At 42.5% G+C, this 61,204-nt stretch overlaps 1 protein-coding gene and 1 pseudogene across 3 annotated transcripts; one reads left to right on the plus strand and one right to left on the minus strand.

The window, feature by feature from the left end:
* Positions 1-21,479: 21,479 nt before the first annotated feature.
* Positions 21,480-22,306, plus strand: LOC115101913 (proenkephalin-B-like; annotated as a pseudogene).
* A 5,864-nt stretch (positions 22,307-28,170) lies between these two features.
* LOC115102586 (glucocorticoid modulatory element-binding protein 2-like) lies at positions 28,171-53,004 on the minus strand. Of its 3 annotated transcripts, none has more exons than XM_065005552.1 (9): positions 52,899-53,004; positions 42,630-42,703; positions 37,504-37,628; positions 37,191-37,294; positions 36,597-36,754; positions 36,441-36,515; positions 35,768-35,905; positions 31,604-31,726; positions 28,171-31,424 (listed from the first exon to the last, which is right to left on the minus strand). In XM_065005552.1, exons 3-9 carry the CDS (start codon positions 37,609-37,611, stop codon positions 30,799-30,801), a joined length of 1,332 nt encoding a protein of 443 aa, XP_064861624.1. In that variant the 5' UTR covers positions 37,612-37,628; positions 42,630-42,703; positions 52,899-53,004; the 3' UTR covers positions 28,171-30,798. The 3 variants fall into 3 exon arrangements, with proteins under 3 accessions (XP_064861624.1, XP_029478550.1, XP_029478548.1); XM_029622690.2 differs by lacking the exon at positions 52,899-53,004 and adding an exon at positions 43,276-43,412 and having other exon boundaries at positions 36,441-36,485; XM_029622688.2 differs by lacking the exon at positions 52,899-53,004 and adding an exon at positions 43,276-43,412.
* Between the last annotated feature and the right edge of the window lie 8,200 nt (positions 53,005-61,204).

Genomic DNA, 61,204 nt, shown 5'->3' on the forward strand with positions numbered 1-61,204 from the left:
TATCATTTTAAATTGAGAACATATAGCTAGCTCATCAATATGCAAATGATGTGTGAGTTTAGCTATTCTCTGCTTCAGATGTACAATGACAAGGGACACATTGATTGCACATGCCCATTAGGCCAGTAATGCCATCATACTGTAGGCCTATGGCAGCCAAATGGGTTCAAATGGCTGATATCCTGAGACAGAGTGACAATCAAATAAAACCTATTGGAGCGCTGACAACTGGACAATAAGGTAATGCTTATTTGAGAAAGGAAACATAGAAACAGACCAATTAGAGACAGATACCCTTCACACCTTTTTATTGCAGAAATGTGATCTGTGATGATAGAACATTGACTCTACAGTAGTTCATCTTGAATAATGTTTTTAAGTTAACTGAAATAAGTTTAAACACCTCAATGAATCAACATTAAATTAATCAAAATATAATTTCAGAATGTTCAAATAGTCTAACCTGTTTGTAAATGTTAGACATCTTAGTAAGTAGGCTGAACTAAAGTCCAAAGTCCATACCAGAGGTCACCAACCTTGCTCCACTCCCTGATCTACTGGGTGAGCAGACTTCTATTCCAGACAAGCAATAATACACATTATTATCAACTCATTAGGTTTGCTAAGTTGAATCAGGTGTGTTAGTGCTGGGCTGGAACAGAAGCCTGCACACACTGCATATCTCCAGCACACCTCCAGCACACCGTTTGCTCATAATAATAGCCGGAATGGAGCACATGGAATGGCTTCGAACACCTGGAAACCATGTGATTGATGAATTTGAACCCATTCTACCCAATTAAGGTGCCACCAACCTCATGTGCTCCAGCAGAAGGATTGGCTTGTTACAGTTGTAATAAGTTTGTAGCCTAAATTGTGTGTGACTTTTAACTGTATTTTTGTATACAACATTTGCTAACATAAGCACACATACAACCCATGGCATATAAGGATGTGCCAGATGTCTCCTGGGACATTCACTGGGACCTCTTCATCTGCAGACAGGCTTTCGCAGCTCTCCATATCTGATAACAGACATCACAAGGAACAGGCTTCATTTCTTAATAATTAGACAACCCTGACCATAATCTCTCTGTCTTCATAGTTTTCCTCTCTAGGGTCTCAAACTGGAGAACATTTTCATAATGTCATCCCACAACCCTATCTAGCTAGTACACCTACTCCCTTTTCTGACAGCTGGAGCGAACATCCTTTCAATCTTTTACAATGCTGTTATCTACAAATACATTTGGAGCATGCATTTTTAATTTACAATGATAAATAGGCCTACATCAAGATAACAAGCTGCTTTGAAGTAGCTGATGATATTTCACTTATCTATAGTATGTAAAGTTGGCTAGCTAGCTAGATAGCTAACAAGCAGCTCATTAGCCTACACACAGTGACCTGCTGTAGCTAGCTAGCTAATAACAGTTTAAAAAAAAACATTTTCCAAATCTATTTACTTACTTGATTAGGTTCACGCCTATGCCCACAAAGCGGCCAATCTTTTGAAGCGAAGTGTTGTCAAGCATAGGCCCTGCTTCAGTTTGAAATGTACCATTTGAGTCCAGTGAGTGCACATCGAACCTGTGCAAGAGAGTCAGTGCAAAAGATAATAACAAATAAGAATAAAATAAGGGGGTATAGGTGTTGTTGTGCCCTTTTCACGATTGTGTTGGTGTGTTTGGACCATGGTAGGTCCATAGTTATCACGACACCAAGAAACTTAAAGCCCTCAACACGCTCCACTACAGCCCGTTGATGTAAATGAGGGCTTGCTCAGCCCTCCTTTTCCTGTAGTCCACGATCAGCTCCTTTGTCTTGCTCACATTGAGGGAGAGGTTGTTGTCCTGGCACCACACTTCCAGGTCTCTGACCTCCCTATAGGCAGTCTCATCGTCATCAGTGATCAGGCCTACCACCATTGTATCGTCTGCAAACTTGGTGTTGTAGTCGTGCATGGCCATGCAGTCGTGTGTGTGTGTGAATAGGGAGTACAGGAGGGGACTAAGCATGCACCCCTGATGGGCCCCCGTGTTAAGGGTCAGTGTGGCGGATGTGTTGTTGCCTACCCTTACCACCTGGGGGTGGCCCATCAGGAAGTCTAGGATCCAGTTTCAGAGAAAGGTGTCCAGTCCCATGGTCCTTAGCTTAGTGATGAGCTTGGAGGGCACTATGGCGTTGAACACTGAGAAATAGTCAATGAACAGCATTCTCACGTACGTAGGTGTTCCGTTTGTCTAAGTGGGAAAGGGCAGAGTGGAGTGCAATAGAGATTGCGTCATCTCTAGATTTGTTGGGGCGGTATGCAAATTGGAGTGGGTCCAGGGTTTCTTGGATGAGGGTGTTGATGTGAGCCTTGACCAGCCTTTCAAAGCATTTCATGGCTACAAATGTGAGCGCTACAGGGCGGTAGTCATTTATGCAGGTTACCTTGGCGTTCTTGGGCACCAGGACTATGGTGGTCTGCTTGAAACAGGTAGGTATTACAGACTGGGTCAGGGAGAGGTTGAAAATGTCAGTGAATACACTTGAAAGCTGGTCAGCGCATGCGCTGTGACCTTGTGAATGTTAACCTGTTTAAAGGTCTTATTCACATCGGCTATAGAAAGCATGATCACACACACTTGTCCGGAACAGCTGATGCTCTTATGCATGGTTCAGTGTTGTGATGGGAGTCACCTTGGGGTCATGATAGGGGCTGCACCAAAGGATTGATGTATTATAATAATTGATTATGCTTATGTTGTATTAATAGAAGGGGAAGGGCTATAAGACCCCCCCCCCCACACACATACACACACACACACACTACATTTATAGGGTCCTGAACCACAGATTAGCAATATATGCATTATAAGGTTTAATACTGTTCCACAGTTCTTTTCTAGTCTCTGCCTCTTATAAGAAACAGTCTGAGAGATGTGTGAGCTATTGCAGTCAAAACAGGGTGTCTGTGAGAAAGCTCCTCAATGCTAAAAGAGATACATGGACACAGACCCCTGCAGGGGAGTAAATAGATAAGGGGCAAGTCAGACACACGGAAATGTAAAATTACTGCTGAGCCCTTAGAAAACACTGGACTATTGTTTTCACATTGAAGTTTGTATATAACTGTATATGCATGGGCTTGGTCTCATGAGTAGGAGTTGAGGTAGGCAGTTACATCACTAGGCCGCTCGACACTTATTTTTCCTCCAAACATAACAATGGTCATCCAAACAGTTATATTTTTGTTTCATGAGACCAGAGGACATTTCTCCAAAAAGTACCATCTTTGTCCCCATTTGCAGTTGAAAACCGTAGTCTGGCTTTTTATGGCGGTTTTGGAGCAGTGGCTTCTTCCTTGCTGAGCGGCCTTTCAGGTTATGTTCATATAGGACTCGTTTTACTGTGGATATAGATACTTTTGTACCTGTTTCCTCCAGCATCTTAACAAGGTCCTTTGCTGTTGTTCTGGGATTGATTTGCACTCTTCGCACCAAAGTACGTTCATCTCTAGGAGACAGAACGCGTCTCCTTCCTGAGTGGTATGTGGTCCCATGGTGTTTATACTTGCGTACTGTTGGTCTTTTACCAAATAGGGCATTCTTCTGTATACCACCCCTACCTTGTCACAACACAAGTGATTGGCTCAAACTCATTAAGAAGGAAAGTAATTCCACAAATTAACTTTTAACAAGGCACACCTGTTAATTGAAATGCATTCCAGGTGACTACCTCGTGAAGCTGGTTGAGAGAATGCCAGGATTGTGCAAAGCTGTCATCAAGGTAAAGGGTGGCTACTTTGATGAATCTCAAATATAAAACATATTTTGATTTAACACTTTTTGGTTACTACATGATTCCATATGTGTTATTTCATAGTTTTGATGTCTTCACTATTATTCTACAATGTAGAACATAGTAAAAATGTAAGAAAAACCCTTGAATGAGTAGGTGTGTCCAAACCTTTGACTGGTACTGTATGTTATTGTCATTCTGTAGAAGGGTAAAGCTATCATTTGATGTTTCTATGATTTAATATTGCACTCATTGTTTGGCTCAGGGTCATGTTTTTTTGGGTTAAAGGGTTAATCCTGCTCAGGATTCATTCTCATACTTCATACAAATAAAATCAAAGCTAAAAATGTTTTTCGTTTTTTACATATTTTTCTTCGCATATCTCTTTAAAAACATTTTGCTAAACCTAAGCTTCCAAATACTCTCCTGCAACCCGCCTCACCCAATGTAGCTATTTTTCCTAAAGTATTTATATTTACTTCGGAACCGGAACCCCTCAACTGAAGCTAGCCAGCTAACCACCAGCTATGCTAGCGGTCTTCAGCTAACCGGTCATCAGCTAACCTTTAGCCCGGAAAGCTCTCGCCAGTTCGAACAACGCGACTCTAACCAGAGCATAACGGACCTATTTATTTTTCATCCCTGGATTCATCTCCGGATTCCCACCGCAAACGGAACATTTTTCAGCTGGATCTTCACAACTAGCTATCTAGCTAAACCGCAACCCCGGATGATTACTCCTGGCTAGCGTTTCCACCCACTTAGCTTGAAGCTAGCCCGGCCAGAGCCCTTGTGCTACCACCGTAGCATACTCCTGGGCTACAATACCCGGGCCCACGACCGGTCTATCGATGTCACCGCATGAAGAGGAATAAACAGACTCACCCCATCGCGACGTCCCCCAAAGGCTAACTCTCTAGCCCTCGCTATCTCCCTGCTTGCTAATTCGGCCTGCTAACTGCTAGCTTGTCTAGCTCCGGTCCGCTAACTGCTACCTTGTTTAGCCCGGGCCTACGAACAGTTAGCTTGTTATCACAGGCCTGCTAACCATCTGAATCGCCGCGTCCCAAACACTCACTGGACCCATATTTACTTTCTATCTCTTTTTGATTTTTTAATTTGTTTATACCTTCCGGAAACCTGCCTCACCCAATGTGATACGGAGTCGCTATTATTTTTAATTTTTAGAACACACTCAAGAACCTCCAGAAGCTAACCAGCTAACTAGCTACAAGCTATTTAGTCATTGTTAGTTTTTAAAAAACCTGGATAACACTCGCCAGTCCAGCTTCCCTGCCCCATCCACCGCTGCCCCCTGGACACTGATCTCTTGGCTACATAGCTGATGCACGCTGGACTGTCCATTAATCACGGTACTCCATTCTGCTTGTTTGTTTTATCTGTTGGCCCCGTTGCCTAGTCAACGCCATTTTACCTGCTGTTGTTGTGCTAGCTGATTAGCTGTTGTTGTCTCACCTACTGTTTTAGCTAGCTTTCCCAATTCAACACCTGTGATTACTGTACGCCTCGCTGTATGTCTCTCTCAAATGTCAATATGCCTTGTATACTGTTGTTCAGGTTAGTTATCATTGTTTTAGTTCACAATGAAGCCCCTAGTTCCACTCTTCATACCCCTGATAACTCCTTTGTCCCACCTCCCACACATGCGGTGACCTCACCCATTACAACCAGCATGTCCAGAGATACAACCTCTCTCATCATCACCCAGTGCCTGGGCTTACCTCCGCTGTACCCGCACCCCACCATACCCCTGTCTGCGCATTATGCCCTGAATATATTCTACCATGCCCAGAAACCTGCTCCTCTTATTCTCTGTCCCCAACGCTCTAGGCGACCAGTTTTGATAGCCTTTAGCCGCACCCTCATACTACTCCTTCTCTGTTCCGCGGGCGATGTGGAGGTAAACCCAGGCCCTGCATGTCCCCAGGCACCCTCATTTGTTGACTTCTGTGATCGAAAAAGCCTTGGTTTCATGTATGTCAACATCAGAAGCCTCCTCCCTAAGTTTGTTTTACTCACTGCTTTAGCACACTCTGCTAACCCTGATGTCCTTGCTGTGTCGGAATCCTGGCTCAGGAAGGCCACCAAAAATTCAGAGATTTCCATACCCAACTATAACATCTTCCGTCAAGATAGAACTGCCAAAGGGGGAGGAGTTGCAGTCTACTGCAGAGATAGCCTGCAAAGTAATGTCATACTTTCCAGGTCCATACCCAAACAGTTCGAACTACTAATTTTGAAAATTACTCTCTCCAGAAATAAGTCTCTCACTGTTGCCGCCTGCTTACCGACCCCCCTCAGCTCCCAGCTGTGCCCTGGACACCATTTGTGAATTGATCACCCCCCATCTTGCTTCAGAGTTTGTTCTGTTAGGTGACCTAAACTGGGATATGCTTAACACCCCGGCAGTCCTACAATCTAAGCTAGATGCCCTCAATCTCACACAAATCATCAAGGAACCCACCAGGTACAACCCTAACTCTGTAAACAAGGGCACCCTCATAGACGTCATCCTGACCAACTGGCCCTCCAAATACACCTCCGCTGTCTTCAACCAGGATCTCAGCGATCACTGCCTCATTGCCTGTATCCGCTACGGAGCCGCAGTCAAACGACCACCCCGCATCACTGTCAAACGCTCCCTAAAACAATTCTGTGAGCAGGCCTTTCTAATCGACCTGGCCCGGGTATCCTGGAAGGACATTGACCTCATCCCGTCAGTTGAGGATGCCTGGTCATTCTTTAAAAGTAACTTCCTCACCATTTTAGATAAGCATGCTCCGTTAAAAAAATGCAGAACTAAGAACAGATACAGCCCTTGGTTCACTCCAGACCTGACTGCCCTCGACCAGCACAAACATCCTGTGGCGGACTGCAATAGCATCGAATAGTCCCCGTGATATGCAACTGTTCAGGGTAGTCAGGAACCAATACACGCAGTCAGTCAGGAAAGCTAAGGCCAGCTTCTTCAGGCAGAAGTTTGCATCCTGTAGCTCCAACTCCCAAAAGTTCTGGGACACTGTGAAGTCCATGGAGAACAAGAGCACCTCATCCCAGCTGCCCACTGCACTGAGGCTAGGTAACACGGTCACCACCGATAAATCCATGATTATCGAAAACTTCAATAAGCATTTCTCAACGGCTGGCCATGCCTTCTGCCTGGCTACTCCAACCTCGGCCAAAAGCTCCGCCCCCCCCCGCAGCTCCTCGCCCAAGCCTCTCAAGGTTCTCCTTTACCCAAATCCAGATAGCAGATGTTCTGAAAGAGCTGCAAAACCTGGACCCGTACAAATCAGCTGGGCTTGACAATCTGGACCCTCTATTTCTGAAACTATCCGCCGCCATTGTCGCAACCCCTATTACCAGCCTGTTCAACCTCTCTTTCATATCGTCTGAGATCCCCAAGGATTGGAAAGCTGCCGCAGTCATCCCCCTCTTCAAAGGGGGAGACACCCTGTACCCAAACTGTTACAGACCTATATCCATCCTCCCCTGCCTATCTAAGGTCTTCGAAAGCCAAGTCAACAAACAGGTCACTGACCATCTCGAATCCCACCGTACCTTCTCCGCTGTGCAATCTGGTTTCCGAGCCGGTCACGGGTGCACCTCAGCCATACTCAAGGTACTAAACGATATCATAACCGCCATCGATAAAAGACAGTACTGTGCAGCCGTCTTCATCGACCTTCCCAAGGCTTCCGACTCTGTCAATCACCATATTCTTATCGGCAGACTCAGTAGCCCCGGTTTTTCGGATGACTGCCTTGCCTGGTTCACCAATTACTTTGCAGACAGAGTTCAGTGTGTCAAATCGGAGGGCATGCTGTCCGGTCCTCTGGCAGTCTCTATGGGGGTGCCACAGGGTTCAATTCTCGGGCCGACTATTTTCTCTGTATATATCAATGATGTTGCTCTTGCTGCGGACGATTCCCTGATCCACCTCTACGCAGACGACACCATTCTATATACTTTCGGCCCGTCATTGTACACTGTGCTATCTAACCTCCAAACGAGCTTCAATGCCATACAACACTCCTTCCGTGGCCTCCAACTGCTCTTAAACGCTAGTAAAATCAAATGCAGGCTTTTCAACCGATCGCTGCCTGCACCCGCATGCCCGACTAGCATCACCACCCTGGATGGTTCCGACCTTGAATATGTGGACATCTATAAGTACCTAGGTGTCTGGCTAGACTGCAAACTCTCCTTCCAGACTCATATCAAACATCTCCAATCGAAAATCAAATCAAGAGTCGGCTTTCTATTCCGCAACAAAGCCTCCTTCACTCACGCCGCCAAGCTTACCCTAGTAAAACTGACTATCCTACCGATCCTCGACTTCGGCGATGTCATCTACAAAATGGCTTCCAACACTCTACTCAGCAAACTGGATGCAGTCTATCACAGTGCCATCCGTTTTGTCACTAAAGCACCTTATACCACCCACCACTGCGACTTGTATGCTCTAGTCGGCTGGCCCTCGCTACATATTCGTCGCCAGACCCACTGGCACCAGGTCATCTACAAGTCCATGCTAGGTAAAGCTCCGCCTTATCTCAGTTCACTGGTCACGATGGCAACACCCATCCGTAGCACGCGCTCCAGCAGGTGTATCTCACTGATCATCCCTAAAGCCAACACCTCATTTGGCCGCCTTTCGTTCCAGTACTCTGCTGCCTGTGACTGGAACGAATTGCAAAAATTGCTGAAGTTGGATACTTTTATCTCCCTCACCAACTTCAAACATCAGCTATCTGAGCAGCTAACCGATCGCTGCAGCTGTACATAGTCTATTGGTAAATAGCCCACCCATTTTCACCTACCTCATCCCCATACTGTTTTTATTTATTTACTTTTCTGCTCTTTTGCACACCAATATCTCTACCTGTACACGACCATCTGATCATTTATCACTCCAGTGTTAATTTGCAAAATTGTAATTATTCGCCTACCTCCTCATGCCTTTTGCATACATTGTATATAGACTCCCCCTTTTTTTCTACTGTGTTATTGACTTGTTAATTGTTTACTCCATGTGTAACTCTGTTGTCTGTTCACACTGCTTTGCTTTATCTTGGCCAGGTCGCAGTTGCAAATGTGAACTTGTTCTCAACTAGCCCACCTGGTTAAATAAAGGTGAAATATATATATTTTTTTAAATATCAAAGTCCAATTCAGTTGATGGTCTTCAGGAGTGTATTTTGCTCAGCTGTGCTCCTGACTGTTTGTTACCTTGGTTGCAACTCCAAGGTTTCCCACCCCCCATACAAATAGATAATCTAAGGGGGGACCCTGCTGCATCCAAGCTCTTTCAATGATCTTAGAGGCATTGACAAACACAATGTAAGTCATTGAATTCGATATGCCCTTAATTGCACTGAATACATATGTTTATCCTACAGCTATTGTAAGCAGTAATCATGAGCCTATAAACCAGAGTTACGCCGCGGTGTTGCGGTCTATATTCAGAACCACATTCCTGTAAAGATTAGAGAAAATCTAATGTTGAATACTGTTGGAGTAATATGGCTATAGGTTCATCAGCCTCACCTAAAGCCCATTCTTGTGGGAAACCGCTATAGACCACCACAGTCAGTATCTGGATACTATGTGTGAAATGCTTGATAATGTATGAGATATCAACAGAAAAGTATATTTTCTGGGTGATTTTAAATATTGACTGGCTATCATCAAGCTGCGCACTCAGGAAAAAACTTCAAACTGTAACAAAAGCCTGCCACCTGGATCAGGTTGTCAGTCAACCTACCAGGGAAGTTACAAACAGCACAGGAATTAAATTATCAACATGTACTGATCACATCTTTACTAACGCTGCAGATATTTGCTTTAAAGCAGTATCCACATCCATAGGATGTAGTGATCCCAATATAATAGCCATATCTAGGAAATCCAAAGTTCCAAAGGCTGGGCCTAATTTTATCAGAGATCAAGGTAAGACCCAGATGCAGACTGTCGAAGTAACACTGTTTAATGTTTCAACAGAGGTAAGCAGTAGACAGGTCAAGGCAGGCAGAGGTCGGTAATCCAGAGGGAGGCAATCCAGAGGGAGGCAGAGGTACAGGTCGGCAGGCAGGCTCAGGGTCGGGGGCAGGCAGAGTGGTCAGGCAGGCGGGCTCAGAGACCATGACAGGCAAGGGTCAAGACCGGAAGGAATAGCAAAGAGAGAATAGAAGCAGGAGTACGGGAAAATACACTGGTTGACTTGAAAAACATACAAGACGAACGGGCAACAAACAGACAGAGAACACAGGTATAAATACAGGGGATAATTGGGTAGAGGGGTGACACCTGGAGGGGGTGGAGACGAGCATAAGGACAGGTGAAACTGATCAGCGGAGTGACAAATATGGCATATAAGAGGTCATACAAGAAGTTTTGTTGTGATTCATATCTTGATGATGTAAAAAAATATTTGCTGGTCTGTATTGTGTAATGAGGAGCAACCAGACGCTGCACTTGACGCATTTATGAAACTACTTATTCCAGTTACTGATAAGCACGCACCCATTAAGAAAATTACTGTAAAAACTGTTAAATCCCCTTGGATTGATGAGGAATTGAAAAATTGTATGGTTGAGAGGGATGAGGTAAAAGGTATGGCGATTAAGTTTGGCAGCACAACCGATTGGCAAACGTACTGCAAATTAAGAAATCATGTGTCTAAACTAAATAAAAAGTAACTACACTATGAAACAAAGATAAATTATATAAAGAATGATAGTAAAAAGCTTTGGGGCACCTTGAATAAAATTTAGGGAAAAAAAGACAACTCGGCTCCTTCATTCATTGAATCAGATGGCTCATTCATCACAAAACCCACTGATATATTGCAAACTACTTTAATGACTTCTTCATTGGCAAGATACGCAAACTTAGGGATGACATGCCAGCAACAAACGATGACACTGCACATTTAAGTATGTCGGAACCAAATTATGAAAGACAAGAATTGTACTTTTGAAATCCGTAAAGTCAGTGTGGAAGAGGTGAAAAAATGATTGTTGTCTGTCAACAATGACAAGCCACCGGGGTCTGACAATTTGGGTTGAAAATTACTGAGGATAATAGCGGATGATATTGCCACTCCTATTTGGGAAGCTAAAGTCATTCCGCTACCCATGAGTAGTAAAGCACCCTTTACTGGCTCAAATAGCTGAACTTCTGGAACTTCTGGGAAAAATGGTGTTTGACCATATACAATGCTATTTCACAGTAAACAAATTGACAACAGAATTTCAGCATGCTTATAGAGAAGGACACTCAACAAGCACAGCACTTACATAAATCACTGATGATTGGCTGAGAGAAATGGAAGATAAAATGTTTGTGGTGGCTGTCTTGTTAGACTTCAGTGCAGCTTTTGACATTATCGACCATAGTCTACTGCTGGAGAAATGTATGTGTTATGGATTTACACCCACTGCTATAATGTGGATAAAGAGTTACTTGTCTAACAGAACACAGAGGGTGTTCTTTAATGGAAGCATCTCAAATATAATCCAGTTAGAATCACGAATTCCCCAGGGTAGCTGTTTAGGCCCCTTGATTTTTTCAATTTTTACTAATGACATTCCACTGACTTTGAGTAAAGCCAGAGTTTCTATGTAATGTGGATGACTCAGCACTATACACGTCAGCTACTACAGTGACTGAAATGACTGCAACACTCAACAAAGAGCTGCAGTTAGTTTCAGAGTGGGTGGCAAAGAATAAGTTAGTCCGAAATATTTCTAAAACTAAATGCATTTTATTTCGAACAGAACACTCACTAAACCTTAAACCTCAACTAAATCTTGTAATAAATAATGTGGAAATTGAGCAAGTTGAGATGACTAAACTGCTTGGAGTAATCCTAGATTGTAAACTGTCATGGTCAAAACATATTGATGCAGTAGTACAGTTGAAGTCGGAAGTTTACATACACCTTAGCCAAATACATTTCAACTCAGTTTTTCACAATTCCTGACATTTAATCCTAGTAAAATTTCACCAATTTATTTTAAGAATGTGAAATGTCAGAATAATAGTAGAGGGAACTATTTATTTCATCACATTCCCAGTGGGTCAGAAGTTTGCATACATTCAATTAGTATTTGGTAGCATTGCCTTTAAATTGTTTAACTTGGGTCAAACGTTTCGGGTAGCCTTCCACAAGCTTCCTACAATAATTTTGGTTAATTTTGGCCCATTCCTCCTGACAGAGCTGATGTAACCGAGTCAGGTTTGTAGGCCTCTTTGCTTGCACACACTTTTTCAGTTCTGCCCACAAATTTTCTACAGGATTGAGGTCAGGGCTTTGTGACGGCCACTCCAAAACCTTGACTTTGTTGTACTTAAGCCATTTTGCCACAACTTTGGAAGTATGCTTGGGGTCATAGACCCATTTGCGACTAAGCTTTAACTTCCTGACTGATGTCTTGAGATGTTGCTTCAATATATCCACATAATTTTCATGCCTCATGATGCCATCTATTTTGTGAAGTGCACCAGTCCCTCCTGCAGCAAAGCACCCCCCACAACAGGATGCTGCCACCCCTGTGCTTCACGGTTGGGATGGTGTTCTTCGGCTTGCAAGCCTCCCCCGTTTTCCTCCAAACATATCTTTGGTCATTATGGCCAAACAGTTTTATATTTGTTTCATCAGACCAGAGGACATTTCTCCAAAAGTACGATCTTTGTCCCCATGTGCAGTTGCAAAACGTAGTCTGGCTTTTTTTATGGCGATTTTGGAGCAGTGGCTTCTTCCTTGCTGAGCGGCCTTTCAGGTTATGTTCATATAGCACTCGTTTTACTGTGGATATAGATACTTTTGCACCTGTTTCTTCCAGCATCTTCACAAGGTCATTTGCTGTTGTTCTGGAATTGATTTGCACTTTTCGCACCAAAGTACGTTCATCTCTAGGAGACAGAAAGTGTCTCCTTCCTGAGTGGTATAATGGCTGCGTGGTCCCATGGTGTTTGCACTTGCGTACTATTGATTGTACAAATGAACGTGGTACCTTTAGGCATTTGTAAATTGCTCCCAAGGATGAACCAGACCTGTGGAGGTCTACAATTTTTTCCTGAGGTTTCGGCTGATTTCGTTACATTTTCCCATGATGTCAAGCAAAGAGTCACTGAGTGTGAAGGTAGGCCTTGAAATACAGCCACAGGTAAACCTCCAATTGACTCAAATTATGTCAATTAGCCTATCAGAAGCTTCTAAAGCCATGACATCATTTTCTGGAATTTTTCAAGCTGTTTTAAAGGCACAGTCAACTTAGTGTATGTAAACTTCTGACCCACTGGAATTGGGATACATTGAATTATAAGTGAAATAATCTGTCTGTAAACAATTATTGTAAAAATGATTTGTTTCATGCACAAAGTAGATGTCCTAACCGACTTGCCATAACTATAGTTTGTCAACAAGAAATTTGTGGAGTGGTTGAAAACGAGTTTTAATGACTCCAACCTAAGTGTATGTAAACTTCCGACTTCAACTGTAGCTAAATTGGGGAGAAGTATGTCTATAATAAAGCGATGCTCAGTCTTCTTAACAACACTATCAACAAGGCAGGTCCTACAGGCCCTAGTTTTGTCGCACCTTGACTACTGTTCAGTCGTGTGGCCAGGTGCCACAAAAAAGGACTCAAGAAAATTGCAATTGGCTCAGAACAGGGCAGCTCGGCTGGCCCTTGGATGTACATGAGAGCTTATATTAATAATATGCATGTCAATCTCTCCTGGCTGATAGTGGAGGAGAGATTGACTTCACCACTACTTTTATTTATGAGAGGTTTTGACATGTTGAATGCACTGAGCTGTCCATCTAAACTACTGGCACACAGCTCCAACACCCATGCATACTCCACAAGACATGCCACAAGAGGTCTCTTCACAGTCCCCAAGTTTAGAACAGACTATGGGAGGCACACAGTACTACATAGAGCCATGACTACATGGAACTCTATTCCACATCAAGTAACTGATGCAAGCAGTAAAATTAGATTTAAAAAACACCTTATGGAACAGCGGGGACTGTGAAGCAACACAAACATTGGCACAGACGCATGCATTCACAAACACGCACACACACTATACAAACACATGGATTTAGTACTGTAGATATGTGGTGGAGTAGGGGACTGAGGGCACACAGTGGGTTATGAAATCTGAAAGTATCGTTATGTTTTAAAAATTGTATAAACTGCCTTAACTTTGCTGGGCCCCAGGAAGAGAATTCAGGAAGAGATTTGCCAAAGCAGCAGCTAATGGGGATCCATAATAAATACAAATGAGCTCAAGTGTCCAGGATTTAACCTTGACGTGATTTCTCCATATTCTCCATATTGAATACATTACAGTACTACTTGACACAAAGACAACATCTGCTGTTAGGACCATTCAAGAAGCCCATTGAAATTGTCATTCCTGGCATACATATTGTAACCCAATGCCCTATGAATAGCCTACATCATATGCTCTCCTGTTCCACCTGCACCTCTCCAAGCCTGGGTTGAATCAATTCTCCAAGGTTAATGAGTTATTTCTATTATATTTATTATTATAGTATTTTGGTCAGTCTGGTTATTACCATGTTGTATTGGCGTTATAATATTTCCAAATAACTCATTTCTTAGTCGTTGCAGCTTTTGCTGTCTTGCACTGTTACTCGCATTTATTGTGTATTATAATCAGTAATGGACTTGTAAATGTATTGTTTATTAATCAAAAGGTTTATACTAGCCTACTACAACATTGGCAAAGTGTTGGCAGTTAACAGTGTAGGCTTGAATGGCGTCGCACAGTCGATAAAAAGAGAGAAGTTGCACCACTAAATTGTATTGAAACAAAGCCTAATCAAAGTTAAAACAGGGATATAAACTAAAGTAAGTTGTAAACCTCATACCCAAGTGTCAACATTGTCCCTTGGGTGTAGGGGTAATCCCTTATAATTACTTTGGCCATCTAAAGATAATTTCCTGCATTTCTAAACAATCTAATATGACTCTTTTGGGGGTCACTTTTATTGTCAATAAGAATAGAATCTGTTTCTAAACACTTCTACATGAACATGGATGCTACCATGATTATGGATAATCCTGATTGAATCATGATGCGTGAGAAAGTTAGACACACAAATATTATACCCCCAAACAATGCTTATCCTCCCCTGTTATTGAAATGTTGAGAGGTTAGTGGGTCTTGGGGGTATCATATTTGTGCGTCTAACTTTCTCACTCATCATTATTCACAATTAATTCAGGATTATCCGTAATCATGGTAGAATCCACGTTAACGTGGAAGTGTTTAGAAACATATTCCATTCTTATTTACAATAAAAGTGACTCCAAAATGACACAATACATTATTTACCATTCATTTCTATTAGGCACTAAATAATCTGGAGAAAAAAAAACAACAAATAGCAAATGCATCCAACAAATGTGTAGAGTCACACACTTAACGTAGTCATTGTGTTCTATGAATGTGGGACCAAATACTTAACTTTTTACTCCTTTAATACACATACAAGTGAATGTGTCCCAATGCTTTTGCTCCCTTAAAATGGGGGGACAAAAAGTGCTGTAATTTCTAAACTTCACAGCCGACATGGATGAAAATACCCTCAAATTCAAGTTGAGAGTCTGCACTTGAAATTCATAGTCATTGTTTGATTTCAAACCCAAACTGTTGGAGTATAGAGACAAAATAATTACTGTCCCAATAATTACGGAGGGCACTGTAATTCATATCATAGGCCTAATAGTACTGTAGAGCTCTTTTACTTGCACACAATATAGCTGGATCGTCCCATCCTGCCCCTTTGTGTCCACTGCCCTGCAGTGCCCCAACTCAACACACTTCACTCAGCTTTAGGATCTTAGTGAAACATTCATTATTGGTTTCAGGTGTGTTAGGCCAAGACCGGAGTGACAACCAACAGTACGGCAGATCCCCAGAGCCAGTACTGAACAGCCCAGCAGCTAGAGATTGCCTAAATAGGTATCTCTCCTGACGTGGGATTTTTTTCAATACAGACTCCTTTTGTCGTACTGTATTCTATATATAAGGCATCCAGACCTTATGAAAATTGCACAGTTTACCAGAATCTTGTAATAAATCAAATCTAGTGATGCATAACGTGACATTTCTGCCATCCAATGTGACACTGTGGGAGGATAACCAACCTTCCAACTAATTGCAATGCATTTATTAGCCACTATAAATCCTAGGTTACACAGTTTCTTCTGATAACAGTCTCCAGTATCAACATTTCCAAGCAAACAAAAACAGGGAGAAGGTAGAATCTGTAGACACGCTGAGATAAAAGAACATACTCTTTGCCAGAATTCAGCAAGCCTTCACAAGACTGAAGAAATTCGGCTTGTCACCAAAAACACTCACAAACTTCTACAGATGCACAATCGAGAGCATCCTGGCGGGCTGTATCACCGCCTGGTATGGCAACTGCTCCGCCCACAACCGTAAGGCTCTCCAGAGGGTAGTGAGGTCTGCACAACGCATCACCGGGGGCATACTACCTGCCCTCCAGGACACCTACACCACCCGATGTTACAGGAAGGCCATAAAGATCATCAAGGACAACAACCACCCGAGCCACTGCCTGTTCACCCCGCTATCATCCAGAAGGCGAGGTCAGTACAGGTGCATCAAAGCTGGGACCGAGAGACTGAAAAACAGCTTCTATCTCAAGGCCATCAGACTGTTAAACAGCCACCACTAACATTGAGTGGCTGCTGCCAACACACTGACTCAACTCCAGCCACTTTAATAATGGGAATTGATGGGAAATTATGTAAAATATATCACTAGCCACTTTAAACAATGCTACCTAATATAACGTTTACATACCCTACATTATTCATCTACATTCATGTATACGTATATCCTGTACTCTATCATCTACTGCATCTTTATGTAATACATGTATCACTAGCCACTTTAACTATGCCACTTTGTTTACATACTCATCTCATATGTATATACTGTACTCGATACCATCTATTGTATCTTGCCTATGCCGCTCTGTACCATCACTCATTCATATATCTTTATGTACATATTCTTTATCCCCTTACACTTGTGTGTATAAGACAGTAGTTTTGGAATTGTTAGTTAGATTTGTTGGTTATTACTGCATTGTCGGAACTAGAAGCACAAGCATTTCGCTACACTCGCATTAACATCTGCTAACCATGTGTATGTGACAAATAACATTTGATTTGATTTGAAAGACCATAACATATGCAAATATGTCCCCTTTTGTGTTTTACACCTCCAGTAGAATAATACCATTTCTGAGTGCAGGATATTCAGTTTCACTGGCATATAGTACATTCTATGGATGGTCTCAAACTGCAGTCATTTATGTCTGAGATGATATGAACATGACTAGGCATTCAAACATATCTGTACTCATTCATCATCATCAATAGCGTTTCTCAGGTCTTCCTCGCATTTTAGTTTGACACGTTTTCTGTCATCGGGAAAAGCCTCTATCATCCCTTGATACCGTTTGGAAATCAACTTTAGGTTTGTCAGACTGCCTTAAAACCGTTTCAATCTTTGAAGCTTCTGGTTCATCCAGTGTTTGCTGCACAGAGATAATAAAGTGTTGTATCTGCAAAAGTTCACCTCGTCGTTGTCACAGACTGGTCTTCCCTGGTTGCCTGACCCTGTTGAGACCCTTGTCACCATCTGATCTTGCTCAGATGAGGCATGATGAAAAATTAACTTGGTGTACACTACCGTTGAAAAGTTTGGAGTCACTTAGAAATGTCCTTGTTTTTGAAGAAAAGCAAATTTTCTGTCCATTAAATGAACATTAAATTGATCAGAAATACAGTGTAGACATTGTAAATGGCAGCGTAGCCTAGTGGTTAGAGCGTTGGACTAGTAACCGGAAGGTTGCAAGCTGACAAGGTACAAATCTGTCGTTCTGCCCCTGAACAGGCAGTGAACCCACTGTTCCTAGACTGTCATTAAAAATAAGAATTTGTTCTTAACTAACTTGCCTGGTTAAATAAAGGTTAAAAAAAATACAAAAAATGACTATTGTAGTTGGAAACAGTTGTTTTTTAATGGAATATCTACATAGGTGTACAGAGGCCCATTATCAGCAACCATCACTCCTGTGTTCCAATGGCACGTTGTGTTAGCTAATCCAAGTTTATCATTTTAAAAGACTAATTAATCATTAGAGGACCCTTTTGTAATTATTTTAGCACAGCTGAAAACTGTAGTGCTGATTAAAGAAGCAATCAAACTGTCCTTCTTTAGACTAGTTGAGTATCTGGAGCATCAGCATTTGTGGGTTTGATTACAGGCTCAAAATGGCCAGAAACAAAGCAATTTCTTCTGAAACTTGTCAGTCTATTCTTGTTCTGAAAAAATGAAGGCTATTCCATGCGAGAAATTGCAAGAAACTGAAGGTCTCGTACAACTCCCTTCACAGAACCGCACAAACTGGCCCTAACCAGAATAGAAAGAGGTGTGGGAGGCCCTGGTGCACAACTGAGCAAGAGGACAAGTACATTAGTGTCTAATTTGAGAAACAGATGCCTCACAAGTCCTCAACTGGCAGCTTCATTAAATAGTACACGCAAAACACCAGTCTCAACGTCAACAGTGAAGAGGCGACTCCGGGACGCTGAACAGGCGTGTTCAGGGTGGTATGGCCACAAATATATATTTTTTTACCCTGTTTTCTCCCTAAATTTGGTTCCTTGGCTCATCTTTGTAACGCCTTTAATGGGCTCGAGAGAGGCAATGGTTGAGTCATGTGTCCTCTGAAACATGACCCACTTGGCCGCTTACTTCTTATCGCACTGCTTGCTTAACACGGATATCAGCCGCACCAATGTGTCGGAGGAAACACTGTCCGACTGACGACCGGCGTCAGCTTGCAGGCGCCTGGCTATGTCACAAGGAGTTGCTAGAGCACAATAAGCCAAGGAAAGCACTACCGGCCAAACCCTCCCCTACCCCGCACAGTGTTGGGCCAATTTGATCCAACCCCAGGCTGTAGTGGCACCTCTGTACTGTGTTGCAGTGCTTTTGATAGCATGATGTTGCTTCAAAAATACCATTTTACTATCAACATTTATAAAATCTACAATTCAACAATTTCAACCAACCAATTGAATATAGGATGAAAACATTTTTTACTCTTCTATGTGGAATTTTCAATGCAGTTAAACCTATACCCAATGTAGTTCTGATGATTATGTTGCAATTAAATTGATGTAACAACCTATTAGTCAGGTTAAGTCAAAGTATTTATTTATTTTTATTCCACCTTTGTCACGAGTCCGACCGAGGGTGGCTTCCCTTCCCGGTCGGGTGGCGCTCGGCGGTCGTCATCACCGGCCTATTAGCTGCCACTGATTGTCTTTCCTCCCCCTCCTTGTATGTTTATTAGTAGCACCTGTTCGTGATGATTAGTTGGGCTTCTTTAGACAGCCAGCCCGCCTGTTTGTTGTGCGGGATTAATTATTGTAACCTTCGGCTCTGTAGTAGAGGAACGTGTTTGTTCCTGGTCGTGAATTTTCAGTTGTACATTTTTCATTCCCCGTGTTTGGGGCCTTTATTATTGTGAGCACCCTGAGCACAGCATTGCACTCTCTGTCTCCTGCGTCTGACTCCACACCCACGACACCCGGAGCATTACAACCTTTATTTAACAAGGTAGGCCAGTTGAGAACAAGTTCTCATTTACAACTGTGACCTGGCCAAGATAAAGCAAAGCAGTGCGACAAAAACAACAACACAGAGTTACACATAAACAAACATACAAAAATCTATGTACAGTATGTGCAAATATAGAAGAGTAGGGAAGTAGGCAATAAATAGGCCATAGAAGCAAAATAATTACAATTTAGCATTAACACTGGAGTGATAAATGTGCAGATGATGATGTGCAAGTAGAGATACTGGGGTGAAAAAGAGCAAGAGCGTAAGTAATAATATGGGGATGAGGTGTGCTATTTACAGATTGGCGGTGTACAGGTACAGTGATCAGTAAGCTTCAATGTTTTCAACGCTGGTGGAAATTAGATGAATTACATTCTGGTTGATTACATTTTTCATATCCATATCCAGTATTTCCCAAGTTCATTCCACATCACAATGCATTGACACATTACGTTCAAACAACATTAATTCAACCAGTGTGTGCCCAGTGGGAATAGTCTAAAGACAAACTTGCCAATTTCCCTATATGCTCGACAGAAGCCTGGGAAACAAATGAATATGATTTAACTTCTTCGATATAGGGGGCGCTCTTTTAATTTTTGGATGAAAAACGTTCCCGTTTTAAACAAGATATTTTGTCACGAAAAGATGCTCGACTATGCATATAATTGACAGCTTTGGAAAGAAAACACTGTGACGTTTCCAAAACTGCAAAGATATTGTCTGTGAGTGCCACAGAACTGATATTACAGAAAAAACCCAGATAAAAATACAATTAGGAAGTTCCGCATTTTTTAAAACTGCCTCATGGCAATGACTCCTTATATGGCTGTGGAGGAGCTAGGAGTCAGCTTACCTTTTCCACATTTTCCCCAAGGTGTCTGCAGCATTGTGACGTATTTGTAGGCATATCATTGGAAGATTGACCCTAAAGAGGCTACATTTACCAGGTGGTCGCTTGGTGTCCTCCGTTGCAATTATTGCGTAATCTCCAGCTGCAGTACTTTTCCGTTTGCTACTAAGGAGAAACCCAACTGCCACAAAGGATTTATCATCGAATAGATATGTGAAAAACACATTGAGGATGATTCTAAACAACGTTTGCCATGTTTCTGTCGATATTATGGAGTTAATTTGGAAAAAAGTTTGGCGTTGTAGTGAATGAATTTTCGTTTTTTTTTCTTAGCCAAAAGTGATGAACAAAACGGAGCGATTTCTCCTACACAAATAATATTTTTGGAAAAAATGAACATTTGCTATCTAACTGAGAGTCTCCTCATTGAAAACATCCGAAGTTCTTCAAAGGTAAATTATTTTATTTGAATGCTTTTCTTGTTTTTGTGAAAATGTTGCCTGCTGAATGCTAGGCTAAGCTTGTGTTTCAATATATTTCATTTCATTTGCGATTTTCATGAATAGAAAAAGTTGCGTTATGCTAATGCATTATAGTTGAAGTATTTTTCTGTCGATTTTTGTAGCCTTTCGCCTTTTGCTAACTGGAAGTCTCCTGAGTGAAAGCATCTGAAGTTCTTCAAAGGTAAATGATTTAATTTGGTTGCTTTTCTTATTTTTGTGAAAATGTTTCCTGCTGCCAGCACAGCCTAGCATATCATTATGCCATGCTAAATTTACACAAATGCTTGTCTTGCGTTGGCTGTAACGCATATTTTGAAAATCTGAGATGACAGTGTTGTTAACAAAAGGCTAAGCTTGTGTTTGAATATATTTATTTCATTTCATTTGCGATTTTCATGAATAGGAAACGTTGCGTTATGGTAATGCGCTTGAGGCTATGATTACGCTCCCGGATACTGGATTGCTCGTCGCTAGAGGTTAAACTGAAATTAAATATGTTCTGTAATAAACAAAGCTATACAACTGAGTGTGTGTAAATATATGCAACTTTTTTTCTCCCTTCTCTTTTCTTGGCTTCTCATAATGTGGTTAGTTAACTGGCTGATTTTTGCTCACTCATCTTTGCATCTCCCTTCCAGACTTGTGCCTTGGAATGTAAGGGAACTCTGCTGACCACCGCTGAGTTAAATAAATGCAGGAAGACTCTACAGTCGCGTGCAGTGAACGTGGTCAAGCGTTACAGTGGATTCATTTAAAACAAATTGACAAAAACAAATGGTTAACCTCGCCGTGGCTCGAAAATTGTGTTTATAAAGGAGCATAAGGCGCGAAAATTGTGTTTTATAAAGGAGCATAAGGCGCGAAAATGGTGTTTATAAAGGAGCAAAAGGAGCATAAGGAAAGACCTCTGAGTTTTTGGAGGAAGATGAGCATGAGCGCGGAGATGTTGATTCTGCAAACGAGATGGGGATGTACAATGATGACTCGGCAATAAACAAGGTCAAACATTGCAGAGGGTTTTTATGCACATTTGGTCCAAAGACGATGAGACGTGAGCAAGGTAGTCGAGAGGAGTTACAAAAGCGATATGGAGGTTTCATGCGAAGGAATCGGCCAAAGTTGAAGAACCTGAAGTGGGACAATCAGAGAGAGAGAGGGTGGCTTTTTACGTCGTTCGTTCAGATGAGGAGCCTAGTTCATATGACGACTTTGGTCTATAGAAAAAACACACTTCCGCAGATTCACTTGAATTCTCACCATTATCCGTATGTGTGCTGCCTAAAATGGCCTACTGCTTACCTGGTAGCACATTGTTGCGGCAGGTTCTAAATCTGTAAAGGCCCATTCCTGCTTGTGTCAGTCATGTTTAAATGCATTCTGTGTGAAGGACTGACTTGTGACAAACCAATTATTTTGTGTGTTATTAAAATATGATTTATTACAATATGCTTGTTTGACAAAAAACATTAATTCATTGTTTTATTAAAGTCGCAAGTTAAACATTTGTGTCACTTGCATGAAAACATGTCTAGGTGAATTGATTATCAAACTCTAAATTGAGTCATTGAGCCCCAGCACACATTAATCCAGTCAATCACCCACACACACACCGATTTATGTAAATTGGCTACCACCAGTGGCTATTTCAGCATGGAAATCTTGGTGGGGTAAACACAACAATTTTATTTTTGTCACGACTTCCACCGGTGGCTCCTCTCCCTGTTCGGGCGGTGCTCAGCGGTCATCATCGCAGGTCTACTAGCTGCCACCCTTCCTTTTTTCTTTTCATTTGGTTATGTCTGTCTTATGTGTCACCTGTGTTCTATTTGAGTAATTAGGGGGGGGGGGGGGGTGTATTTAAATCTCGCCATTTCGTCTGGGTTTTGTGCGGGATTGTTTGGTTTGCTGTCGTTCAGTTCTGATGTAACGGTTTCCTGTATGTGAAGGAGAGTCAGACCAAAATGCGGCGTGGCTATTGCGATCCATGTTTAATGAAACAAAGTAAACACGAATCAAATACAAAAACAATAAACGTAACACGAAAACCGAAACAGCCTAATACTGGTGCAAAGTAACACAGAGACCGTAACAAGGACAATCACCCACAAAACCCAACACCAAACAGGCTACCTAAATATGGTTCCCAATCAGAGACAATGACGAACACCTGCCTCTGATTGAGAACCATGTCAGGCCAAACATAGAATGCCCACTCAGCTCACACCCTGACCAACCAAAACATAGAAACATACAAAGCAAACTATGGTCAGGGCGTGACATCTGGGTTGCGTTTTTAGGTTCTGTTGTACAGGTGGTTTGAGGCTACTGTGTTAGTCCTGTTTATCCTGTTCTTTGGACCTTGTTTATTAAACACCCTTTTCGGAAACTTGCTTTCTCCTGCGCCTGACTCCATACCCACATCTCCACAATTTTATGCATGCCAGCAAGGCCACAAAACAATACAGTAATTGCACTATAACGGTGACAAACGATGCCCACAAACTGTTAGGGCCTACATAAAGCTGTCCCAACAGCAGAGCTTTCTTTTCAGCACCATGGAATGAATCCTTACCACTGCTACACCTGGCTATCAGCGTAGTCTTGTCTGGCAGCGAAACAGTTCACTCAGCCTCATTTACTACCTTTAAAAAAACATAGCTGATATGGCTGACTTGCTTGAACAAATGTGGTTTCTACTGACAATTGAGATGTACAAATTATGGCATAAGGGAATGATGAGCGCATAAGAGGCAATCCGTAATTTGACATTTTGACTTAACTCACTAATTAAAGACAATAAGTGAGCTAAGACGGACGTAGTCAATATAACTATTTGTTCAGAACTTTTGAAATGTACAGGTAAAGAATTCAGAACATGGGCCGTTCTTACAGTATTCTCCCTGTACACCAAATCAGAAACGTAGGATAAATAAAGTGGGCAAATAAGCAGACAATGAAAGCTCTTACAATATTCAATGATGACATTTCTTTAAAACAGGCTATAGGCTACATGTGCACCGCCAAGTCAGAACAGTAGGCTAAGTTATGAGGGGGAAAGGGACCGAATTATTAGGGTGAGGCACATAGGCTACTAACAGCTTACTACACAACATACACTTAGCATTACTTTCTTAGCTACAGTATACATACAGTGCATTCGGAAAGTGTTCAGACCCAGACTTTTTCCACATTTTGTTAGACTTATTCTAAAATTTGATAAAATATATTTTTTACTGAAATACCTTACATAAGTATTCAGAGCCTATGCTTTGCAAATCGAAATTGAGCTCAAGTGCATCCCGTTTTCATTGATCATCCTTGAGATGTTTCCACAACTTGATTGGAGTCCACCTGTGGTAAATTCAATTGATTGGATATGATTTGGAAAGGCACACACCTGTCTATATAAGGTCTCACAGTTGACATTGCACATCAGAGCAAAAACCAAGCCATTGAGGTCGAAGGAATTGTCCTCAGAGCTCTGAGACAGGATTGTGTCGAGGTTCCAAAACATTTCTGCATCATTGAAGGTCCCCCAAAACACTGTGGCCTCCATCATTGTTAAATGGAAGAATTTTGGAACCTCCAAGACTCTTCCTAGAGCTGGCCACCCGGCCATATTGAGAAATCAGGGGAGAAGGGCCTTGGTCAGGGAGGTGACCAAGAACCCGATGGTCACTCTGATATCGCTCCAGAGTTCCTCTGTGGAGATGGGTGAACCTTCCAGAAGGAAAACCATCTCTGCAGCACGTTATTACATTTGCAAAAATTTATACAACACTGTTTTCACTTTGTCATTATGGGGTGTTGTGTGTAGCATGGAGAGGGAAAAAAACGAATGTAATCAATTTTAGAATAACATGCTGACCAGACCGGACACGCCGAGTGCGCAAGCGTTGCAAAGTAAATGTACTCATACATGTTATTCAATCATTGCGCTCACGAGCGTCTGCATGGCCAGACGCTAAAATAGAACTTAGTTCTATTTGATATGCTCAACGCGCTGAATGTCCTGCCTCTCAAATCTGCTCATTGGTTTTTAGGAGCATATACACGTGCCATATCCTCATTGTTTTTTTTGGAGCATATACCCACATGGGTGATTGAAATATGAACTGACGTCCACACTCCAGTTGGTTGTAGTAATGCACCGTAAAGTTGGTTGCCAACCGCCATATAACTTCCAAAGAAGAAAAATAAGCCTGAAGGGAGGAGAGATGACAAGAAACTAATTTGGTTTACCGTTTTATATGTGGATTAATTGTCAGTGTAGAAATAAGCTAGCAACAGAAAGCTAGCTAGCTAAATTGCTGTAAATGTTTAAAGCTTTTCGACCTGTCCCCAAATTAATATAATTGGTTCAGAGTTTGTTTTGATATTTCAACCTGTGATCAGTGTATGGTTTGGGGGTACAAAATCAACATGCGCACGAGCGGTTTGGTCAGCATGTAAGGCTGTAACATAACAAAATGTGAAAAAAGTCAAGGTGTCTGTATACTTTAGCAGCATACAAGACATTTTTGGACTCACTGCTGTGCTGTGCTCACTTGAACAGGAAGGTGGCCCGGCAGTCCTTCTTGTGGGCAAATTTTGTCATGAAACTTTGTCATCTAAGTCTGGCATTCTCTGGATTTATGGTGCTTTCAAGATAACTGGGAACTGAAAAAAAAACAAGTTCAAATCATGACATCAGTGATCTTCGGGTCGGAGCTCTAGAAAGAGGCCTGAGTTCCCGACTTGGATGACCATAGTCTTCCCCCCCCCCCTCGAGTTCCCAGTTGTCTTCAACTCACTGAAGTCTGATATCACTCAGTTCCGAGTTTGTAGTTGTTTTGAACGCAGCGGGAGTCATGTTGGATTAACAGCATGGCCAATGTATTCAACCTTCTCTGGCCTATGGTGTTGAGTGTGAAGGTTTATCCTATTAAGCTTGGAAAAAAGAGACACTTACAGTGCTTTGCGAAAGTATTCGGCCCCCTTGAACTTTGCGACCTTTTGACACATTTCAGGCTTCAAACATAAAGATATAAAACTGTATTTTTTTGTGAAGAATCAACAACAAGTGGGACACAATCATGAAGTGGAACGACATTTATTGGATATTTCAAACTTTTTTAACAAATCAAAAACTGAAAAATTGGGCGTGCAAAATTATTCAGCCCCCTTAATTTAATACTTTGTAGCGCCACCTTTTGCTGCGATTACAGCTGTAAGTCGCTTGGGGTATGTCTCTATCAGTTTTGCACATCGAGAGACTGAAATTTTTTCCCATTCCTCCTTGCAAAACAGCTCGAGCTAAGTGAGGTTGGATGGAGAGCATTTGTGAACAGCAGTTTTCAGTTCTTTCCACAGATTCTCGATTTGATTCAGGTCTGGACTTTGACTTGGCCATTCTAACACCTGGATATGTTTATTTTTGAACCATTCCATTGTAGATTTTGCTTTATGTTTTGGATCATTGTCTTGTTGGAAGACAAATCTCTGTCCCAGTCTCAGGTCTTTTGCAGACTCCATCAGGTTTTCTTCCAGAATGGTCCTGTATTTGGCTCCATCAATCTTCCCATCAATTTTAACCATCTTCCCTGTCCCTGCTGAAGAAAAGCAGGCCCAAACCATGATGCTGCCACCACCATGTTTGACAGTGGGGATGGTGTGTTCAGGGTGATGAGCTGTGTTGCTTTTACGTTTTGCATTGTTGCCAAAAAGTTCGATTTTGGTTTCATCTGACCAGAGCACCTTCTTCCACATGTTTGGTGTGTCTCCCAGGTGGCTTGTGGCAAACTTTAAACAACACTTTTTATGGATATCTTTAAGAAATGGCTTTCTTCTTGCCACTCTTCCATAAAGGCCAGATTTGTGCAATATACGACTGATTGTTGTCCTATGGACAGAGTCTCCCACCTCAGCTGTAGATCTATCTCTGCAGTTCATCCAGAGTGATCATGGGCCTCTTGGCTGCATCTCTGATCAGTCTTCTCCTTGTATGAGCTGAAAGTTTAGAGGGACGGCCAGGTCTTGGTAGATTTGCAGTGGTCTGATACTCCTTCCATTTCAATATTATCGCTTGCACAGTGCTCCTTGGGATGTTTAAAGCTTGGGAAATCTTTTTGTATCCAAATCCGGCATTAAACTTCTTCACAACAGTATCTCGGACCTGCCTGGTGTGTTCCTTGTTCTTCATGATGCTATCTGCGCTTTTAACGGACCTCTGAGACTATCACAGTGCAGGTGCATTTATACGGAGACTAGATTACACACAGGTGGATTGTATTTATCATCATTAGTCATTTAGGTCAACATTGGATCATTCAGAGATCCTCACTGAACTTCTGGAGAGAGTTTGCTGCACTGAAAGTAAAGGGGCTGAACAATTTTGCACGCCCAATTTTTCAGTTTTTGATTTGTTAAAAAAGTTTGAAATATCCAATAAATGTTGTTCCACTTCATGATTGTGTCCCACTTGTTGTTGATTCTTCACAAAAAAATACAGTTTTATATCTTTATGTTTGAAGCCTGAAATGTGGCAAAAGGTCGCAAAGTTCAAGGGGGCCGAATACTTTCGCAAGGCACTGTAAACCCAGACTTGGACCACACACACCCTCTCCACCGAATAGAAGGCAGGGGAGGCGAAAGTGATTTCTTTACCACGTTAATCACGGATTCCTTCCAAACCACTCATTGTTGAATTTGAGATTTCCAACTTGTGTAATGTCCACTGACCAATGAGCACTGATACATTGTCTATAATTTTCTCTTCATATGACAAGGATTGCAAAGGATTTGCCAGTCGACATGATGATGATACATTAGAAGTGCCCATCCAAGAAGGCTCAAGGTCATTGGCCATAGATACATTTACAAAATCACATATCTACCGTAACTTTGATTTGACTGACCATGTCAACATCATACACGCGTCTAGCTTGCTAAGATTTTGAAAGTAGGATGTTGACATGGTCAGTCCTTAAAGCTATGGTAGATAAAATCATGTTATGTCATTTGATCTGTGGCCAATGGCCTTGAGCCTTCTTGGATGGGCACTTCTAATGTAAATCTATGGCAGAACCCAAGGGGGCTTGAACTTTCTAGCTCTCCCTGTAGATTTTGCAGTGATGTGTTCTCATTGGTGACAGAACACTGGGCGAATCACGGCACAACTAGAGAACATTACCAACCCCTACGCTGTGTATTTTCTGCTGTCTGACCCTCCACCACAGAGAGCATGGAGCTAAGCTGAAACACCTGCATTTTGGAGATGCCTTACTCAAGAAAGCAAAAAAAAGAGACCATGTTTGTAGGCAGCTTTATTAACGGTTTATGTTTTACATTCTTTGCAAACTGATGTGTGACAAGTATTAAATGCCAAAATAACATGCAAAAACAGGCAACACATTTTTTTTCTTCTAAGCCCCGAATGATGGGTCGCCACTGGCTACAATAGAAAAAATCCCCCACAAAATGTAATCCAATGGACATCTTGCCATTCACCTTGTAGTGCCAAAGGTGACCAAACACGTAAATACACACATCTTTGGGCACTGCCAACAACCTGTGACCCTAAACGTCTTTAAGTGTCAAAGTTGATCATCTCATTTGATACATTTTTTTTTTTTTTTAAGACTTGTGGTTCTGAGACAACTGCAATATTTCAACAAACGAGAAGAACACCAACATCAGCAAAAACATGGCCTACAGGCCTGCAGCATAGCGAACAGAGGATGATGAGGACCTTTGGTGTTTTCATTTATAATCCATGTTCAATACGTTTCTTAAAATCAATCACCCAACTAAATGGAATGCTGATGAGTGAAATTGGCACTAGCACCATCTTGTGGACGAGTAGCCCTACATTGCCAAGAGGACAGCGTGGAGCATTGGACATTGTGGAGTACCAATGCAGATAGGCTCGTGGTGCATTTCAGCATCATGGAGCGCCTTTCATTGCATTCACAATCATGAGTCAGCTCGAATGATTCACATTGAATAAACTGTTGTAGTCTTTGAAGTTCAGCGATTTGATTCTTGAAATTGGCATTACGATCAAAATGTTTTGAACTTTGAACATAAAGTTCCCATCACGAAAGGGAAAATCAAACTCAACATTCACGGTTGATGCCATCTGATTTAATTTGCTCTATGCACCCAAAACCAAGTGCAACACACCTGTCAGCAGTCACTGGCCAAAGATGAGTATCTGGATAACAAGAAAACAAATGTAAAATATACTGTATCCGTAAAATTCATATAGGTTCATAACTTTTGTGAAATAGCAAAGTTGAAAAATATGGCAAGTAGAAATCACAACTGGATGGTCTTCAGAGATAGATGGGAGGGGTTGAGGGGAGCTGAAGGCTGGAACTAAAAATAAACAAAAGATAACTATTGTAAATCCTAAACTGGGTGGTTCGAGCACTGAATGCTGATTGGTTGACAGCAGTGGTATATCAGACCGTATACCACAGGTATGACAAAACATTTAATTTTACAGCTCAAATTACATGAAGGTACCTCGGGGGTTTGTGATATGGCCAGTATACAGCCTGTATCCGGGCACTCCGTGTTTTGTTGTGCGTAAGAACAGCCCTTAGACATGGTATATTGGCCATATACCACTCCTCCTCGGGCCGTATTGCTTAAATATACTGCGTCTGTAAAATATATATAGTATGTCAGCTTGGACATGTATAAGCTGGAAGTTGAAGCCTAGGTGTAGTTGTCCATTAGTTTACTCCAATTAGTGGAGGTAGGGTTAGGGGAAAATAATAAAGGAATATCTGGAGAAGCAAAATAAACCCTTCAGCACTCCCTACCGGCATGTTCTGATATCAAGGTGTGGGGCTAGTAGCATATTAGAGACAGGTCTGAAAACATGCATAGTAAACATTGGCTATTGTAACAGACCGATGCAGTACAATAACAGCTTTCAGAGCGTGTAACAAGCATGAGTAAGTTTAAATAGAAAAACTGTGTAAAAACAGGGCCATATACAAACTTAAGCTTACCTACAGTATTTCATTGCAGCGCGACCAGACGGAGAGTTTAACAGTCATGTAGCCTAGCTTGTATGCTTGCCCATCAAGCGAGGGCCATGATCATGTGGACTCACTGTTTGTTCAAGGTTGCATTTGATTTGCCCTCTCATGATCCATGTCATTTAAGTTAATGAGAAGACTGAAATTCACAACTCAATGCCTTTTCTGCTCAGAAGAAATGTTACACAAAGCTATTAAAAAGTTGATTTCATGGTGAATTGAACAACTGGTTTAGAAATAAAAACAAATGCCAAATACTTCAAGTTTTCCAGTAATGTCTAGATTTAAGAATTTATACAATTAATTTACAGAGTACACTGACAAGTTCAACAAAACCACCAGTTTGTTCACTTTTCATTTGTTCAAAAATATTAACTATATAATAAAATGCATTGTAATATTGAACAAAAAGTTATATACAGTTATTAAATGTTGAAAAGGAAAAACATTCTGATGTTGAAAGATTGTAGAATTTACATTTTTAGCACAATGTAAAGAGAATGTGAACATGGCACCTACACCCCAGTGAAAATGGACACCTGAGAAGAACTAAGATCATGGCTTTTGAGCAGAGTCGGCATCTACTTGCATGATTATAAAAATATACACTTATGAATTCCAAACTCAATTCTGCAGACATTTTCACCTCTATACACACACACACACACACACACACACACACACACACACACACACACACACACACAGTGTGCTTTGAGTAAAATGAGCAGTGCATGTAGTTATACATTTTAAGTAATCTTTACTGATATGGGTCCTTCATAGTTCAACACCACTAGACCTAGGCACTGGTTCCAGTACTTGCACTCCAAACCAGTGAGGAGTCCCCAACGTGTTTTTAACACTACAGGAGGAGTACATCTCTCTAACTCTCCACCGTCTCCTTCGCCTCCTGCTCCTCAGTCTCTGGTGCCACACCATCCTGCACATGAACCTCCACCCGTCTCCCCAATGCTGTGACCACTGCTGCCGTGCTCTGCAGTGCGTTGTTACCCATAGGTACTGCCATCATGGTAGTGGTGCCCTGGGCCGTGCCCCCAGCCAGGCCCTGTAGCTGGGTGCTCAACGCGGCAGGCAGCGTGATCAGCTGATAGCCTGAGCTGACCATCTTGACGAAGGCTGATGGTGCGGGTGCACCCTCCTGAACGGCGGCGGCCGTGGAGAGTACAGTCAGATTGGAGGCATCTGGCCCCAGCTCGCCCGTGGGGGAGGTCAGCACCGTGTAGGTCTGCTGGCCGGCACCGGCTCCCCCTATCGAGAGCACTTTGCACCCAGCAGGTAGGCCTGCCAGCTGGGTGAGGGGCAGGGTGATCTGGGTGGGGGCACTGGACATAACGGCAGGGCCTGAGACAGCGCGGGTGAGGCGTGGGCGTTTGGGCGTGGACGGCACGGCCACGGGAGTTAGGGTCATGAGGACGTTGTTGAGGTGTTGGGATTTGCTCTTTAACTCCTTGGCACGTTTCCTGTGCTCGTCACACTGCTGCTCCAGAGCTACGGAAAAAGACGGGCCAAACTTAATATACAACGCTAAACCGTAACATTTCACATTATTTGCAAAAAGGAGCTGCTTCTAAGCCAGCTGCAACGAAAATAGTGACATCTAGGAAATCCTCATAACACATGGCTCAATGGCAAAATAATGAAAATGTTATTGTGAGAATTTAACTCACCGACAAGACTGCGTGAATACTGCTCCCTGTGTCGGTCCATCTGGCTCTTGTGACTGGCGAGCACCTTCTTAACCAAGTCGAGCATGCCGAAGTTCTGCACTATATTGTTCAGCAGCACAGCATCTGCGAAGACATAGTCCAACACAGAGAGTAGGAGCATGAAAAGTCAAGATTGAAGTGAGAATGGCATTAGGACAGCAGAAAAACAGATCCCACATGACTAAATTCAACGAATGGGGGAAACAGTTCTGAACAAAGTCCTTATTTAAGTTTCAATTTTTGTTTTAGCACATAACATACAAGCAGAACCATCTTTGTTTATTTTGTCTAATTATAAGACCCTCCCAGGTGTTAAAACAAAAATCCCATGACTGAAACTTAAGGTCAATTGCAGATCAATTATCAATTATCTGTGGGGCCAAGTTAAGTTAAAAAGAAGGTAATGACCATCAAATCAGGCTTTAAGTGACTTGTTAGGGCTCGGGTCCTTTTATCAGAATTTCCGCCTGACAGAAGTGCCCAAAGTAAATTGCCTGTTACTCATTGTCGTTGGCGGTGCCCAAAGATGTGCGGCTGGCTTCCGGGTTAAGTGAGCACTGTGTCAAGAAGCAGTACGGCTTGACACGGCCGTGTTTCGGATGACACATGGCTCTGGAGAAAAAAGGGGTAAAAGTACCAAAAAAGAAAAAGAAAAATACATATGTAGAAACAAGGATGATCAATGGAAACAGGATGCCCCTGAGCTCAATTTCAAGTCTCATAGCAAAGGGTCTGAATACTTATGCCAATAAAGTCATGTTTTTTTAAAACAATTTTTATACATTTGCAAACATAAAAAAAAAAGGTTTTCATTTTATCATTATGAGGTATTGTATAGAAAAATCATCCGTTTTAGAGTAAGGCTGCAGCTTAAAATGTGGAAAAAGTAAAGGGGTCTGAATACTTTCCGAATGCACTGTATACACAAAAGTATGTGGATACCCCTTCAAATGTGGCCAGTGGAATGTTGTCCCATTCCTCTTCAAATGGCTGTGTGAAGTTGCTGGATATTGGCGGGAACTGGAACACGCTGTCGTACATGTCGATGCAGAGCATCCCAAACATACTCAATGAGTGACATGTCTGGTGAGTATGCAGGTCATGGAACAACGGACATTTTCTGCTTCCCGGAATTGTGTACGGATCCTTGCGACATGTGGCCATGCATTATCAAGCCGAAACATGAGGTGATGGCGGTGGATGAATGGCATGACAATGAGCCTCAGGATCTCGTCACGTTATCAGAAAACGTGTCGCCCACACGGCACCATCGACACCGTCTGCCATCTGCCTGCTACAGTTGAAACCAGGATTCATCTGGCGTGCCAGTGGCCATAGAAGGTGAGCATTTGCCTATTGAAGTCAGTTATGACACCAAACTGCAGTCAGTTCAAGACCCTGACAGTTTGTGCAGAAATTCTTTGGTTATGCAAACCCGTGTTCTGCGGTTTTGAGGCTGGTTGGACTTACTGCTAAAGTCTCTAATACAATGTTGGAGGTGGCTTATGGTTGAGAAATTAACATTCCATTATCTGGCAACATCTCTGGTGGACATTCCTGTAGTCAGCGCGCAATTGGCATACTCCCTCAACTTGAGACATCTGACATTGTGTTGACAAAACTGCACATTTGAGAGTGGCCTTTTATTTTGTGTCTCTAGCACAAGGTGCACCTGTGTAATGGTCATGCTGTTTAACCTTTCTGGGAAGGGAGTTCCGCTAGCGGAACACCTGGCCTACAGACAGTGAAATTGCAGGGTGCCAAATTCAAACAGAAATGTCATGATTAAAATTCCTCAAACATTCAAGTATTATCCACCATTTTAAAGATAAACCTCTTGTTAATCCAACCACAGTGTCCGATTTCAAAAAGGCTTTACGGCGAAAGCACACCATGCGATTATGTTAGGACAGCGCCTAGCCACAAAAAAAAGCCAAGGGGAGGTGTCACAAAAGTCAGAAATAGCGTTAAAATTAATCACTTACCTTTGATCTTCATCTGGTGGCACTCACAGGACTTCATGTTACACAATAAATGTTTGTTTTGTTCGATAAAGTTAATCTTTATGTCCAAAAACCTCATTTTTGTTTGCGCATTTAGTTCAATAATCCATATGCACAAAGCGCAGACACAACATCCAGACAAAAAGTAAAAAAAGTTCCATTAAAGTTAGTAGAAACATGTCAAACAATGTCTGTAATCAATCTTTAGGATCTTTTTTATCATAAATATTCAATATTATTTCAACCGGACAACAAGCGTTGACAATAGAAAAGAAAGAACCAACAACGCGCGACAAACAACTCAAGCCACTTACGCTGAGTGGTCTTATTCTCTCCCCTTTCACAATAGAAGCCTGAAACAACTTCTAAAGACTGTTGACATCTACTGGAAGCCTTAGGAAGTGCAATCTGACCCCATAGACACTGGATATTGGATAGGCATTCACTTAAACTACAAACCTCAGAATTTCCACTTCCTGGTTGGATATTTCTCAAGTTTTCACCTGCCATATGAGTTCTGTTATACTCACAGACATTATTTTAACAGTTTTAGAAATGTTTAGTGTTTTTTAATCCAAATCTACTAATTATATGCATATCCTAGCTTCTGGGCCTGAGTAACAGCCAGTTTACTCTGGGCACGCTTTTCATCCAAACTTCCCAATGCTGCCCCTTATCCCAAACAGGTTTTAAACAGCTTCTTCATATGCCACACCTGTCAGGTGGATCAATTATCTGACAAAGGGGAAATGCTCACTAACAGGTTGTTTCCAAGATGGTGTAGCAGTCAGACGTGTGTTTTTGTCTTGTCCCGTCCTGCACATATCATTTTCATCGTATATATATATATATATATATATTTTAATCTCACTTTCCATCTACGGACTGAATATACTCTCCTGCAACCCGCCTCACCTAATGTGGTACGGATCTGCTATTTTTATACTTTAGAACCGGGACCCCCTTCAGAAGCTAGCCAGCTAACGAGCTAGTAATCATTTAGCCACTGCTAGCGGTCCTCACCGTTAACTCAGACATCAGCCAGCCTCAACCCAGTCAATTCCTGCCAGTCTGCACAGCGCGATATCAGCCCAGAGCATATCGGACTGCTTTTTCTCTACAACATCTCCGGATTCCTACCGCAAGCTCTGAACCTTTACACCGGATCATCACAGCTAGCTAGCTGCTATCCGAGTGGCTACTCCTGGCTAACATCTCTGTCCCAAAGCAAGCACCAGTTAGCCTGGAGCTAGCCTGAAGCTAGGCCCATCTCCCGGCTAACCAAAGAGGTCCACCAGCCAATTATTGGGCTACAATACTTATTTTGCCAATTGGCCTGGACCCTGGATCACGACTGGTCTGCCGACGTAACCATCCGAGGTGGTCTCAACAGGCTCTTGCATTGCGATGTCGCCGGATGCCCATCTGCTAGCCCCGGCCCACTAGCTGTCTGAATCGCCATGTCTCCAGCTCGCCTAGCGTAGCAGTGACTACGGAATTGGCTCCCTGAATCATCTAGTGCTACTCATTGGACCCTATGATCACTCGGCTACACATGCCTCTCCCTAATATCAATATGCGCACCAGCTGTTTTTGACAAAACGACACATACCCCCACCCCTCGTCTTACCAGAGGTAGCGTCTCTGTTCTTCCGGTGCATGGAAAATCCCGCTAGCTCCACATTGTCCGTATCTTCGTTCAGCCACGTCTCGGTGAAACATAAGATGTTACAGTTTTTAATGTCCCGTTGGTAGGATAATCTTAAATCGTAGGTCATCAATTTTATTTTCCAATGATTGCACGATAGTCTTTTCTTCACGTAAAAGGCATGGATCTGGGCCTATTCCAGTGAAAGCAGGATGTCAGACTCGATAAAGGAAAAAGTTTCTTCCAGTCCGCAGTGAGTAATCGCTGTCCAGAAATTATTTTCGGTCATAAGAGACAGTAGCAGCAACATTATGTCCACAATAAGTAAAAAACAAGTTATACAAAACGCAAAAAAAAAAAAAAAAATAGCACAATTGGTTGGGAGAATGTAAAACGTCAGCCATGTTCTTCGGCGCCATCTTATATTATACACACACACACACAGATCATTTAATTGAGAGAAGCTCCACTGACCATTGACCTGCAGGGGAGGCTCGGTGATGCGCTCCTGCATTCCCTTTAGCACCTCCTGAATCTCCTTCTGGAAGTCCTCCACCACTTCCTCCAGCAACCCAGCCTCCTTCAGACCCCTCCAGAAGGTCACAGAATCCTCTGAAACAAAGCAAGGGCAGGAATTTGACGAACTGACTTGTTGGAAAGGTGGCATCCTATGACGGTGCCACGTTGAATGTCACTGAGCTCTTCAGTTAGGCCATTCTACTGCCAATGTTTGTCTATGGAGATTGCATGGCGGTGTGCTAAATTTTATACACCTGTCAGCAACAACTGTGGCTGAACTAGCCAAATCCACTAATCCGAAGGGGTATCCACATACTTCTGTGTATGTATGTATGTGTGTACGCATGACCCATATATAGGTTGACAAGTTGAATTAGGTGGGCTAGCTGTGGAATAGTTCAAATACATGGAACGTCTGCAGGTGCCCAAAGAGATTTGAAAACCTCTACAGTAAAAAGAGATTGATTAAGAGAATAAGTGTACATCATGATCACAATTATAACTGTCAACAGATCTAAGTGCACTGTCATGTGACTGGAAAAGCAGTGGGGCCATTACGCGATTGAGTGTCTGATTATTGAACGTTGAACGTACGAATTTCTAAGCAAAGTGGTCAGTTAAAACTCACCTCCTATGGCCGTGACCCATTCCGTGGTGTCGTCTGATGATACCTCTGTTGGAAACATGGCCGGTGATCCGTTCACTAGAATGACATCATGGTAAGCTTTGAACACCTCAAATGTTACACAATCCTTTCCAAAGACTAGGATGTGAGAGTGTTTACCGTCAGATAAGGAAGGAGTGACAGGAACATATTCGGTGGCCTGCTGGCTGCTGAGTGACACTCTGGTCCCCACCAGGTCAATCTTAGTACTGCGGCAGGTGTTGGAGCACACCTTGGAGTGCTGGTAGAAATCCAACTCGCCTGAGTCCATGATTTTCCTATGGGGAATTATATCATAATTATATCATAATCAGCTGCCAGACAGCATCAGAGAAAGTCTTATCTCCCGACAAAGTGCAGTTCATTAGGGCATGCAATGGGAAACTATTTAAAACATTTTTCAACTGAAAGCAAAAATAAGCATTTCTTATTCAGTCCAGATAGACCCTTCCCTGTTTCAGCCCATTTGAAACATGACCCAGGCCTTACTAAACTTGTGCCATGGAAGCACCCTTCATTTATTTTGTGTTACAGTGCCATCGTGTGGCACATTTCAGAACTGCAAAATGATTGATAATCCATTTTGCAGACTGACAGTGTGAACTTAGTGTGAACTTAGAGAACTCTACTCAATTCTTGCATGGAGAACCATACGGTTCACATTGTAAATTCTTTGTGAAAATCCAAGTTTGCATCCCTTTCGAAGCCACTGACCTGATCATAGTGCCGTTCACGCGAATGGCTCTCTTCCAGTCCTTCAATGTAGATTTCCCAGCCAGATAGACAAATTCCTTGGGACTGATGAGATGCTCATTGAACTGGAACAGAGATTGACCCCGATGACAAGTTCAACCTGTTTTTTTTCTTTGTTTAGGGCCAAATGAACATGACCTGGTACCTCCATGGTTCCTCTCTTTGTGCGCATATCATGGTGATAATAAACCCCAAAATGATTATTCTATATGACTGTGAAAGGCTGAGTTGAACTTGGCTAAAATGGCTAAAAAGTGGGTTAAATCAGACATACTTGGACACATTTGATGTTGATGCCAGGGCAAACAAACTTCTTCCAGACCAGGGTGCCCTTCACATCCCCACAAGTGATTGGGTAGACCAAATCAGCTTCCACATCCATCTCTTCTGACAGCTTCACTGCTCAGACAGAGAGGCAGATTACAAACCAGCATTTAATTAATTTGATCATTTAAGACATGCACACAGCCACTTTACAAAAACAAAGTGATGGTTTAGGGAAGTAGAATGGCGCCGGAGGGGATGGCTGACGTTTTACAACTGTGCTATTTTGTTTTTTTTTGCAACTTATTTTGTACATAATGTTGCTGCTACCATCTCTTATGACCGAAAATAACTTCTGAATATCAGAACAGGGATTACTCCCCTCGAACTGGAAGAAACTTTTTCCATTAACGAGTCCGACATGAAGGATATACTGCTTTCTTGGGAACAGGCCCAAATCCACATAATTTGCATGAAAAAAAAAAAGACTGGAGAAAAAGAGGGCGGAAGTCAGGCTGCCTTCTGAGAAATTGTAGGCGAGCGAGTAAACCCTCACTGCCTTCCGTTCGATTGGCCAACATGCAATCATTGGAAAATAAAATCAATGACCTAAAATCAAGATTATCCTAAAAACGGTACATAATATCTTGTTTTTCACATTGTCATGGCTGAACGATGATACAGATAATATAGAGCTGGCAGAATTTTCCATGCACCAGCAAGACAGAGAAGCTACGTTTGGTAAGACGAGGGGTGGGAGTGTGTGTCTTTTTGTCAATCACAGCTGGTGTGCGATGTCTAATATTAAAGAAGTCTCTAGGTATTGCTCAGCTGAGGTAGAGTAATTATGATAGTGTGGTCTACAGCCTATCTATATTATTCGTGACTGTCTATTTACCACAGAAAAAGACTATGCTGGCACTAAGACACCACTCAACCAACTGTATAAGGCTATAAGCAAACAAGAAAATGCACATCCAGAAACAGCGTTCCTAGTGGCCGGGGAGTTTAATGCAGGCAAACGAATCCATTTGACCTACATTTCTACCAGCATGTCACATTTCTAACCAGAGGATCACCTTTACTCCACACACAGAGATGCATACAAAGCTCTCCCCTGCCCTCAATTGGGCAAATCTGACCATAATTATATCCTCCTGATTCTTGCCTACAAGCAAAAACTAAAACAGGAAGTACCAGTGACTCGCTCAATACGGAAGTGGTCAGATGACATGGGTGCTTCGCTACAAGACTGTTTTGCTAGCACAGCCTGGAATATATTCCGGGATTCATCTAATGGCATTGAGGAGTATACCACCTCAGTCACCGGCTTCATCAATAAGTGCATCAACGACTTCCTCCCCACAGTGACCGTACGTACATATCCCAACCAGAAGCAGTGGATTACAGGCAACATCCGCATCGAGGTAAAGGCTAGAGCTGCCGCTTTCAAGGAGCGGGAGACTAATCCAGACGCTTATAAGAAATCCTGCCATGCCCTCAGATGAACCATCAAACAAGCAAAGTGGCAATACAGTATTAAGATTGAAACCTACTACACCAGCTCTGACGCTCGTCGGATGCGGCATGGCTTGAAAACTGTTACGGACTACAAAGGGAAACCCAGACGCTTCCCTGACCGATTCTGTAATACCTACATGTTTCAAGGAGACCACAATAGTTCCTTTGCCCAAGAAAGCAAAAGCAACCTGCCTAAATGTTTACCGCCCCGTTGCACTCACGGTAGCCATGAAGTGCTTTGAAAGGCTGGTCATGCCTCACATCAACAGCATCCTCCCGGACACCCTAGACCCACTCCAATTCGCATACCGCCCCAACAGATGTCACAATCTCAATCACACTCCACACTGCCCTTTCTCACCTGGATAAAAGGAACACCTATGTGAGAAGGCTGGGGCGGCAGGTAGCCTAGTGGTTAGAGCGTTGTACTAGTAACCGAAAGGTTGCAAAATCGAATCCCCGAGCTGACAAGGTAAAAATCTTTCATTGAGACAGCCTATAGGGAGGAGGTCAGAGACCTGGCAGTGTAGTGCCAGGACAACAACCTCTCCCTTAATGTGAGCAAGACAAAGGAGCTTATCGTGGACAACAGGAAAAGGCGGGCCAAACAGGCCCCCATTAACATCGACGGGGCTGTAGTGGAGCGGGTCGAGAGTCTCAAGTAGAGGTCGACCGATGGCATGGCTGATTAATTAGGGCAGATTTCAAGTTTTCAGAACAATCGGTAATCAGCATTTTTGGACGCCAATTACATTGCATTCCACGAGGAACCTACGTGGCAGGCTGACCACGCGAGTGTAGCAAGGAGCCAAGGGAAACTTATAAAAAACAATCAATCTTCACATAATCACTAGTTAACTACACATAGTTGATGATATTACTAGGTTAACTAGCTTGTCCTGCATTGCATATAATCAATGTGGTGCCTGTTAATTTATCGAATCACAGCCTACTTCGTCAAACGTGCTTTTTTCATGAATGCGCATTTGTTAAATCACCCAATCGTTGCACGAATATACCTAACCATAAACATCAATTCCTTTCTTAAAATCAATACACAGAACTATATATTTTTTGAAACCTTCATATTTAGTTCAAAGAAATGAATGTTAGCAGGCAATATTAATTAGGGAAATTGTGTCACTTCTCTTGCGTTCATTGCACGCAGAGTCAGGGTATATGTAACAGTTTGGGCAGCCTGGCTCGTTGCGAACTAATTTGCCAGAATTTTGTATAATTATGACAAAACATTGAAGGTTGTGCAATGTAACAGCAATATTTAGACTTAGGGTTGCCACCCGTTCGATAAAATAAGGAACGGTTCCATATGTCACCAAGAATAAATGTTTTGTTTTCAATATGATAGTTTCCAGATTTGATCATATTAATGACCAAAGACTCGTATTTCTGTGTTTATTATATTCTAATTAAGTCTATGATTTGATATAGCAGTCTGACTGAGCAGCTCGTAAGCATTTATTCAAACTTTACTGCGTTTGCCAGCAGCTCTTAGCCATGCTTGATCACAGTACTGTTTGACTTCAAGCCTATCAACTCCTGGGATTAGGCTGGCAATATTAAAGTGCCTATTAGAACATCCAATAGTCAAAATGTATATGAAATACAAAATGGTATAGAGAGAAATAGTTGACACATCATAATTCCTATAATAACTGCAACCTAATATTTCTTAACTGTGAATATTGAACCACCAGCTTTCATATGTTCTGAACAAGGAACTTAAACGTTCTTTTTCACATGGCACATATTGCACTTACTTTCCTCTCCAACACTGATTTTGAATTATTTCAACCAAATTGAACATGTTTCATTATTTATTTGAGACTAAATATATTTTATTTATGTATTATATTAAGTTAAAAGAAGTGTTCATTGTTCATTCAGTATTGTTGTAATATATATATAAAAATCTGCTGATTAAAACTCTTTTTTTGGGGGTCCTCCAAGATTCGGTTATCGGCGTTGAAAAATCATAAAATCGGTCGATCTCTAAATTCAAGTTCCTTGGTGTCCACATCACCAACAAACTAACATGGTCCAAACACACAAAGACAGTCGTGAAGAGGGCACGACAACACCTTTTCCCCCTTGGGAGACTGAAAAGATTTGTCATGGGTCCCCAGATCGTCAAAAAGTTCTACAGCTGCACCATCGAGAGCATCCTGTCCGGTTGCATCACCGCCTGGTATTAGCAACTGCTCAGCATCTGACCATAAGGTGCTACAGAGGGTAGTGCGTACGGTCCAGTACATCACTGGGGCAAAGCTTCCTGTCATCCAGGACCTATATACTAGGCGGTGTCAGAGCAAAGCCCCCAAAAATTGTCATTGACGCCAGTCACCCAAGTCAGACTGTTTTCTCTGCTACTGGAGCACCAAGTCTAGGACCAAAAGGCTCCCTAACAGCTTCTACCCCCAAGCCAAAAGACTGCTGATCAATTAAATCAAATGGCAACCGAACTATTTACATTGATCACCCCCCCATTTGTTTTTACACCGCTGATACTCGCTGTTTATTATCTATGCATAGTCACTTCACCCCTATCTACATGTACATATTACCTTGACTAAGCTGTACCCCTGCACATTTACTCGGTACCAGTACCCCCTGTATATAGCCTTGTTATTTTATTTCTTTACTTTTGTTTACTGGTCAATATTTTCTTAACTCTTTCTTGAACTGCACTGTTGGTTAAGGGCTTGTAAGTAAGCATTTCACGGTAAGGTCGACACGTTGTATTCGGCGCATGTGACAAATAAAGTTTGATTTGAATTTGATTGTTAGTTTGATAGGCCTGCCTCGAGGGACAATGAATAAGTTAGAGAAATTTGTACAGCAGAACTAGCTGTGCCCTTTGGTACAGGGGATATTATTTATTATAAATGCAATATGAATACCGCTAGAGAAGTTTCCAAACAGTCGGTCACAAACATCACAGAGTTATGTTTAGATTCATCATCAAGCTCATGGCAGTGACAATGTCCTGATCAGCATATAACTTCACACTTTACCTTAGGCTCCTTCAGTCCATTATTAGGCAAACATTATTCCTTATAGTCCAAGGACCTTACATGTTCTGTTTAGAAACGAATTGTCTCTGGCAGCCAAAAACTCCATCTAAACATGAATTGATTCTCATATTGTGGTACGGTTCTAGAACAAAGCCACATATGCTTTCATATCACATCAAAATGATTTAAAATGCTAAATACACACTTACTGTACACTGTTTTAACACAGTTGCAGCCGAGTGGTTGAGTGACAACACATTTGTGGTGTCAGTCTTCGGTTTACACACAGGTGTTTGGAGACACATATAGCTAATTAGCACAGGTAGTCGACTGTCTTTCATTTGTTTTCCGTAAACAAGCGCTGCAACATGGAACTAGGGCAGTGTGGGAACCCTATAAAAAAAGGTGTCGTAATAAAACCTTTTATTGATTGTTGCTGATATGGAGGATATGTTCCTTCGGTTTCCAAAACCGTACCGCAAGTGATGAGTGTTAATGTTTAGAGCAAGTGTCGGGGATCTAAACAAACCTCCCCGGCCAGAATAGGTGCTAAAGGTAGTTTGCATGAATGGGTTAACTTTACCTAGGATTGCCTCCTTTGTCACAGTGATGGTGGCGTCGGTTTCTGACTCCACGCTTCCATCTGTAAGTTCCTCCCTGAATAGATAGAGAAACTCCAATAAGCCATAGACAAAGCTCAGTGAGTGTTAAAAATCAAAGACAATATGCAGCACCCCAGATGAGAGGGGACAGATACTATCAAGCGTACCACTACCAAAGACTAGACTATGTCCATCTTTGGTTGTGGTACGCTTGATTACAAACCTACTACCACCACTAGGTTTGACCTTTTGAATATATGTAACCTGATGAGGAACAACTCATCAAATAGTCTTATGTAACATAAGGCCAGTGGCGGCTGCTAAGAGGACGGCTCATAACGGCTGGAACAGAGCGAACGGAGTATCAAACACATGAAAAAAATATGTATTTGATACAATTCCACTCATTCCGTTCCAGACATTACCATGAGCCCGTCCTCTCCAATTAAGGTGCCACAAACATCCTGTGGCATAGGGCTAAGGGGTATCACTGACTCAAAGTGACTGAGGTTTGTGTGTATGGTAAACACACAATTAACTCACTGTTTTAGGCTTTAATACTTCCCTGATTGGTCTGGAGAAGCGGTCATGGGACTTTCATCTCAATGTGTGTGTACCACCACTCACCCTGCCTGGGTCAGCTCTGTAGCCACCAGCACAGTCTTCACCACCTCTGCATCCGAGCCCTCCCCTGCTCCATCCGGCGTTGTCACGACTACCACCTCCTCCACATTAACATTGACCTCAGATGATGCCATGGGGAGGGGGGGTGTCAGGTCTCACTGAGTGAAACAGACACAGTTCTGTGCTAATGATGAAATTTGACATTCCAGAGTACATCTCCCTTCAATGTCTTTTAGGCTGGTTTAGCTTGCATGATATATGGGGTGGGCTATTATTAGTAATTGAAAGAAGTGTACTAGGTCTCTTCACTATGGCTACCACCAACTGGCCTTTCAGGGGTGAATGATCATACTTCTGCCTAGGCCACCGTTTGGCAATGTAAACTAGTTAGTAGGGACGTAACAATTCACGTCGGTCCCTGGTTCAAATGTTTAAGATATGAGTGCATCAGTCTGCAGTCCCCGAACAGATCTAAAATGTAGCATGCGTCGGTCAGAAAAATCACCAGTTCACAAAATAATTATCATATTAGGCTCTTTTAACCATCCAAAAATACCTAGTCTTTTGTGACAACTGATGCATTCTCTCCTTCAGCGTCGAACTGAGCATGTAACTGTGCTGACAGTAATTGATCAATAAGTCATTTTGCATTCCAAACAATGCCAAGCAATATCAGTTGCCTAGTTAAACTGTGTACTGTACGCTCCGCTGACCAACAAGAGGTAGGCCGTGCGTCCCCTTGAGCATTCAAAATGTTTGTAAAATGGCTTGCGCAATATTAGGCTTTATTAGTTGAGTGACAACCAATGCAATTTGTTAGGCTATTATCAAATGCACTGTTAGTGTTTTAGCAGAATAAAGTATCCTAAGCAACCTTCTGATTGGGGCTTAGTTTAGTTTTGCTTTAAACCATAACGATGGGCAACTTTGATGGGGGTGGGGGCACAAAAAAATCTGAACTCAATATGTGGGGCTGCAGTTGCTCACAAGTCTGATATCTGAGTGAGACCGACTAACAAAAATGGTGGCCCCCCGGCCTGTATTCGGCCATGATAACAAGCTTATATAGCTGGCCACTAAACTAACTTAGCAATAAATAATCAAATGTTGCTGACATGGGCTAATTGAGAGAAAGAGAGAAACTGCTAATGCACAATGTCATGACGTTGGCCTGGGGGTAGGTTTATGACAGTCATAAATATCTCTCCCCCTTTTTCCTCTCTCTATCCTACTGATGTGACATTTGAAAATCCCTTGGTTAACATAGAGATTCTGGGAAATTCAGAAGGTGGGGGGAAATTAACCATATTTTGGTAATCCGACCAGTTGAAAATACGAGTTGGTACTTAATGAATAGGATGTCAGTTCGGTTGTCATCTGAGACATTCTCATCAATGATATCAATGATAGGATGACAAACTCTACAGTGGAAAGTGTACACATTATGGTTATCAGATTCACATGGAATTGTTGTGTAATTTAAAATGTTTGAATATAAAATTGGTGAAAAGATTAAATGTAATTTTAGCTTCCAAATGAGAGATTTGGGTTTTCATAAGGTTAGGGCTCTGCTCAATCAGTGACCCGCCCCTGTGAAGAGACATGGGCTATAAAACTATGAAACACACCCTTCTCTCCCTCCACTATATAAAAGCCTTGACGAAAATGTAACCTCCTGTTCCGGGTACATTAGGATGACGATCCGATGTCAGAAGGGTTCAGATAATAACTACAGAGTGAAGCCAACCTCACTGTGAGCTTTGGTTGCGAATGGTATGAACTTTGAACTCTTATTCGCTACAGAAGTGATACCTCCTAGCCGTTGAGTTAGCAGCGGCCGCTGTAAATGTGGGCTAGGAGAGGACAGACAGAGTATCCTGCCTACCACACAACGACGACACTACAACGTTTCCCGTTCACCACCAGAGACACTCTCCAAAGGATGGAAGAACTCTTGGGCAACTCGGCCTTCCATCTACCACCAACCTATTGAAGCGCAGCTCAGAGTAAATATTCATTGCATTTTCCTTTTCCAAATGGGCAGTAATTTAGAATGCATAAGATACTGTATTTATGATGGAGACATCTCTTCTCCCTTTGTTCTTCAGTCTTTCCACTCTTTCACTTAAACCCAACCCCCCTTTTCTTTGTGTAACCAGCTGTCATATCTGTTCCGTCCACTAGGGACATTTTCCTTTATGACGTCATTTGTAATCAAGGTATGATTCATTCTGTGTGATTAATTAGGTATTTAGTAAATAAATAATTAAACCCAATTGTGTATTGCTCAATTTAACTTGTTAGCCAGGTTTCGTGAAGATATCCAAGAATTTACAACTTTCAGAGGAGACTGAAATAAGGTGACGATTATAATATTGACTGCTATTGATGTAAAATATTACTAGGTCCATAAGAGTTTATTCGGAAGATAACAGCTCTATAAATATTATTTCGTGGTGCCCTGACTTTCTAGGTAATTACATTTACATGATTAGCTCAATCAGTTAATATTCATTACAGAGAAAGGATTTTATAGAATAGCATGTCATATCACTTAATCCGGCATAGCCAAAGACACGACAACAACCCAATTTTGAATTTGCGTATTTTACCTTTCTAACTCGCAACAGTAAGTTAAGGCTCTGACTGAGTTCCTAAATAAATAAATATATTTGTGGAAATTTATCCGAGGGCTTTCAAAAAGGGGGACCATTTGCTTTAAACAATCAGTGTACATGTTATTTTTTCTATATACAGGGTAAAGTTGATAATTTCATAACGAGGACAGCAATCACTTCTGCTAGCACGGTGAAAGCAAGAGAAAAGTTCACTCCGTAAAAACTTCCAAACGGTCTAAACAAGGGGGGTCAAACTCAGTTTGACCAGGGCCTAGTGTCTGCTAGTGTCTCAGTTTGACCAGGGCCTAAATCTGCAGCAGTGTGTAACAAAATTGCACATTTTAGAGCTCTCAGGTGAAGAAATGCTCACTAACAGGATTTACATTTCTGCACAAAATTAGAGAAATAAGCTTTTTCTGCATATGGAACATTTTTGGGATCTGTTATTTCAGGCTCATTAAATATGGGACCAAAACTTTTAATTATAAACGCAAAATGTTTGTTCCGTGTATATTCACTGCCTACGTCAAAGCTCATTTTTTAAGATAAATATTGACACATTGCTAGCTCAAAAACACTGAATCTGCAAAACATTGCAAATTAATTAGTGGCTCAGCTCAGGTGTTCATCAGAGGTTCCCAAAAACGTTTGGCCCTCAATAGGCCTGGGCCGTATACCATAAACCGATACTGATGCACGGACCAGTTTAGGATTTTACTTGACCTTTTATAAAATGGTATTTGAATGTTTTATTTTTTAATGTGATGAATGTGTCCATTTTTATAGTTGACTTCGCTACCTGAGTCATCCCCCTCCGCTCTCGCTATATGCCGCTTTCCACACAGAACTAGCCCGCCCCGTCACTCAAGGAGCGCATTTGTTGTTCCATTTGTTGTTCCTCGTGTTCAGTCTCTGCAGCACGTCTTTTCTTATGTTGGCCCTAAATCTTGTTAGCCGCTAATGCTAATCACTAGCTAGCTAATAAATTTACTAAATCAGAGCAAACGTAAATAGCTATACAGCCTAAGGCTATTTCAGTGATGGTATAGACCTACCACTGCATGTTTTATGTGCAACAGTATCTTCTAAATCAAAAGAATAGGTAAAGCAAGAATATGTTAGCTACATGAAGTAGCTAAGAGAAACCATCCAATGTAGCCAAAGATTATAGGTCCCTCTAGGAAACATTTGTCGACACTTTGGTTCCTACCCTGTCACAATAACTCCTCCCTGGCACTGTATTCAAAGTGCCCACTATTATACTACAGAATTAGAATAATCATTCTATTTCCATGATTCCAACAGTCCACCCAAGTGAACACAATCGCTACATTATGGTTAAAAATAAGGCCTAGATTGTTTGCTCATATTGTACAGCCCTGTGTGGCAGTGTGGAAATGACTTCAAAAAAATAAAGTATAGGGCCTCCCGGGTGGCACAGTGGTTAAGGGCGCTGTACTGCAGCACCAGCTGTGCCATCAGAGACTCTGGGTTCGCGCCCAGGCTCTGTCGTAACCGGCCGCGACCGGGAGGTCCGTGGGGCGACGCACAATTGGCCTAACGTCGTTAGGGAGGGCTTGGCCGGTAGGGATGTCCTTGTCTCATGGCGCACCAGCGACTCCTGTGGCGGGCCGGGCGCAGTGCGCGCTAACCAAGGTTGCCAGGTGCACGGTGTTTCCTCCGACACATTGGTGCGACTGGCTTCTGGGTTGGATGCGCGCTGTGTTAAGAAGCAGGTTGGTTGGTTTGTTTATCGGAGGACGCATGACTTTCAACCTTAGTCTCTCCCGAGCCCGTACGGGAGTTGTAGCGATGAGACAAGATAGTAGCTATTAAAAACAATTGGATACCACGAAATTGGGGAGAAAAAATAAAAATAAATAAAAAATAAAAAAGTATAAGAAACGAAGAAATTGATAAATGCTGAAGGTGCACGAATCAGAATGGAAATCACCTAGAATGTATGTCTTGTCACGCACTACTCAAAGCGTAGTTAAAACTTGTATTATTCAAAAACATAAAATACCGTTAAATGGTTTAATTTATTTTAAATACTGTGATAGCCCTAGCCCACGACCCAATTTTGATATCTGAACATTCTCACGTCCCCAACCATTATTTAAGATCCAATATTTACTTTATTTGGGGCCATGGCAGTCAATTGAAAAACATCCTAACAGTATGTCTCTTATGACAGTTTAGTCTGACATAATGCATCATAACTCACCACCACTAATGAGACGGCTGTGCTTGATGCATGCCGCGTCGGAGATTCTCAAAGTTAGGGGGCCTGGTTGACAGTGCGCAGCTCATCGCTAGTGGTATAGTGGTCTATTCAACCTGGATTGATATTTGTTTTTAAATGCAGACGAGAGCACAGAGTTCTTTCAAGACAACTGGGCACTCTGACAATTACGAGGCCAAATCATGACATCTGATCTTCAGGTTGGAAAGTCAGAGCTCTAGAAAGAGGCTCAAGTTCCCGGGTTGGAATTCCGAGTTGGATGACAGTTCAAATCTTGTTCCCCCCCCAGTCGGAGCTTGATTTTCCCAGTTGAACGTGGCAATCATCAGAGAGAGACGGTGGGGTATTCCCTTTGTGGCAGGAACCAAACTCCTCTGTAGTGACCCATGAATGCATTCAGTCACATGACAGCTCAATCAGCTGTTTGATTTGACTTACTGGCATGTCAACTGGGCCAGGATCACAGTCAAACAGAAAGAATGACTTATTCTGAATCCACTAATTCAGTCACTCACCTGTAGAATGTTTTTGTATTTAACCTGCATGCTTGCATTCAGTTTCCCCAAATATGTACAGTACCAGCCAAAAGTTGACTCACCTACTCATTCAAGGGTTTCTTAATTTTTTTATTACTATTTTCTACATTGTACATTCTATTTGACCAGGAGAGTAATGAGTACTGCATCAGATGATCTGGCCCCCACAATCTCCAGATCTCAACCCAATTGAGATGGTTTGAGATGGAGTTGGACCACAGAGTGAAGGAAAAACAGCCAAGTGTTCAGCATGTGGGAACTCCTTCAAGACTGTCGGAAAAGCATTCCACTATCATTGTTGAAAAACAAACGATAGTGGGACTAAGCGCAAACCAGATGGGATGACATTTTGCTGCAGAATGCTGTGGTAGCCATGCTGGTTGTGCCTTGAATTCAAAATAAATCAATGACAGTGTCACCACCCCACACCATCACACCACCTCCTCCATGCTTCACGGTGGCAACCACACATGTGGAGATCATCTATTCACCTACTCTGCATCTCACAAAGAAACAGCTTTTGGAAGAAAAAAATACAACTCAGACCAAAAGGACACATTTCCACCGGTCTAATGTCCATTGCGCTTGTTTCTTGGCCCAAGCAAGTCTCTTCTTATTATTGGTGTCCTTCAATATTGGTTTCTTTACAGCAATTCGACCATGATGGCCTGATTCACACAGTCTCCTCTGAACAGTTGATGTCTGTTACTTGTACTCTGAAGAATTAATTTGAAATACAATCTAAGGTGCAGTTAATGGCCAATTTCTGACGCTGGTAACAGTTATCATATCGCTTGATGTTTTCCCCACCTGTGGACGTCGGGCCCTCATACCACCCTCATGGAGTCTGTTTCTGACTGTTTGAGCAGACACATGCACATTTGTGGCCTGCTGGAGGTCATTTTGCAACACGCTTGGCACACCCGTATTTGGGGAGTTTCTCCCATTCCTCTCAAGCTCTGTCAGGTTGGATAGGGAGCGTCGCTACACAGCTATTTTCGGGTCTCTCCATGTTCGATCGGGTTCAAGTCCAGGCTCTGGCTGGGCCACTCCTGGACATTCAGGGACTTGTCCTAAAGCCACTCCTGCTTTGCCTTGGCTGTGTGCTTAAGGTTGTTGTCCTGTTGCAAGGTGAACCCTTGCCCCAGTCTGAGGTCCGTAGCAGGTTTTCATCAACGATCTCTGTACTTTGCGCCGTTCATCTTTCCTCGATCCTGACTCCCAGTCCCTGCCACTGAAAAACATCCCCACAGCATGATGCTGCCACCACCATGCTTCACTGAAGTAATGGTGCCAAGTTTCCTCCAGACTTGACACTTGGCATTCAGGCCAAAGAGTTCAATCTTGGTTTGGTCAGACCAGGGAATCTTGTTTCTCATGGTCTGAGAGTCCCTTAGGAGCCTTTTTGCAAACTCCAAGTGGGATGCCATGTGCCTTTTACTGAAGAGTGGCTTCAGTCTGGCCACTCTACCATAAAGGCCTGATTGGTGGTGTGCTTCAAAGATGGTTGTCCTTCTGGAAGGTTCTCCCATCGCCACAGAGGAACTCTGGAGCGCTGTCAGAGTGACCATCGGGTTCTTGGTCACCTCCCTGACCAAGGCCCTTCTCCCCAGATTGCCCAGGCGGCCAGCTCTAGGAAGTCTTGGTGGTTCCAAACTTCTGATGGAGGCCACTGTGTTCTTGAGGATCTTCAATGTTGCAGACATTTTTTGGTACCCTTCTCCAGATCTGTGCCTCGACACAATTCTGTCTCTGAGCTCTACGGGCAACTCCTTCGACCTCAAGGCTTGGTCTTTGCTCTGACATATAAGGTCCCCCAGTTGACAGTGTATAGACAGGTGTGCCTTTCCAAATCATGTCCAATCAATTGAATTTACCACAGGTGGACTCCAATCAAGTTGTAGAAATATCTCAAGGATCATCAATGGGTCTGAATACTTCTGTAAATAAGGTATTCATTTTTTATATTTAATACATTTGCAAACATGTCCTAAATAACTTTTATTATGGGGTAGTGTGTGTATATTGATAAGGCCATTTTATTTAAATCTGTTTTCGAAAAAAACTCTGACCAGACCGCACGCCAGACGTCTGCCATTGTGCGCATGTTGATTTTGTCCCCCCACACCAGACGCAATCAGGACAAGCAGTTTGAAATATCAAAACAAACTCTGAACCAACTATAAACATTTTGGGACAGGTCAAAAACCATTAAACATTTATGGCAATTTATATAGATAGCTTGCTGTTGCTAGCTAATTTGTCCTGGGATATAAACATTGGGTTGTTATTTTACCTGAAATGCACAAGGTCCTCTATTCTGACAATTAATCCACAGATAAAAGGGTAAAAGTTAAGTTTCTAGTAATTTCTCCTCCTTCAGGCTTCTGACTTTAAATTGCGGTTTGCAACCAACTTTAAGGTGCATTCTCACCACCGACTGGAGTGTGGACATCAGTTCATCTTTCATTCACCCATGTGGGTATATGCTCCTAAAAACCAATGAGGAGATGGTATATGCTCCTAAAAACCCACGTGTCAATGAGGAGATGGGAGAGGCAGGACTTGCCAAGTTCTATTTTAGCACCTGACTATGCAGACGCTTGCACGCAGTGTGGGTGCAATGATTGCATGACATGTTTGTGGACATTTATTTTACTACGCTCGCACACTCAACGTGTGCAGTCCGGTCAACATGTACGGCTGTAACGTAAAAAAAAATGTGGAAAAAGGGAAGGGGTGTGAATACTATCTGAATGCACTGTAGACACACACACAAAAGAATGTGGACACCGCTTCAAATTAGCAGATTTGGCTATTTCAGCCACACCCATTGCTGACAGGTGTAAAAAAATCAACTAAACACACAGCCATGCAATCTCCATAGACAAACATTGGCAGTAGAATGGCCCATACTGAAGAGCTCAGTGACTATCAACGTGGCACTGTCATAGGATGTCACTTAACACTACAGCATACAATGACATTCTAGACAATTCTGTGCTTTCAACTTTTTGGGGGAGGCCCTTTCCTGTTTCAGCAAGACAATGCCCTCGTGGACATAGCAAGGTCCATAGAGAAATTATTGGTCGAGATCGGTGTGGAAGAACTTGACTGGATTGCTCTGACCTCAACCACAATGCGTCACCGGAGGCAAACTAACTGCCCTCCATGACACCTACAGGACCCAACGTCACAGGAAGGCCAAAAGGATCATCAAGGACAACAACCACCCAAGCCACTGCCTGTTCACTCCGCTATCACCAAGAACGCGAGGTCAGTACAGGTGCATCAAAGCTGGGACCGAGAGACTGAAAAACAGCTTCAATCTTAAGGCCATCAGACTGCTAAACAGCAATCACCAACTCAAGAGGCTGTTGCCTACATTGAGGCCCAATCATTGGCCACTTTAATAAACGGGTCACTAGTCACTTGAAACAATGACACTTTAAATAATATTTACATATCTTACATTACTCATATGTATATACTGTATTTTATACAGCCATCGCTCATCCATATATGTACATATTCTCATTCACCCCTTAGTATTTGTGTATTAGGTAGTTGTTGGATTACTTGTTAGATATTACTGCAGTCATAACTAGAAGCACAAGCATTTCGCTACACTCGCATTACCATCTGCTAACAATGTGTATGTGACAAATAACATTTGATGAAACTTGAATTGGCTGAGCCAGAATCGTCTTGAAAAGGGAAATATGTACATGCCTACTAAGTAGTTAGGGATGAATATTATGTAGAGGGACTGACCAACAAACTAAGACATTTGGAATCAACGCTATTGAACCAACTAGATGTTACATATAACGTTAGTTCTTCTCATTGCAGTTTTTGTGCTGTAGCTACAACATTATTCATGGTATAAGAAGCTAGTTGGGTGGCTAAGTTTAGCATGTCAAGCCAGGCCCAAACAAGGCATAGAGATACTTGTTGTACTATGGCTATGGCGCACTAGCTGGATAGTTCACTAAATTAGCGGATCCATACACTGACATTTCATTTTAAACTGAGCTTCACAGTTAACGCACAGCGAGCCAAAGCCAGCGATCTACGCCGTGGGGATGAAATAACGTAGCACGTTACGACGGCCCGAGCGAAGCGTCCAGTGTTTACGTTCTGCTGCGTCGTGAGGAGCAGTTGCTTGCTAACAACAGAGGCACACATATGCCTGTTTTATAGTACTGTAAACCTTGCTCGTCTTACCTTTTTCGGAAATGGCTGCCGTTGTAGTGGTCAAGAATAACGCTAACGTTGCTCAAAGTTCACGAGCGTAGGTTATGGCGCAGTGGATGGTTACGTGAGCCAGATGTTTCACCGAATGTATAAAGCTGAAGCATCCGGTTCCACTCACCACCAAATATGGTAAGGAGAGGAAGCCCAGTGTCCGGCAGTTAGAGAAGAAGGCGCGAGATTGAACTGGGCTGACGAACGTTCTGCTGATTTTCTTATTGAAGAAAAGTCCGATCTGAATAAATGTTTTTGTTCCCAAATCTAAAATATGTTACGAACAGAGTGCATTATGTTCTGTATACGTGACCCTTTGCCAAAGAAAAAAAATGGCGTTGTTTACAAGAAGTGGACGAGCGAATTGAGTTATTGCACATGTGCACTTCACGGTAGTGATGGGCATTCCGGATTTTTTCAGTGAGCAGGCTCATTTGGCTCAGCTCTCCAAAAACAGCCCGCTCTTTTGGCTCCCAAACGGCTCTTTAAAAAATATATGTTTAGTATTTTTTCAAATCAAACAGTTTGCGATAGTTTGACTATGATTAGTGTTAAAACAATTATAATTAAATTATTAAATGAAATCATACTGTAATGACCTGACTAGATCATAAATGAACAATTGTCCAGACAGAGGCTTGAGTTTGCGAATTGACGGTTTATTGAACCAACTTTACACAGGCTACTGTTTGGGCCGTAGCACACGCCAAATAGATGACAGATAACCCACAAGCCAATCGTGACCTTCTCTTGTGAAGCCCAGACGTAAGAGAGAGAGAACAAAGGCTGAACCTGGTCTTAACTTCCAATGCCCAACCCCCCTCCACGCCACTCCGCCAACCACCAGGATGCCCGGCATCAGAACATTCCAGGCATTCCCGTGATTGGCAGATAGCAGGTTGATTGACATGTCGGACCCCGCGAACACCGGGTACTGGTCAGTACAACACAACCACCTCCTAGCCTAGCACATAACACACAGCTGTCTGTGCGGGTCGCTACAATACTCTACCTTAACCACAATGTATTTAAAAATGCATTTGTTTGTTATGAAAAATAATGCTATTAAACATTTGCATTTAATAAAGTATAACTTTGCATTTAAAGTGCATATAAATCTAGCGATTCAAAATGAATACAATCTGAACAGCATAATAGATTTTTGCACCATATCAAAGAAAAATAAATAACAATTTGCAAAACTGCAGCTTCCCACAAATTGAAATAATTGTAAAAAAGAAGGATGCTAATTACACTTTTTTATTTTTGTTATTTCACCTTTATTTAACCAGGTAGACCAGTTGAGAACAAGTTCTCATTTACAACTGCGACCTGGCCAAGATAGAGCAAAGCAGTGCAACACAAACAACAACACAGAGTTACACATGGAATAAACAAACGTACAGTCAATAACACAATAGAAAAAAACATCTATATACAGTGTGTGCAAATGTAGTAGCCTCACCCCCTCTGACTGGTTGAAATAATGGCAACAATGGCGTTCCTGTCCTTCCGGAGTCCGAGCCAGCAACCTGTGCACAGCATCCAGTCAAAGCTATCAACTGCCTTTTCTCTCAGGAGTGTGACATGAGTCCACGTGGAGTGAGCATAGAGAGAGATCCTGTACAAACTTCTCTCATGCTGCTGGTGTACGACAAGACATAATAGACCGTTAAGGACAGTGGCGGCTCAGGTGAAAGATTTTTCTGCTTGGGAAAATCAGATAATGTCCCGATTTCAAAATCTGGGGGATAATCAATGGTCATCCACTTTGAACATGTGCCATTGGGAGGAAGAACTGAAACATTATCTGAAGAAGAAAATGAAGAGATGCCAGAAGAATGAGTGCCGGGAGGGTCAATCGTGCCCGTAATTGATTCAGGCTTGTCCAAAATTGTTTATTTGCAGTACCAGGTTGATTGTGGCAGTCTGCACACCACGGAATCTATAATAATTTCAACAAAATACCCATTGAGATACCGATCTGTCAATAACTTGCCACTCGCAACAAAAGCTCCAGCTGAAATGTCTTTGCCAGAATCCATAAATGAAATTGTGTAATGAAGCATATGTGTAAGTGTATGAAGGGAAGGTCTTAAACGTTCTACTGCAATGGTTTTACAAGTTTTGTATTTGTATATATTAGGGATCCCCATTAGCTGCTCTATTTTACTCTTCCTGGGGTCCAAACACATTTATGCACTTACATTACATATCAAACAAAAGATAAAGCAGTACATCATATAACATTACAGCACTATATATCTACAATACAAAATGTATAACACACCATACAACAATATTACAATGTACGTGTGTGTAGAGTGTGTCTGCTAGCACTTGTGTGCGAGTGTCTTTCCCTGTGTGTGTGTCTCTTCACATTACCTGCTGTTCCATAAGTAGAATTTCTACGTGTTTTTACAAATCTGATTCTACTGCTTGCGTCAGTTACCTGATATGGAATACAGTTCCATGTAGTCATGGCTCTATGTAGTACTGTGTGCCTCCCATAGTCTGTTCTGGACTTGGGGACTGTGAGGAGACCTCTGGTGGCATGTCTTGTGGGGTATGCATGGGTGTCTGAGCTGTGTGCTAGTAGTATAAACACACAGCTCAGTACATTCAGCTTGTCAACACTTCTTACAAAAACAAGTAGTGATGAAGTCAATCTCTCCTCCACTTTGAGCCATGAGAGATTGACATGCATATCATTAATGTTTGCTCCCTGTGTACTTTTAAGGGCCAGCCCTGCTGCCCTGTTCTGAGCCAGTTGTAATTGTCCCTCTTTGTGGCACCTGACCACACTACTGAACAGTAGTCCAGGTGTGACAAACCTAGGGCCTGTAGGACCTGCCTTGTTGATGGTGTTGTTAAGAAGGAATAGCAGCGCTTTATTATGGACAGACTTAGTTACTGTTGTATCAATATGTTTTGACCATGAAAGTTTACAATCCAGGGTTACTCCAAGCAGTTTACTCACCTCAACTTGCTGAATTTCCACATTATTCATTACAATATTTAGTTGAGGTTTAGTGAATGATTTGTCTGAAATACAATGCATTTAGTTTTTTAAATATTTAGGACTGACTTATTCCTTGCCACCCATTCTGAAACTAACTGCAACTCTTTAAGTGTTGCAGTCATTTCAGTCGCTGTAGTAGCTGACGTGTATAGTGTTGAGTCATCCACATACATAGACACACTGGCATGTCATTAGTGAACATTTAAAAAGTAAGGGGCCTAAACAGCTGCCCTGGGATATTCCTGATTCTCCCTGGATTGTGTTGGAGAGGCTTCAATTAAAGAACACCGTCTGTGTTCTGTTAGACAGGTAACTCTTTGTTCACAAAAGTGCAGGGGGTGTAAAGCCACAACACATACATATTTCCAGCTACAGACTATGATTGATAATATCAAAATCCCCCACTGAAGTCTAACAAAACAGCCCCCACAATATTTTTATCATTCATGTCTCTCAGCCAATCAGTCATTTGTGTAAGTGTTGTGCTTGTTGAATGTCCTTCCCTATAAGCATGCTGAAAGTCTGTTGTCAATTTGTTTACTGTAAAATAGCATTGGATCTGGTGAAACACCATTTTTTCAAAAGGTTTACAAAGGGTAGGTAACAGGCTGATTTGTTGTCTATTTGAGCCAGTAAAGGGGGGCTTTACTGTTCTTCAGTAGCGGAATGACTTTTGCTTCCCTCCAGGCCTGAGGGCACACACTATCTAGTAGGCTTAAAATGAAGATGTGGCAAATAGGAGTGGCAATATCGTCTGCTATTATCCTCAGTAATTTTCCATCTAGATTGTCAGACCCCGTTGGTTTGTGTAGTGGAAATTTCAGGACTGAGAGAGACTTGGACAATTTTTCAAACAATCATCTTTATTTAACATCGATTAATTATTGCAATAGTGAAACCGTCGACCGCACACTCTTAAATTGTGTTGCCGAGAGCTTAACAGATCTTATATAGGCACTAAATGCTCAGTAAGTCATTTCTACCATTCCCATATGCCACCTTGGTCCATCTCCTGGTTATCTGCACGGGATGTTGTTTCACTTCCAATCCGGTTTAGTTTCCCAGATTCCAGGAAGATGACACAATGAGACATTGTTCTAAACTCTTCCAGGCTCTCTCTATCTTGGGTCACACACACCACATCTTGTCTATAGAATGCCAGCTTTTAGATTTTTAGCACCTAGTCATTGTCAGCTCAAGCTATCCTTAGCAAAACCCATTTCCCTAACCAGACGCCCAGACTAACTGCAGGAAGCTAGAGTGGACACCATAAAAACTCAGCATGAGCAGGCCAGCCTTACTCTTAGTTAAATATATAACCGTTTACTATTAATATCAAACAAATCAGGTAAGTATGTCATTTTTCCCTGACATTTCCCTCTCAAGAAGCTAATCTTCTTCCACAAAAATGTAAGGGTACAAGCATTACATGATTATTGGTAAACATACATTTAAACAAACAAAGTTTGTGCCTGATATTTCATCCATTATTAACAACTTTTTGGGGGGTTTCTGAGTTTTAGCCCTTTCTTATCCAAACACAGTCAATCTGGAACAGAAAATGAAACAAAAAATAAAATCACACACAAGCTTCCTTACAGCAAATGCACAAGGGTAGGGGTCAGAATGGTTAAAAATGTCCATCCTTACCATTCATTGATTTCTAACAAATCAAATCCAATTTTATTTGTCACATACACATGGTTAGCAGATGTTAATGCGAGTGTAGCGAAATGCTTGTGCTTCTAGTTCCGACAATGCAGTAATAACCAACAAGTAATCTAGCTAACAATTCCAAAACTACTACCTTATAACACCAAGAACATCTACCTTCCTTGGGACATTTCTTACAATTTGAGTGGACCATTAGTTCAAAGCCTTAGCCCTAAGATCAGGGATGGGGTCCTCGTCATCAGATATAGATCCAAACTGCTACAGACCTATATCTATCCTACCATGCCATTCTAAGGTCTTTGAAAGCCAAGTTAACAAACAGATCATCGACCATTTCGAATCCCACCGTACCTCCTCCGCTATGCAATCTGGTCTCCGAGTTGGTCATGGGTGCACCTCAGCCACGCTAAACGATATCATAACCACCTTCGACAAGCGACAATACTGTGCAGCTGTATTCATCAACCTGGCCAAGGATTTAGACTTTGTCAATCACCACATTCTTATCGGCAGACTCAACAGCCTTGGTTTCTCAAATGGCTGCCTCGCCTGGTTCACCAACTACCAAATACTTATATACCACAATAATTTGCAAATAAATTCATAAAAAATCCTACAATGTGATTTTCTGGATTTTTTCCCCTCATTTTGTCTGTCATAGTTAAAGTGTACATATGATCTGATGGCCTTGAGAGAGAAGCTGTTTTTCAGTCTCTCGGTCCCAGCTTTGATGCACCTGTATTGACCTCGCCTTCTGGATGATAGCGGGGTGAACAGGCAGTGGCTCGCGTGGTTGTTGTCCTTGATGATCTTTTTGGCCTTCCTGTGACATCGGATGCTGTAGGTGTCCTGGAGGGCAGGTATTTTGCCCCCGGTAATGCGTTGTGCAGACCTCACTACCCTCTGGAGAGCCTTACGGTTGTGGGCGGAGCAGTTGCCGTACCAGGCGGTGATACAGCCCGACAGGATACTCTCGATTGTGCATCTGTAAAAGTCCTGACACCACACTCCGAGGGACCTCACCTCCTTCCTGTAGGCCGTCTCGTCGTTGTTGGTAATCAAGCCTACCACTGTAGTGTCATCTGCAAACTTGATGATTGGGTTGGAGGCGTGCATGGCCACGCAGTCATGGGTGAACAGGGAGTACAGGAGAGGGCTGAGAACGCACCCTCGTGGGGCCCTAGTTTTGAGGATCAGCGGGGTGGAGATGTTGTCACCTACCCTCACCACCTGGGGGCGGCCCTTCAGGAAGTCCAGGACCCAGTTGCACAGGGCGGGGTCGAGACCCAGGGTCTCGAGCTTGATGACGAGTTTGGAGGGTACAATGGTGTTAAATGCTGAGCTGTAGTCGATGCAACTTGGCTAGCTAGCGAGCTAGTTCCAGTTAGTTTTCTCATCATGAATGTAATCACATTTTTATTGTCACATGCTTCGTAAACAGCAGGTGGGGACCAAACAGTGAAATGCTTACTTATGGGCCCTTCCCAATAATGCAGAAAGATCCTACAGATCCTCTCAAACTCTGTCAGGTTGGATGGGAGCTTTGCTGCACAGCTATTTTTAGATCTCTCCAAAGAGGTTTGGGCTCTGGCTGGGACACTCTAGGACATTCAGAGACTTGTCCCAAAGCCACTCCTGTGTTGTCTTGGCTGTGTACTTAGGGTTGTTGTCTGGTTGGAATTTGAACCTTCAAACCCAGTCTGAGGTCCTGAGTGCTCTGGAGCAGGTTTTCATCAAGGATCTCTCTGTTGTCGTGGAAAATTACATAATTAGTCATGCTATCCGTGTTTTACTGCTTAAAGAATAGTCTCTTATATGCTAGTGTCTTTTCTAACCTGATACAAACTCGTATTTGTGTGACTTAGTCATAAGACTGGGCTTATAGCTAAGATCCGTTTAGGTGTGATCGCAGCATGTGAGACATTACTATCTGCAGGAAGTCAGCTGTGTGGAACCTTGCTGGAAGCAGCACATTATAGTGTGATCTGTGACAAAACACAGCTATATGGTTGAGCCCTCGTGCTATCAACCTCGGGCTATCTGCACAGACAAACCAATCACCTTTTACACTATGTTCCGCCCCTGTTTCCACACATCAGCTAAACTGCCACGTAAACTAAATACGTTGTACTTTTTCTATAAAAGCAGAGACCCAGAGTTTGTCAACTCTGAACCATTCTTGGTGATGGTTCATGGCTTCATTTTTGCAAATCTTATAAAAATGTTGTTTGAAAGAATATGCAGTCTCTCTTCCTATAGATTTTCTCGGACAATTTGGCGACAAGGTTGGGATGCTACCTCCGCTTGCTGATTGCTCCCAGGGAGACTGAGGTTAACTGTGTGCAGGCTGCTGTGTTAAACGTGGCAGGGAGCCCCACACTCCGACTAACTGGAGCAGAAAAGGGACCCACCTTGGACCAGTGAGTGGATATGTCATTCTGAACAGACACAATAAATTAAGAGTGAGACTGATTCTTTTAAACGTCATAGAAAATACTATTCTAGAAACAGGTTGTGCACATTAGGTATTTTGTTGGAGCAGAAGACACCCCTAGTTAGACACTTTGTTGAAGCAGAGTCATTTCTGATTAGGGGCAGTCCTAGAATCTTTCATTAGGAAATCTTATAAAACAGACATCTTTAATTAAATAAATAATTATAGGGTGACAGTTTAAGAGCAGGGACATCTCCAATTGGGATCTTTTTGTTGAAATATAAGTATCCTGGTCGGAGCAGAGGTTGTGTTTCACTGTTGAAGCGGAAAAGCAGCCATGGGATGATATGACATGGTTATGAGTTATGTGATCCCTGGGCACAATCCTGAGCTATTTCTGATTAGAGTCTCTGATATTTATTAAAATACAAGGGGCAGGCAATAGGCAGGTTGAGGACAGGCAGAAGTTTTTTAACCAGGTCAGTGTCTGATAGGGGGGCAGCCAGGCTCGAGGTCAGGATAGGCAGAACCGGTCGGAAACCGGGTGGGCTAGAAAATAGATTCTAGGAAAAACAGGAACGCAAAAACCATGCTGGTGGGCTTGACAAGACAAGACCTGGCAACAGACAGTGGGTGTATACCTGGTTGACCGGGGGGGCCGGCAGTGGAACTCGTCGATGAGGGCCAGGTTCAGAATGTCCTTAGCGGGGATCCAGCAGCTTGGGCCATATGCCTCCCAGCCAACCAGGTACTGGAAACCCCTGCCCGAAACGATAGAGGGGCGCCTGAGTCCGGTGGTCCTCTTGTCGACGATACCTGGAGGCGGACGAACATCTGGGCCAAGGGTATGTTGACCTCTTCTTCTTGCTCTAGGAAGAGCGGGCTGATAACCCATGGAGCACTCAAAAGGCGAGAGCCCAGTGGCCGAGCAGGGAAGAGTGTTCTGGGCGTACTCCACCCATACAAGTTGCTTGCTCTAGGTGGCAGGGTTGGTCGAGACGAGGCACCTAAACGCAGTCTCCAGGTCTTGATTGGCACGCTCCAACTGGCCGTTGGACTGGGGATGAAACCCAGAGGACAGGCTGGCAGGCGACCCAATGAGGATGCAGAGCGCCTTCCAGAATCGGGACAAGAATTGAGGATCACGATCAGAGA

The sequence above is a fragment of the Oncorhynchus nerka genome, linkage group LG20, assembly GCF_034236695.1.
Source record: "Oncorhynchus nerka isolate Pitt River linkage group LG20, Oner_Uvic_2.0, whole genome shotgun sequence".
NCBI classification, from domain to species: domain Eukaryota; kingdom Metazoa; phylum Chordata; class Actinopteri; order Salmoniformes; family Salmonidae; genus Oncorhynchus; species Oncorhynchus nerka.

What these genes read in the sequence shown, in the direction of transcription:
- LOC115102586 (XM_029622688.2), bottom strand. Translation starts at nt 43,406, where the DNA reads ATGGCATCATCTGAGGTCAATGTTAATGTGGAGGAGGTGGTAGTCGTG. An exon ending in ACAGAGCTGACCCAGGCAGG is followed by an intron (nt 42,704 to 43,275) that starts GTGAGTGGTGGT and finishes CTATCTATTCAG; the next exon opens with GGAGGAACTTACAGATGGAA. An exon ending in ATGGGTCACGGCCATAGGAG is followed by an intron (nt 35,906 to 36,440) that starts GTGAGTTTTAAC and finishes GCTTTGTTTCAG; the next exon opens with AGGATTCTGTGACCTTCTGG.